This window comes from Garra rufa, chromosome 5 (genome assembly GCF_049309525.1).
Source record: "Garra rufa chromosome 5, GarRuf1.0, whole genome shotgun sequence".
In the NCBI taxonomy this organism is placed as follows: domain Eukaryota; kingdom Metazoa; phylum Chordata; class Actinopteri; order Cypriniformes; family Cyprinidae; genus Garra; species Garra rufa.
The window spans coordinates 43563882-43635970 of record NC_133365.1 but is presented as its reverse complement, the minus strand read 5'-3'; the positions used below and the strand labels follow the sequence as shown (position 1 = coordinate 43635970).

Below are 72089 nucleotides of genomic sequence, written 5' to 3'. Positions count from 1 at the left end.
AAGTACTACATTTTTTTGAATCTGTAAAGACTCTAGGTTTATTTGTGTGCTCACACATAACAACAAAATGTTGTGCTTTTGTAAAATAATGAAAGCGACAGAAAGCACATTCTGTTTGTCTCTGGGAACTTTAGTGCAAAACTGGGAAATTCCGTGTTGTATACTTGCCTTACAGACATGAAAAACATGTCAATAGAAAAATATTCTCAGATTATGTAATTTGTATGAAACATGCATTTAGGTGCATCACTACTGTAGAGATGACATGTCAGTGTCGCTGACTTCATCTCTTAAGCTGATAACAAAGAAAGCACTAGTTTATCAATAAATTAATAAAGCGTTATATCTGCCGGTGCAGTGTGACAAGCTTTTTATGTGTGCGCTTGAGCACTTATTAGGCTATGTAGGGAGTTAAAGGCTCATTGTTATGATATGGTTTATTAATAAATGTGCAACTAATAGTCGACTAATGCTAATGCTAAACGAACAACTTCTAGTCGACCAGAAAAATCTTTAGTTACAATCAACCGTTATCAATAAATAAACACATTCAGGGTGGTAAAAGATCTCTTTGCCTCATGTTGGGGTTCTGATCACCTGGTATTATGTGATATGAAGTAAGAATATAGTAGTTCTCAAATAAGGGACCTCAGTAATCTTGACAGCAAAATGATTTAAAATAAATTCAATTCTTTAAACAATTTAACAGTTGATATTTGCTAAAACGTGCACAAAATATCTAAGTAAAATATGTATTTTTTTAAACTCTACAGGGTTCCCGCGGGTCCTTAAAAAGTCTTAAAATGTCCTAAATTAAAATCCGGGAAATTAAGGTCTTAAATTGTCTTAAATTCACCGTAAAGTTGCTGTAGGTATTAAATTTTCAGCCGGTGTGCTTAATGACGATAGGGAAGCACAGTGGTCCACCGTAAAACATCTAATAGTTGATTAATTTAGTATGTGTGAAACAGGAGTGAAATGACAGTCTCCGTGATTTATTAGCTTATTACGGTAGGTCGGCTACAGACACTGACGTCGGTCTGCACCTGCGTGCTGCCATTACGAGGTTGTCGAGGTGAGGTTCAAAATGCAAAGGTAGGAAAGTGTACATTGCTAGCTGTGCAACAGATCCATGATGACCAACCCCCACGGTTCGGCACGCATGTGATTCGCGGATTAACTGTTAAGTTTAACCATCATAGAGTAAGTTTATAATTAGCACATGTTTTGTCTTGCCAATTTACCAATTTAAACAATTTAAAAAGGGAACATGCACGATGATTTCTTTTTTTTTTTTTTTTACCGCTGTCGCACACAGCGAGCACGCGCACACAGAGAGAGAGAGAGAGAGAGGCGCGATTCACACAGATTGATTCCTCTTTAACTTCTATTTGAACGGAAACATACATACAGAGTCATGTCTAAATACCCATTTTGTTCTTCTGGTAAACACAGTCGGTTATGTCTTCAGTGAAGCGAAACAGCTGAGAAAGAGATGCGTGCCAGTATTCGGTACGTGCATTAGGCCTTAAAGAGACAGCATCCTATAAATACCTGCAGTGAGAAGCATTAGTTATTTTACAATTAATTATTAAATCTCCGCACCTGAATACTAGGGTTATTGATTTTATTAGTAACTTTGTTGTATTCATCTACACTTGTCATTTGTGTAATTCTTCTTGTTTTGTTATTGACTTTATTAGTTCAGCTAGTAGTTTTTGCTGTGGATTAGAATTAGAAGTACTTAAAGCATTCAGTAATTAGTAAAAAAAAAAAACTTTATTTTTGTTTCGTTTGTTTTTTTGCTGATCCGAAAAATGATCCGATCCGTGACTCAAAATCAGTGTTATGATTGCTGCCATGTTCCCCGATTCGCAGCTTGCAAAGTCATTCATCTGGTGAAAATAAAACTGCATATGTCGCCAAATATGGCATCACTTCATTCATCAAGAAGGAGCTATCGTGCAGCGTTAGTGAGAAGCCATGTGTCGTCATGTTTGACAAAAGTTTGAATAAAAAGACAAAGAACAAACACCTTCATTCACATAATTGATCCCAAATGGAAAACTTTCAAGTTTTGATTTCCATTTTAGTAGGCAATAAATTGAGTAGCCTATTCCAAAGAAATTATTAAATTTTTGGGTCTTAAATTATATTTGTTGAGGTCTTAAAAAGCATTAAATTTTACTTTTAAAATGGTGCAAGAACCCTGCTCTAGACAGAAAAAAACTTCTCTCACACTCTCACTGCAGCACACAGTCTTGATTAAACAAAATTGGCAGATTTTTAATTAGTCCCCTTAAGAGTTGTCAGCAGATCTAAAACATTTGTTTTGCCAAATTCTGTTGTTGCTGTTTTTTAAACTGTTTAGAGATATTTACTCATGTGTTAATTAGTTTACTCAAAAAGGACGATTCTTATCAACCTCATGTTGTTTCAAATCTACACTCTCAGAAAAAAGGTACAAAATCTGTTGTGGGTCTTTTTCAAAAGGTACAGCTTTGTATCTTAAAGGTGACTTCGTTAAAAGCAGTTTTTTTGTGTTTAAGGCTATAATTAGGTCCCAGTGCATCTGCCAACCCAGAAAATGAGAAAAAGAAAAAACTCCGTTAATTATTATTATTTTTTTTGGTAAGCATTTCTTTGCAAGCTTGTAAAAAAATGAACCGCTCAGATTTCACACTGCCAGTGACGTAGAAAGGGATTCTTATGATAATATTACCGCCCCTTAATCAGCAAGTTTCCACCCAAAGCGAGCAAAGCATTCTACCTGTTCTGTCGTTGGCTGCACAAATGAGCATAAAACACTATTTAGAGTCCCAGCCTCAGAGGAGACAAGAGAGCAGTGGATTTATGGATTTATTTACTATATATTACACTGCTGCCACACAGATCTAATATAAACATGTGATTTCTTTCCCAGCTGTTTACATTCACAGACATAACCGAACTGTTTTTGTAACTCTTGTGTGTTTTAACATAAAGGTGTGCATATTTGACAGTTTAAGCACAACAAGACATGAAAGAGCACCTAGTTTAGTACTTACATGCCGTGTAACAGCCACTTTCTGTGTGCATGCTTCAGATGTGTGCGCTCAGAACATCGGAAATTTAAACTAATATGATTTAAAAAACATGATTTCAAAGCAATAGACATGATAATCACAACCAAACAGATGTTTTTTTTGTAGCAGAGTATCTGAGATATGCGCTATAAAGGCACAGTCCTATTCTAGACAGGGGGCGGGGAGCAGCAACTCGTTTGCATTTAAAGAGAAATGCACGAAAACCGTGTGTTTCTGCTTCCACTCAAAATAGGCATTTTCAAAATCATATAATAAATGATTTGTGGGGTATTTTGAGCTGAAACTTCACAGGCACATTCTGGGGACACCTCACATCACATATTGTAAAAAAGGGGCATAATAGGTCTACTTTAAGCATCCATATTGAAACCTTAAAGGTATATATTAGTACAAAAGTGTACCTTTTAACAGTGACAGCATTTGTACTATTTAGTTTGATTGCGTATGACTTTCTTTATTCTATAGAAAGTGTTTTTTGTCTATTCAATGAAACGTTAAAAGAAATTACAACCCACTGACATTAATTTTATGAGCAAAACAGATTAATATTCTTGTTTTCTACTAAAGAAAAAGCTCATACAGTTTTGAAACAACATGGTGGATGAATAGCAGTTTCGTTCATAGATTAACTAATCCTTGAAGCAGTTTTTCTAGCAAAAATTACCTGAAAAACTTGCTGCACACATGATGCAACTCATGTAGCGCTTTGGACACAGCGACAAGATGATGTCATAGTGAGAGGAAGAAGAGTTGTAGGAGCGATGTGGAGTGTGTGCAAGCCTCCGCAAGGGGGAGGAAAAGATAGAGAAACGGATGGAGAAGTGAAGAGTGAATAAGGCAGAAGTGTGAGGAAGAGAGAGAGAGAGGGAGGAGGAGGAGAATGGGTGAAAGTGTGTGAACACTCACACACAGCTGAGGGTGGATGTGTTCTTAGCAACAAGCCAGAGGAGTGTAGGAGGAAGAGACTGGAGAATCAGAGATAGAGGAGTGGAACACTGACACAAATGTGTGTGAAGGAGCAGGAATACGAATTACTCGTATATTTGAATGAATTATAGTTTGTCAGTAAGTGAAATGAGAAGATGGTATTGAGGAGCTTACCAGGACTACACAGACTTATTTAACTTGTGCTGCAACAGAGATCATAAGCTACTGACAGTGATATTTCTTAAGTTAACTTATTGGATTACTGTGGAAGCTGCCTGGAGCTTTTGGATAATGTGGGTTTAGGGCTCAATCTGTCATTTTTACTTTTACCTTTGTACTTGTTTAGTCCGTTTTCATGGACTCTGTACATTGGAAACACAATGTGGAGCTCTCTTTTTAATTCTGCTCTATTGGAAAATGTTCATTACATTTTTTCACATGCATATGTGCTTTAACTGATCTGTGCACCTTCAACGTGGTAAGTCGGATGTTTTTCTTTAAATATTAAATATCTTTAATAATTTAGATTAGTATTTTAGAAAATGTTTTACTTTAATGTCTGTGTTTTGTGCCACTATTTAAAAATAGTTATTGTTTATAATATTATCAAAGAAAAATAATGCAATTTAAACATGTTTAAAGAATAACCTAATTATCCAAATACTTTCCTCTCTTATCTAAGGTGTCATGCATTCATTGATATAAGTGTGAGTGTAATTGTGCTTAGTGGTACTTTTCTATAATTTATTGGAGCTGGCTGGCTGTCTTGCTCTCATTTTTGTCTTATTAGTTGTAGTGACTGTGCAGTGAAGTCAACAGGTTGTTGTTCCAGCATTATGCACAAAAAGGTCATGTTTTATGTACTGATCAACAAGCTCTTCAATCTTGACCTTCGTTGCATTTCTGGCCTTTTATTCTTGAATGAGCTTCTGTGGATACACTAAAGTAGGCATGACATTGAAAGGCCGAATACAGAGTTCATGAGAAATGGATAATGGTGCCTGTGGCTGCATGTGTAAGTGAGTTCATCATGACCTGTGTGGCAGGCAGCCAGAATAAGACCTTGTAAACATTGTTAACAATGTTGCTGCTTAACATCACCGAGATTATTGAGTTTGCCAGAAAAGAGAGGTAATATTTTACTGTCACTTTTAAACACACTCATACAATTTCTCCTCATAATTCATGACTACTAACATCTCTGACAAATTCTGACATCATTTCTAATTATTAGCTGTCTTTTGATGACAGGATCATGGATCATTGACATGTCACAAAAATTTTTTTCCTTACTCCTGGATCAGTTTTGTACACCATTTCTGTGCAGCAAGCATCAGACAGTCTGTAAACAGACTGCAAACAACCCATGGGTGTGCCATCTGAAGCTGACACAAGGTCTTGTTATTTATTTCCTGAGATCAGCTTCCGCTACCCAATCACTTCATGCTTACTCTTTATCTTGTAAAAAAAAAAAAAAAGACACAGTTCATCTTTGTATTAAATATTCTTCTCCTCCACCCAACAAAAGTTCTTTTCTTTTTTTCACAGTAATATGATACAATGATCAGTATCTGATAACTGGTTGCAGATAAGAATAGATCTGCCAAGGATGAATGTCTGGTCACTCCACTTGACTGTCTGGATGAAATGATTGTGAAAAAAAGAGAATGGGTGATTGGTCAGTGAGAGAGAGAGAGAAATAGATTGGGACAGCAATTTTCTGTAGATGATTGTGATCTTATAGTGCCTTTGGTTGAGGTATAGTTATAATTATTATTATTATTATTTTGAATGAGACATACAGTGGGAAAAATAATTATTTGTTCTCTTGGTGATTTTGTATGTTGCCCACTGACCAAATGATCTATAATGTTAATGGTAGGTTTATTTTAACAGAGAGAGACAGAATAACAACAAAAAAAAATCCAGAAAAACGCATTTTTAAAAAAGTTATAAATTGATTTGCATTTTAATGAATGAAATGAGTATTTGACCCCTTCACAAAACATGACTTAGTATTTGGTGTCAAAACCCTTTCTAACAATCACAGAGGACAGAAGTTTCTTGTAGTCGGCCATTTGGTTTGCACACATCTCAGGAGGGATTTTGTCCCACTCTTTGCAGATCCTCTCCAAATTGTTAAGGTTTTGAGGCTGACGTTTGGCAACTCGAATCTTCAGCTCCCTCCACAGATTTTTTATGGGATTAAGGTCTGAAGGCGGGCTAGGCCACTCCAGGACCTTAATGTGCTTCTTCTTGAGCCACTCCTTTGTTGCCTTGACTGTGTGTTTTGGGGCACATTTGCCATGGTGTTAGAACTGGTTCGTTGTTGCTTGCGAAAACAAAATGACGGTGTCATTGGTAGAAACGTGCAGATTAAGGGGCGGTATTATTATAGTAAGATTACCACGTCACTATGGAAGCAAAATCTGAGAGCCTCGTTTTTTCACATGCTTGCGAAGAAAAGCTTTCCAAAACAAAGCTACTCGGTTGCCCTTTTTCACATTTTCTCGGTTGGTAGATGCACTGGGGACATTGGGAAAAAGTCTGATTTTCATGATATGTCAATTTTAATATAAAATAATTAATATAATATTTCTGTAATATTTCTTAATTTGTAGCATCTGTCCAGAGTTCTTCTATTAGTGTGATGGGAACATGCAGATTTCAATCTTCTATGTTTGTGCTTTAGAGTGTCTTCTATATGTTGCAAGGTCACAGTGTCTGGTAGTGACAGCAAAGATGCATGTATTTGCACCGAATCTAAAGCTCTTTGAAAGAGAATATTAATTAAAAGCCCTGGCTTTCATCACATTGTGCTCTATACCAACAAACAATTACTCTGTTTTGCTTGTAATACAGTACTGTACATCAAAGATATGAGAAGTGGTGTGCAAAGCTGAAAGCTCTAAGGGAGTCGTTACCAATTAAAATTCCAATTAATCTCAGTCACAGAGAAGCTGTTTTTTAACAGATCTTTAATGTTCATGATGTCGGTTACAAACATTTTCTTCAGCGTGGCACTGAAATTGTTAATACTATACATGTTGATGACCATTATGACTTGTATTTATTTATGCATGGTACACCATGCGGAGGATGTACTTTTTGGCTTTGGATCACTGCCCTCAGGAAAACATTTTTCATAATGATGGATTTTTTTACATCCAGTAAACTCATTTTTGTAAGTCATATAATTTATTTGTAATGAGAATTTGCTTGACATGTTTGTTGCCTGCACTCTAAAAAATGCTGGGTTAAAATAACCCAGTGCTGGGTAAATATTGGACAGAACACATGCTGGGTTATTTGGAATCAGCTTGTTGGGTTTTATATACGTTAACCCATATTATATTATATATATTATATTATTACATTATATTATATAAACCCAATAAATATATTCTGTATGAACTGTTCTTATATATTTTATTGGGTTTTATACATTAACCCATATACATTAACCCATATTACAAATTACAAAATTATCAGTAGGCTATTCCAGTCCATTAAAGGGGTCCTATTATGCTCTTTTAAGTCTTTATTTTGTTTTGGGGGTGCACTAGAACATGCTCTCATGTTTGGTGGTTCAAAAAACGCATTATTTTTCACATAATTTACATTATTACAATAATGTAAATTATCACATGGCTTACCTTCCGACACTTTTTTATTATGGATCGACTTGTTTTGGACTGATGGAGAGAAACACCAGTCTATTTCAAGCTCCCCAGCATTTTTTAGAGTGTGGAAAAACTACCCAGCACCTGGGTGAAAATAAATGACCCAACAAGCTGAACCAAGCATTTGGGTTAAAACAATAACCCAGCATTTTTTAGAGTGCAGGAAAAACTACCCAGCACCTTGGTAAAAATAAATGACCCAACAAGCTGAACCAAGCATTTGGGTTAAAACAATAACCCAGCATTTTTTAGAGTGCAGGAAAAACTACCCAGCACCTTGGTAAAAATAAATGACCCAACAAGCTGAACCAAGCATTTGGGTTAAAACAATAACCCAGCATTTTTTAGAGTGCAGAAAAACTACCCAGCACCTGGGTAGAAATAAATGACCCAACAAGCTGAAACCAGCATTTGGGTTAAAAAAAAATAACCCAGCATTTTTTAGAGTGCAGAAAAAACTACCCAGCACCTGGGTAAAAAATAAATGAAACAACAAGCTAAACCCAGCATTTGGGTTAAAAAGAATAACCCAGCGTTTTTTTTTTTTTTTGTCCTTATAATGTCTACGGTAGAGGGTTAAGAATAGTAAGGTGTAGCATCCTCCGGACAACTGTAGGGCTGGGTGAAATGACTCTAAAATGATTTTAGCTGCCCCCAGTGAAACATTCCTCATGCACTCAGTGTCACAGACGCCTCACTTTGGCTGGCACCTCTTCTCTTTTTTTCTTCTCGTTTTCTACCTTCCTGTCTCAATGCCTCACTGAGGTAAATATACTCCACACTTAAATGTTAGTGTTGCAAGTGGTAGTTTGTTTACCCTCTGCTTTCTCCTCCCAGCATGCCCTACACTTCTGTGCCTTTTAGTTCTGTGCCTTTGTCTTCCACACTTTTAGGTAGACAGAAAACATGCATTGAAGATTTGGGGAAAAAACATACTAGTCTTACCTTTGGTCTTACCTTTAGCCCTTGTGCTTCAGTGATTTCAAAGAGCCACATTAGTGTGCTTCTCACTGTGCTTATGTGGATCACTCACCTCTGAATGCCCTTACCTACAGTGAATGACAGAAAGAGAGCGAGAGGAAAATACAAGGTGAAAAGGCGAGACTCAGAGGCATGCAAGCAGACTAGTGAAGCGTAAGGCTATGTAAACAAAATGTGGCATAAAAATGCTTGGCTTTTGAAAAGTCACATCCAGTTGTTGCTAGTTAGACAAGTGTGAGTGTACGATCGAGACAGGAGATGAAGACGGACTTAGGTATGTATCACATATGAGTGATATAACCTCAACTCACATTCTTAACACCACACTATAACTCATCTTCTCTCAGCCTCACTGTCCTATCTAACACCACATCAGAGAGACATACTGGACCTTGTATTTATTTGTGAGAGACTGCTAAATTATGCAGTTGGTGCCTGTCAAAAAATATGCTGTATGCAGACTCTTAGAACAGGGGTGTCAAAATAGGATGAGCAAAATAACTGATTCTGTCTTGAGTTATACCAGCTTAACATCCAATCCTGATTGTCTTGTCTTATTAAGTTGATGCTTGGGAGCAGATAACAGTATTGGAAATGTAAAGATGAAAAAAACAGAAGAGGAGAGTTTTATGCAGGTAATTGCCATCTTTATATAGAGATATCTATCTATATTCTGAGAACCTGACTTCAGGTATAGCCCATGGTTTCCATAGCTACTGTTCCAGTGTCACATGATTTTGCACTAACATGTGACATTTTCTCTGCTTAATTGACTCTCCACAAGGAGTCAATGAGCCATTATGCCTCTTCTGCTCTCATAAAATTTCAGTTATTTTTGAATAGTCAAATCCAAAAATGAATGAAATTTTCCAGTCTGTATTTTGCAGATTTAGTTTCATTCCTGTATCCATGGCAAAATCGTATCTTGCTGTATTTCGTATTTTAGTATAAAGGTGCTGATCCCTTCGCCTCTCTATTAATGTGCTTGGACACAGAGCTCTGTGAACAGCCAGTCTCTTTTGCAATGACCTTTTGTGTCTTGCCCTCCTTGTGCAAGGTGTCAGTGGTCGTCTTTTGGACAACTGTCAAATCAGCAGTCTTCCCCATGATTATGTAGCCTACAGAACTAGACTGAGAGACCATTTAAAGGCCTTTGCAGGTGTTTTGAGTTAATTAGCTGATTGGAGTGTGGCACCCGGTGTCTTCAATACTGAACCTTTTCACAATAAATCAACTTTTTGAAGATATTCTAATTATATCACCAGCACCTGTACATGAAGAATAAAACCAGCATAGCACACAATGATGCACCAAGATGTACAAAGTAAACAGTCATTTGTGGTTTTAATGCAACCCTGTTGTAGCCAAACATTCTTTTTATTGATTTATGCATTCAGTAGCATGCACACATACTGTACAGTGGTGGCCAAAGGTATTTTCACCAGCTAGAAAATTACAGTTATTTTTATCGTTTGCTGTAGTGTGTCAGTAGAAAATATTAGTTTACATTTCCAAACATTTATTTTGCCTTTAATTGTAATAATCCAGTGAGATTTTTGCTTGTACAAAAAGTCTGACAACAGCCAGTGCTCCTCACAAAGATCTGATCTCATTATCATCCAGTCTGTCTGGAATGGAAGAAACAGAACAATCTGAGACAGACTAAATCCAGAAGAACTGTGACAACGTCTCCAGGATTCTTCAAGAGACCTACCTGCAAAGCTACCTAAAAAACTACGTGCAAGTGCACCTAGGGCAAAAGCTTTAAACTCAAAGGATGGTCACACCAGATGTTGATAATGATGAATTTAATTGATAAAGAAAATCGATTTATGACATTAATTTTGACAGCTTTCTAATTTTACAGCATTTTTACTTAAGTGCTTAACTTTTAACAGTACTGTAGCTTTGCAGATAAGTTTCTTGAAGCATCTTGGAGACATTGCCACAGTTCTTCTGGATTTAGTCTGTCTCAGTTTGTTCTGTTTCTTCACGTCATTCCAGACAGACTGGATAAAGATGAGATTAGATCTCTGTGTGGAGCACTGGCTGTTGTCAGACTCATTGAGCAAACAAAAATCTCACAGGAACATTACAATTAATGGCAAAATAAATGTTTGGAAATGTAAACTGACATTTCCTACTGACATACTTACAGCAAAAGATAGAAATAACTGACTTAAAATAATTTTTTAACTGGTGAAAATACTAGTGTTCTAATAATTTTGGCCACCACTGTGTAGAAATCAGTGATGCGCGGGTTGATCCAAAATGAGCGGGTGCCTGCGGTTACGAGTCATCCAAAAATATTTTTAATGATATTCGGGTCGCGGTCGGTCGGGTTGTTTGAAATAAAGATGCCAATTAAACCTTTGTAATTTATATAGTACTAGACACAGTTTTCTATGAAATACATAGGCCTACACTTTATTTGCTGAATAATATTTACCTTTTGAATGTTGAGCGTTATTAACTGTTGAATAAATGCTGACGCGGAACAAAATGCCCGATTTCCCAACACGTTGAACTGAGCAATGCCATTGTACCATTTTAATAGTCGCATATAGCTCAGTAATGTCAGCTTTATGTATTTTCTGAGAGGGGGTGGGATTTTTGTTGGGAAAGTCGGGGGAGAGACGCACACTTCGATTAGACTGGATAAACACATGCAGCATCTTAATTGTTAAGAAAATGGTATTCCTAATAAATGTCTCAAATATTTTGATTATGTCCAATGCTTCTCTTTCTTTTTGGAATTATTAGACACATTTCACTGTCTTTTCAAATGCATAGGTCTGTTTTATTTCCTTAATTATAAAATTTCTAGCACTGTTTGTAAACGTTTATTCAAGCAATAATATATAAATTATTGTATATGCTTGTTTAAAACCAGGGATTAAAAACGAATTCCAAGTAAAAAATTGTATTTTTTCTGTACATTTCCAGAGAGCGAAACGAACGAAATTAAACATTACTTAATAAATTATATTATAATTTCTATAATTTCCTTATTCATTTGATACAACTATTATAGCTATACAATTAATATATATATAAAATAATATTATTTTGTCATATTCGTGATTCCTGAATTTATATATGAAAACTTCATTTTGAAGTGCATTCGTTATGTTTGTATAAGAAAATTCGTTAACCTAGCCTATTAAGTTGATTTAATATACTTGATAATTTTTAGAAGAAGTTAAAAGTTAAGAAGAAAGGAATTAGCTTGTAGTCTATATATTTAGGGCTATATGCTAATCTTTTTCTTAACTTTTATTACACTGTAGATCGAAATAAAATAATTCTTGATCATATTTAACATCGGAGAATCACGGACATAATTTACTTCGAAAACTAAACTATTTAAATCTGTATAAAAGAAAGACAAAATAAATCACAACAAGAACAATCTGTATTTTTCTTGTAATCAAGAACATTTCTTTTGGCAAAATTACCTAATTAAAGGGTCAGGAAGCGGGTCGGGTACAATATTTACTTTTTTTTTTTGCGGTCCGAGTTGCGGGCAGGTTAGTTGAAAACGTTGGTCGGGTTTGGGTTGTTTATACATTGACCCGCGCATCACTGGTAGAAATTGTGTATTATTTGCTGTCAGTGCTTTTTTTGCTATTTTACTGTTGCACTGTTGCCATGGATTTAAGTGAATGTTCTTAAAAGGTGATTAGTTTATCTTATGTGCTTCTTATCTGTTGCATGTTTTCTCTCCAGCAGATAAGCAAAGCCAAAAGTACTGTTGAATTTTCAGTCTTTGTATATTATTGCTAGAATGCTAGTATTATATTACTTTTTTCCTTTCTCTTTCATTTATTTGTTTGATTTATAGAGATATTTGTTTGCTTCACTGATTTGCTTTAGAAGTTGTGCATTGGTGGATTTTTGTTTTTAAGATATGAAGAACAAAGTGATAATTTTCAGTGTGTTTCTGAGGAGAAATATCATTAGTGTCACATTTAAGCATAATTCAAATACATTTTACTACTGTCAGTGGTATTTTGCACTGGGTAATGTGAAAATTAATAATTGGACTCTTTCAGTGTGTGCTACCATTGATCAATGAATTGAAAGAGTCAGAACAGAAATGCAGATGATAAATTCAGATGTGTTGATGGTTACTTTGTGTTGTTGCAAATACATGACAAAACTTTGATAAGGGAGGAAATAAACTGTAAATTAAACTGTTATCCACCTTTTTCCTTCCGTATAGTGGGCACAGTCATTTGTTAATTTTATGGGTCTAGCTTCCGGTCTCATCTATGTCCAGCTTATTTTGCTGCTTGATATTGCAAATGGGTGTGTCTTACCATATTGTTTTAATGTATTATCTTAATTATGAGCACACTGGTGCAAACAGTTTTATGGTTTACTGCACGTTATCATTCTTCTCGTTATTTATCTATAGCAGATAATGAACCAGAATTCTCACCCATAGGCTTACATCCATGTTTAAGAAAAAGGTGGATGGTACCAAATGCAAAATTCAGTTTTCACTTTTCTTAACAAAATCAGTAAATTTGCACTGGTGTGATGCTTTAAAATGTTTTTCCCCCATAGTCGTGGATTTAGCCGTTTTCTTAAGTCGACTGATAATCTCTCACTTATATTATCAGATGCTGTGTTTCAAGCTTGAGTAATGTGATTCAGCTCTACAGCACGAAAAAAGGGAGGAAAAACGATGTTCTCCCGCAACCGCTGCAATGGACAGGATGGCACGGGGGTCCCTCAATATCCCCGACCCAAAAAGAAAACTACGGTGCCAAAAAGAAGGCAGCCTAATCCCAAAGTTGCTCTGGTGTTGCGTGGGAAAATTAATCGTTTCTTGCAGGGATCTGCAGATCACACTGTCCAGCCTTCTGGTCTTTACTATGCTGGAATTGAAGAAGAGGATGAAGAGGGGGAAGAGTATGTCGAAAAGCTGCAGAACTACTACAGGAGGGGATTAGCTTCAGCAGAAGTCTGCTGCTCGCCTCAGGTGCCAAATGGCCATGGGCTGGCAGCCGTTTCTGGTGCACCTTGTGTTGGGGAAGTGGAACTAAATCGAGAAGGAGGCATCAGGATTCCTTGCACTTTGCAGCACAACAGTAATTCGACTGTAGTTCAAAATGAAATGGCCCAAGATCTAAATGGCACTGGGTTTTCATCAGGAAGAGAACTTGATGGTGAGCCTAAAAGTCAGACGGATACTCTTCTGTGCAGGTTAAATATGACGATGCTGGATGAAGGCGTGGAGGGGAATAATGAAGACTATCAAGAAGAGGAATCAAGTGCTGTCGTTGAGCACATACTGAAGGAGTTGCGAGGGATCAACAAAATTCAAGAGGAGATTTCAGACTTGAGGGAGTACCTGTCATCTGTTAGTGGCTCTGTCGAAGAGGTCTCTAGCTGCGTAGATGCCGTCCTAATGGAGATTGAATGCATGCGGTCTGGAAACAAATCTGGTGTAGAGACTTGGCCGGGAGCAATTGGTGGCACTGAGAGTCACTCCCACCATACACACAAATCAAATAACACTGTTAGTATAGGCTGCTACAAGCCTTACCCTGTTGAATCCTCAAGTAGCTGTGGGGATATACTCTCAGAATATCAAGTTGTTGATGGGAAGCACAAAGAGGTGCCAAGGCTCACTAGTGTTGAGACTTCAAACCACAGTGAATGTAATCAAGGGTCTGATGTATCTCAAGGTGCAGGAAAAAGGAAGCTTAGCTTTGGTTATCTTGAGCGCCAGGATGGACAGGACTGTCCAAGCACCAGTTCCCTATCTTCGGGTCAGAGTTCCAAGTCTGAATCTGATCCAGAAAGACCCACCTCTGAACATGGCAAAGCAGGGGCTGTAAGTCAGACCTGGAACCCAGTGGCTTTAAAACGCGGTGGGAGTGGAGAGATCCGTTGGAGCGAAGATGAATCTTGCTCCAGACAAGGCAGTTTTGAAGAGGCAGAGGATAGCTGGGACACATCAAGAGCTGTAAGAACTTGTAAGACGGGCACCTCAGATCAAATATCCATAGTATCTGGTAAACACTACAACTCTCCTGTCAGAAAAAGCAATAGAGAAGATTGGAAGTTGTATGATGCAGAAATGCTCCCTGGAAAGCCTAGTTTGGTCTGCCATCGTTCCAATGCAAGTGGTAAATGTCCTCACAGCTCTGTTTGTCAGAATGACGTTTATCACGTATCTTCTTCTTGTGAAAACTGCGTAATTCCATTTAAAAGTGAGTCAATAGAAAGTGTGATTGTTGAGCCATCCAGCAATCTTCTATACTCTGCTGATGACAGTAATGTGGCATTTAATGTAAAAAAGTTTGGTAGAGCAGTTTTCGACTTCAAAACTGCCTTGCGTGGAGCTCTGAAGAAGATGGATGGAACTAGTGCTCCTTTGCCTGGTGAAAAGATTGAAGTTCATACACCAATCTCTCCTTGTGAGGAACAACAAATGGTAAATGTCGTAAATACTGAGACACCGAATTTAGAGATGCCTGAGATGGAGATGGAGAATACACAATTTGAAACAAATTATTCTGAGTGGCCTCAAGCCATCAGTACTGTGAAAGGTTTTGTAGAGATACCTCAATGCATCTCCACCAAAGTAAATCCTGAATCACCTCCTCACCAGCATAATATTGAAGATTCAGAACATCTGAAATCTCCAGGGTTGGACTCATCCACCAGTAATGCTTCAGATGCTACATCTGGACATCCAACTATTGCTCATTTACCACAGTGTTTCTCTACAGACATTATCCCAGACTGTTTTTCCCCTGAGGAACTAGTTGAAGAGGAGCAAAGAACACCAATGGGGGAAACACAGCCTCCCACAGAGACTTCTACAGAAGGAGGTAGTGAAGCAGAGCTTAGTCAGCGGGATATACAGCGTCTGAAGTGCCTCAGAAGTTTTCAGCAGATTCTAAGGGAGAAGAGAGAGTCCAGAAGACAACTCAGTATAGGGACCATATCAACATTTTCTGAAGATGATTTGAACCCAGGTATATTGAGTTTTGAGGCTCTAAACTTTCCTATTCATTGTTCTACTTCATTGTCACGCATTGGAAGTTATTCAAACTTATCAATCTTATAAAATGGATCATGTCAGAAATTAAAAGTAAATCATTCTGATGTTTTCCCATGGCTGTGCACATCAAACATGTCTCACAAATAACTTTTAAACACTACATGTTTTTTTTAATCTGTAATATATCAGATCTCATCCAAAACTGCTGACTCTCATAGCCAGTGGGTGTTTAGCTCTTTCCTGCAGATTTATTAGCGAGCGCCCTGCTGGGTGTTAAACTAGTCTTGTTCCCCAGGCTCAAACAAACTAATTACACTCATCGAATTGAAATGAAAACAAATCTGACATGAAAGTAGAGTGCATGGAAAATTTAGAAGCCATTATAAATGAATAATACATCTCAGTGAAACTTTCATGAACTGTCTAGATCAATTGAGAAATGTTCACAGTTATGCAGTTCATATTCTCCATTCGGTCCATATACACAAGGTTATTAAACTCCCTGGTGTCTGCAGATATAAATATGTCTTGGACAACAAGTTTAATTGCTTTATAATGTTGTCTAGTTAAAAATGATGTGATACAGTTGCTTGATGTGCTATTTGTTGTTGTTTTCAGATGGAAGCCAGGATGAAGATCAGGTTATTTTTTTCACATTGTTTAAAAAGTGCCTTGATGTTTTATGTTTGCATGCTAGAGATAAATAATGCAGTTTGAAGTTCTTTAGTGTGCATGGTGCTAACAGGCTCCTTTTTCTTGGATTTTCTGCATTGTGTTTGAGTAACTCATGTCTATGTTTTATTTCGTTTTTTTAAATCATGCCTTGTTCTCAGGGCATGTAGTCTATGCTGCATTGTAAACATTACACACATTTTCAGTCCGTGTTATTGATTGTGACTCATTAAAGTATCCCTTCCAGTTATACCGTATAAAATAGAAACTGTGATGGCAGATTCATTTTAAGGCCTGTTGCTAGAGTTGCTGAGTCAAGAGTTTTATAGCAATGATTTTTCCCTCAACCTTTTAGTTTGAAGGGGTTTGGCATTACAGATGATTAAGCATGAGGAATTTATTGATTTTGTTACATTACATTAATTACATTAACAATTCTTGATATTTTTGAGTCTAAATGTTTCATTTAATGCACAGCCTGATGTTTTTTCATAACTCAATAATTTGTTACAATTTGTTGTATAATTGCTTCTTTGCAAGAGAAGTGTTAGATATATCTTTCAGAAGCGTCTTTCAGTATTCACTTTGCATCAAAAGCATCTCTTTTGCATCTCTTTCCTAGTGTAAGGATACTATTGTGCATCTTGAAAATAAATTAAATTGTGATTTTCTGACAAGAAGTGTAGATTAGAGAGTTTTGAGTACTTGAGTTTCTGAGCCCTTGCATGTCTAAACTTGTCTTTACTAGAACATTCCGCTTCTATATTCATAAATATAGTGGTGAAATTCAATCAACCAAATGGCAGGGCTTTCTCTATTGCTCTTTCTCCCCATTTCCCACTTTTCCAAGTGCTGTTTTTGTTGTCTACATGAACTTTTAACATTTTATATTTGTTTTAATGCTTGACAATATGATCAATCTCTCAACAGAATATCAATGGAGACCATAACAAACATCCATGGGCCAAATCTGGGTATGATCTCTTGCTCATTTTTTGCACTGTTTGAATGTGTTGTTTAGCTGTGCTAAACATTTGTTTTCCATTACCGGAATATCCATATTATTATCTTTAGGGGAGGAGGAATATTTGGCATTGATAGCATGCCTGACCTTAGGAAGAAGAAGCCTATTCCCTTGGTTAGCGAAGTGGTGAGTGATTTTTATTAATTAATTTATTTATTTATTTTCCCACACCTCCACTCAAATCAAAACGCAGCATTCACAATATGCACAATATTTACAACATGTCACAATACTTCTCTAATCTAACTTCAAGTTTAGCTGAAATCTGATCTGATTTTCTTCTGTCATTTGTTTTTTCTTAATGCTTTCCTTCATTACTAGGCGATGGTAAGTAAACCTTTCTATTAGTGAATGCTCCACAATTCAAGATATTTCAGCTTTTACTGAAAATGAATCCTTTACTCTACACATTTTGTAGGCATATGTTTTCATTTTTAGGTCTAAAATGTTATTTTAGCTATAACAGGGTGTCTTAAAAAAATTCCAGTGACAAGCAATTTGCCTGTTCACACTGAAGGCAAAAGTGCTGTCTTCTTTCCCCCCCAAAATATAAAATGGATTATATAGATGTAGATTGTATGTCAAAAATGATTTGTGCTCAGTTTCATTTTTAGTGTGTGATACCATCATCTTTCATTGGCTGCTCAAATCAGGTGTGATTGCAGTGAGCAGTAATGCTATATCACCAATGAAAGACTGCATGACATCCTGTCTCAGAAGGGTTTGATATTACAAGTGGTCTGCTTTTGTTTATAATGGATTTTGGTGTTCATGTAAATGTGTCAATGTATTTTTCCAGCCATCTTGTAATTGAATGTCTTCTCTTCACCCTTAAAGAGGGACATCTTATGTGACTGGTGCATTAAAAAGCAGACAAGTGTGTATACGATTGAGCAACGGAGCTCTATATGAAGTGCTTGTCTTCTCCGGTTCACTGTCATGCCCATGAGTCAGAAATGGGGAACTTTTATCAATCGGCCTTTGTTGCGATACAATAAAACCGAAACCCACACAGATATATTTGGCATGCTGTGGAGGGGACAAAAAGAATAAATGCAAAATAAAAACAGGCTTGAATTGAAGCGTTTGGCTTGCACAACTGTTTTCATGGCAACAAACACTTCTTTTTTTGTGTGAAAGTTGTTTATGAAGTGTGATCAGCTGAATATAAACAAAGGTTATTGCACACTCTGGAATACTTGATTATGAATGGTCAGTCACTGAATTTGGTGGTCAAATGTTTCTGTGTAATGAATCCTGGATGCTACAATTGAATAATTTCTTCCTTCCTTTAATGTCAATGTGTACACATTAAAATATTTTATCATTAGAATTGAATATATATTAGCATAATTAGAAGCACAGTTACAATGAGTAAAATTATTCAATAATCCATTATCATTCTGTGATGCAATAATCCAATATATCCAATATAGTCTGTGAAAGTGGTGTTTATTGGTTAAATAATTGCTATAACCAAGTTGTTGCCTAATGTTAACATTTACAATATTATTGTAAAGTGTTACCTATAATTAGAGCTTTTAAAAATTGTATTTAAATGATAAATATCAAATCAAAAGTTTTGCACAGTAAAAAAAGTATTTTCAGCTCACCAAGCCTGCATTTATCTGATCCAAAATCTAGCATAAGCAGTAAAATTGTGAATATTTTTACTATTTAAAATAACTGCTTTCTATTTGAATATATTTTAAAATCTAATTTATTCCTGTGGTCAAAGCTAAATTTTCAGCATCATTACTCCAGTCTTCAGTGTCACTTGATCCTTTAGAAGTCAATATTTAAAACAGTTTAACACATATTTTAAGATTCTTTGATGAATAGAAATATCCAAAGATTAGCATTTATTTATATATATATATATATATATACATTTTGCAATAAAAAGCGTATATTTTATTACATACCATTCAAAAGGTTGGAGTCATATATTTAGTATATATACAGTAGTTAGCAAGGAGTATATATATTTAGCAAGGATGCTTTAAATTGTGCAAGTGATGATAGTTATCAAAGAAACCTGAAAAAATTCTACTCCGCTGTTTTCAATAGAATAATAATAAATAATAATAATGTTTTTTCAGCAGCAAATCAGATTATTACAATGATTTCTGAAGGATCATGTGACTGGAGTAATGATGCAAAAATTTCAGCTTTGAAATCAAAAGAATAAATTACTTTTTTAAATATATTCAAATAGAAAACAGTTATTTTAAATAGTAAACATATTTCAAAATTGTACTTGTTTTTGCAGTACTTCGGATTAAATAAATGCAGGCTTGGTGAGTAGAAGAGACTTGTTTAAAAATCTTACTGTTCAAAAACTTTTGACTGGTGGTGTATGTTTTATCATTCATTATTTTATGCCTAAATTTTAATAATTTTTGGCAATAACAATTTAGATGAGCCATCCAAATGATATGTAAGTGAGAAATTTTTTTTTATTGGATTTATATGACGCTGCAACTTATTTTCTTTTTGTTTGTAGGAGTGCCATTTTCTCCTAGCAATGTAATATCGATCCTTGTAGTTAGCTTTCAGGCCCTTTTTTCATTGACTAAACCTTAGCCATGACCTGCCAGCTCCCTCACTCACCCTGTACCACTCGCAATTGACTTGCCGAGCAATTGATGGTCAGAGAAAAGATGTAGCCAGACATTTGCTTGTTTTGAATCACTGTCATTAGCTATGAGAGGCTAAATTGCGCTCTTATCTCTGTTCTCATGGAAAATCAATCTTTGGAGTATTGGTCAGCCTTTAGCTATGTAACAATCATTGAGAGTTTTTCCAGCATATTTTATGAACAGTCGTTTTAGGCTGTTTTTTGTGTATGTTGTTTGTACTATTCTTTATTATGGCTTTTAGTAATTTACTAAGTTAGCTGTGAAATGCTAAAAGCTATTCAGGTAGACAGGGTGTCCTTAATGGCTGAATACTGTTTAGCATATTATTGGGAATGTAGTACAGGCATGGAATAACATTTACCAAGTGTTTAAAGAGACATTACAAACAATCCTAAACCTACTGGGTGAGCACAGAACCATTATGGTATAATGAGTACTACTATTACTGATTGTGTAATTAAGCACATGTTCTTATTCAACCTTTGTTCTCCTCTCAGTCTCTTGTGCAGTCCAGGAAAGCAGGGATCTCACATGCATTAGCTGCACGCTCTTCACTGAAGGATGAAGAACTGGTAAGACTGCAAAATACACAAACATCTGTCATCTATCTGCTTCTCACTTCATCTAATTGTTAAAGTTGTGTTGTAACAGAAGTAGTGACAAAGCTATTCTTCTGCATTATCACATACATTTGAGTAAACCTGATTATTGAAAAAGAAGAAATGGAGAGCAGGACCTTGTTCTAACAACTGGTTGCTGATTAAATGGAGACAGAACAAAATTGCCTAAATTGCAACAGATTTGTGGGAGAGAGTTGGAATAAATGATTGGAAAAGTCCAGCATACCTTATAGAATCTCCAAAATGTTAATTATTTTACCAAAATAAGAGGGATCATAAAAAAGTATGTTATTTATTATGTAGTACTGACCTGAATAAGATACTTCACATAACAGATGTTTAGTCCACAAAAGAAAATAATAGTTGGATTTATAAAAATGACCCTGTTCAAAAGTTTACATCACCTTGATTCTTAATCTAATTTTATTTATTTTTTTAGTATCAGTTGTTCACAAGTCCCTTGTTTGTCATGAACAGTTAAACTGTCCGCTGTTCTTCAGGAAAATCTTTCAGGTGCCACAAATTATTTGGTTTTGTTAACCTTTTTGTGTATTTGGACCCTTTCCAATGATGCTCCAGAAGGAAACACAATACATTAAAAGCCGGGAGGTGAAACCTTTTTGAATTTGAAGATTAGGGTAAATTTAACTTATTTTATATTCTGGAAAACATATAAGTATTTTCTGTAGCTTCCGAAGGCAGTACTAAATAAAAAATATGATATTTAAGCTAAATAAGAAAAATTAACACATATCTATTCAAAAGTTTACACCCTCAGCTCTTAATGCATTGTTTTTCCATCTGGAGCATCAGTGAGCATTTGAATAGTTGCATATGGGTCCCTCAGTGTGAAAAGATGAAATTTTTGTGGGACTTGAAGGATTTTTCTGAAGAACAGCAGGCAGTTTAACTGTTTAAAACTTAACTTGTCATAAAACAAAACAAAAAAACACAACTGTTTAACTTTCAGGAATCAACTGTATGTAAACTTTTGAATGAGGTTCTTTTTTTTTAATAAATTCAACAATTTTCTCTTGTGGACTATATGTAAATGTCTTTTATGTGAAATATCTTATTCAGGTCGGTACTAAATAAAAAATGAACATGCATTTTGTATGATCTTTCTTGTTTTGGTAAAATAATTAATATTTTGCAGATTCTGCAAGGTGTATGTAAACTTTTGACTTCAACTGTATGTTTGAATATAGTTTTCAGGAAATAATGATTTGATTTGCATCATATGTATTCATTAAATAGTTCACAGAAGGAAAATAATATAAATAATAATAATAATAATAATTATAGCTCTTCAGCACACTTTCAGATATTTGAATAATTTTATCACATTCATGGTGCTTTTTTGTCATTTTTATAGTTTGACAGCATTTGTCTCCTTTTAATTTCATTCCATGGCATTGAGGCTTCCATTGTGTGGTTTGTAACAACAAAAGTCTTGTAAGGATAATAGAGTAATTGTTGGCAGAATTCTAGTTGAATTGTCTTTTATCCAAATTCTCTGGACTGATTATGGTTTTTTTGCTTTTATTTTTCTCCAAAAAAGATGTATACCACCTACACATTATGTAGATAAAGATGTGATGTGGCTCTCATTTGGTCATCACTTTGACACCTGTCTGCCCACTCCCATAACTACACCTACATCATGAACCAAGACCAGAATTCATAAAGCGTATCTTGTACTCTTACTCTTACCTTTTTGCTTCTCAGTGCTTCTCCTGTTTTCTCTTTGAACCATTCCTAACAACTTCAAGATTTTTTTTTTCCATTTCAACACATCCTACATGTGATCTGGGCTTTGTTTTGAAATGTCTTCTTCAGGGTTATGTCTAGGACTCATTCCTGGCAGAAACTATTTTCAGTTTTTTTCTTTCTCTGTAGAAGAATCACGTGTACAAGAAGACCCTCCAGGCTCTGATTTACCCCATTTCTTGCACGACGCCCCATAACTTTGAAGTGTGGACGGCCACCACGCCCACCTACTGCTATGAGTGTGAGGGTTTGTTGTGGGGCATCGCACGGCAGGGCATGCGCTGTTCAGAATGTGGAGTCAAATGCCACGAAAAATGCCAGGAGCTTCTCAACGCAGACTGTTTACAGAGTGAGTCACTAACCAAATATGGAAAAACAAGCAACAACATAAGAAACCAATATGTATTATTACTTAAGTGTTGCATGCTATAGTCACAGCTGTTTATTTAGTTCAATATTTATCTATCCTTTATGAATGTTACATCTGTGCTGTTGACGAATGCTTTTTAATGAGTGTAAAATATATTAAAAAAATGCTAATTTTTAAAGTCAGCATTGTACTTTGATGTTAATGCTTAATGCAAAAAGGTACAAATGTAAAACCGAAACTCTTCACTTGTACAGCATACAATTTTTGTGCTATTCTTATTGCATGTTTTATTTTAAAGGTAAATAATATTAATAAACACATCTCTACAATTACTAGGAGCTGCTGAGAAGAGCTCCAAAACGGGAGCAGAGGACAGAACCCAGCATATCATATCGGCCATGAAGGACCGCATGAAGATCCGAGAGAGGAACAAGCCTGAAATCTTTGAGTTGATACGGCTTGTGTTCAGTGTGACTAAACTGAACCATGCTCAGCAGATGAAGGCCATCAAACAGACTGTGCTTGATGGAACATCAAAGTGGTCTGCCAAAATCTCCATCACGGGTACGGAAGCAAGGACAGCTGTTTTTGCTCTGATACCTTTCAGTGATCTAAATATTCAAGGAATGGTTGTATAAATGCAGATTTCTAAAAGGGCTTTTAATAACATGCACTGTGCCAGCAGTTTTCTATTCATTTTTTGATTGTGGGTTAATCTCATAAGAGTCTGTGTGTTCATGTGTGTTTTCCAGTGGTGAGCGCTCAGGGCCTGCAGGCTAAAGACAGAACTGGTTCCAGTGATCCATATGTGACCGTTCAGGTTGGCAAGACTAAGAAGAGAACCAAAACTATCTACGGCAACCTCAACCCTGTGTGGGAGGAGACGTTCAACTTGTGAGTCTTATACAATATTTTCTGCTCTCCTTGTTCTTTTGAAATCCTCTTTTATCTGCTGTGTTCTTATTCTCGTTTATTTTCAGTGTAATTAGGTGTTTTCAGTGCTTAGGTGTTGTCAAGAGTGAAACAAGAGTATAGAGCTGTAAATTGAATATGGATAGCATAGCTGTAATAATTTGGTGGATATTGAGATCTTGGACTTTTGTTTGATTTGTCTTGCCAAATCTGATCACAGTTTGTTTGATTGTTGAGATCTTTTCTTAAACTCCACAGGAGATGCTACTGATAAGTAGGAGACTTTAGTAAAGGTGTCTATTTGCTCTCAATGTTATCTTATTGCAAGGCTAAGAGAAAAAGTGAAATGAGATATTGATATAAGATTTTAAAGAAATCTCATTTGCAAGTTTTCAGTCCTACAGGCTTGTAAGACAAAGTCAAGTCAAAGTTTTTTTTATTTGCATATGTACAGGGTACAGCGTACTAACTAAAATTAAATTCTTACTTGTGGAGCTTCAGCATACAGTTTATAAAAATCATGATGTAGTTTTTAAACAAGATTTTTAAAGAATACACTACTAAAACATTATGCAGAAAGAAAGTACTGCATTGCATTACATTTACCAATAATCTAATATGATGTGGTGCCGCAAAAACAAAGCAAAAAGCCACATTATTGTCAGGGCTCCAGACAAAAGAATTACTTAAGGAGCCAATATCACAGACTATAATTATGTCAGCATTGCCAATGAATGTAGTTTGGGCTCCTCCTCAATGCATCCTATAAATGCTGTCATATGTCTTGGACACATCCAGTCCATTTTTCTGCATTAGTAACATACTATTTTTATAGGAGGTGTTGAATTTTATCTTCTTTTTTTTCCATTATGAATTTGGCAGAATTTCAAAGCTAATACTTTTATTAAAAGGTAACAAAGCACAAAGCTTACTGAGATTATTGGGCTGCAAGTGATCTGATGTCCAAGCATTAACAGAACACATCATATAGACTAAAGGTCTTGACATGCAAGCCATATAAGTATCAATTATAAACAAGATTTGTTAGCGATTGTTAATGTCCACACAGCTAACAGCTTTACCTGTTGTATTTTGTTCAACTTGTGCACAAAGTAGACACTGCTTGTCTGTGCTTTTACTTTGCACCATAATTTTTTACCTCTCTCATGCTGCCATAATCTGCTTTTTGCGTTTTTGCTTTCACCGTTGGTGTTTGATGCGCAGCATCTGTTGTTAAGATGTGATCGCAAAACAAGCTGAAAAAAAAGGCATTACATGCAAATATCAGTTTGGTGCCCTGATTGTGATATTGCCATGGTTAAGCATTGTTGTGAGACGAAACTGCATGAACCACCCTTAACCATGGTAATGATGTGCCTTATCATTATTTAATTACCTGTCAGTTTATAAAAGCAATAATTAAAGGGATGGTTTACCAAAATATTAAATTTCTGTCATCATTTAGTCACCCTCAAGTTGTTCCAAACCTGAACACAAAAGAGGATATTTTGAGGATTTTGGTAACCAAACAGTTCGTGGTAGCCACTAACTTCTATAGTATGAAAAAACATAAATACTATGAAAGTCTACCAACAACTGTTTGGTTACCAAGATTCTTCTAAATGTCCTCAACAAACGAAAGAAATTCATATGAATTTGGAATAACTTGAGGATTAGTAAATGATGACAGAATTTTGGTAAACCATCCCTTTAATTATTGCTTTTATGAACTGACAGGTTATTAAATAATGATAAGGCACATAATTACAGTGGTTAAGGGGGGTTCATGCAGTTTCATCTCACAACAATTCTTAACCATGGCAATATCATAATCAGGGCACCAGACTGTGACTAAAAAAGTTACATTTGTCAATGGTGACTATTTCAATTTACATGTTATTATTTAAATATTTGCAGGTAATGCCTTTTTTCTGCTTGTTTTGTGGAGTGAACTATCCCTTTAAGTTTTAGGTTTCTTTTCTTCTTTTTTTTTTTAAATAAAAAGTACCAAACAAAATTAATTAAATGCATAATTTAAATAATCACAGTAAACACGTATTCTAAGTAATGCAGTTTAGTTCATTAACATATCTGTAGGCTGTTTACAGTTGTCAGGAAGTGTAGCAACTTGTGTTAATATTGAATAGTTGTTAACTGTGTTGAAATCACAGGTATATAAATTTTTCTGGCTCTGTAAGAATCTCATCCAGTCCGATTTTACAACCTGTAAAATCTCTTTCATGAAGCAGCTGTTATTTGTTCACAACCTTACCCTTTCCTCCCTAGTGAGTGCCACAATTCATCTGACCGCATTAAACTGCGTGTATGGGATGAAGATGATGATATAAAGTCTCGTGTGAAGCAGCGTCTGAAGAGAGAGTCTGATGACTTTTTGGGTCAGAGCATCATCGAGGTCCGAACCCTCAGTGGAGAAATGGATGTCTGGTACAACCTTGGTAAGTTCCTCTGTCTATGTTAGTTTCAATGTGAGGTATTATTTGATTTCTTCAGATTATCTTTTTTATTCTCTTTATTCTTTGCAGTCATGACGTCAATTTGTAGACAAACTTGAAGTTTAATTTGCTGTGGGTCCCCTCTGGAAATTTAAAAGGGTTTTATGCTTTGTTCTACAAAATAAATTTCATGCTGTCACATCTCAAACATGAATTTTGAAACCTTCATGTGCTTTAATGCAAGTTGTTATTTAAACCTGAAGTTGCTCCATAAGGGCTAATGAAGACCTTATTTTTCTCATAAATCTAAAACTGATTTTCGAAAAACCCATTAGAAATTCTCAAAGGGGACCCATGACTAGACAGTGGTAATTTTTAAGAGTTTTAGGACTAAAAACTGCATTGGCTCCATTGTATGTCACACAAGGAATTAAACCATCTGTTTAAGTATTGGGATTGCAGTTCAGGTCATAAATTTATTACATATTATAACATTTATAATGTTGTAATAAGCCTGATCACATAAAAATTATATAATGGAATGACTTGCATGGATTTAGAATTTAAGATTGTAACCTTAAAATATGCCAAATTATACTTTTAGCTATTCATGAAAACTTTCATAATGAATTTAATATGCTGAACACTGGTGCTGGACATTTTACAGTCAGTCAGATGGTTTAACTAGTCTGCAGCCACATGGCTGCTTCTCTCTTTGCATAATAATGTTACAGAAATGAGAAAGTTGTTCTTCAGTTTTGATTTTCATTAGAGCTCAGTACATTAATGTCTAATCTGTTCTGTATGGCTTCCTAAAACAATAAATTGTTTCTGATAAAATATTCAGTATTAGTATTCCTTGTAAAATCTTGAGTCTGTCTTTACATTTGAAGATACCATTTTCTGTACTGTACTTGCATCAAGGGTCATCATTAAGACGAGATGTGATAAATGGAGACTTGTTTTTTATATCAGATATGTTATGGCCATGTGTAATCTCTAACCTCTGCAGAAAAGCGCACAGACAAGTCAGCGGTATCAGGGGCCATCAGATTGCAGATAAGTGTGGAAATTAAAGGGGAAGAGAAAGTGGCCCCTTATCATGTTCAATACACCTGTTTGCATGAGGTAAACCTCTACACACCACCTTAAATTCTTTTTAGATGGCAAATGTCTATATGCACTACCAAAAAATGTGGGGTTTAGTTTTTGTAATCTTAAGTGACAGTAAAGGCCTTCATATTGTTACAAAATATTTCTCTTTAAAATAATTGCTGATGATTTGGACGTTTTTTAACTATTCATCAAAGAATGTGTCATGGTTTCCAGAAAAATATTAAGCAACAATTATGCCAAATGTTTTCTGAGTAGCAAATCAGCATATTAGAGTGATCTCTGAAGGATCATGTGAAGACTGAAGAAATGATGCTGAAAATTCAGCTTTGCATCACAGCAATAAATTCAATTTTAAAATATACAGTTGAGGTCAAAAGTTGATATCCCCCTTTCAGAATCTGCAAAATGTTAATTATTTTATCAAAATAAGAGGGATCATACATCATGCATGTTATTGTTTATTTAGTACTGACCTGAATAAAATATTTTACATAAAAGATGTTTACATATATTTCACAAGAGAAAAAAGTTGAATTTATAAAAATGTCAAAAGTTTACACCCCCTTGATTCTTAATACTGTGTTCTAACCTGAATGATCCACAGCTGTGTGTTTTTCTGTTTAATAATAGTTGTTCGTGAGTCCCTTGTTTGTCCTGAACAGTTGAACTGCCTGCAGTTCTTTAGAAAAATCCTTCAGGTCCCACAAATTCTTTGGTTTTACAGCATTTTTGTGTATTTGAACCCTTTCAAACAATGACGAAATGATTTTGAGATCTTTTCACACTGAGGACAACTGAGGAACTCATTTGCAACTATTACAGAAGGTTTAAACACTCACTGATGTTCCAGAAGGAAAAACCATGCCTTTAGAGCCGGGGGGTAAAAACCTTTGAACAGAATGGAGAAAATAGTTACATGTTTCCCAGAAGACGAAATAAGTTAAATTTACCCTGATATTAAAATTCAAAAAGTTTCCACCCCTCGGATCTTAATGCATGGCTTTTCCTCCTGGAACATCAGTGAGTGTTTGAACCTTCTGTAATGGTTGCTTATGAGTCCCTCAGTTGTCCTCAGTGTGAAAAGATGGATCTCAAAATCATAAAGTCATTGTTGAAAAGGGTTCAAATACACAAAAATGCTGGAAAACCAAAGAGTTGTGGGACTTGAAGGATGTTTCTAAAGAACAGCAGGCAGTTTAACCTTTTAGGACAAACAAGAGACTCATGAACAGCTATCACTAAACCAAAAAAAAAAAAAACATCTGTGTGGATCATTTAGGTAGAGACCGTATTAAGAATCGAGGAGATGTAAACTTTTAAACTTTAAAAAATTTAACTTGTTTTCTCTTGTGGAATATATGTGAATCTCTTTTATTTGAAATATCTTATTCAGGTCAGTACGAAATAAACTATAGCATGCATTTTGTATAATCTCTCTTATTTTGTTAAAAAAAAAATAGCATTTTGCAGATTCTGAAAGAGGGTGTAAACTTTTGACCTCAACTGTACTAAAATTAAAATATACTAAATATATACTAATATACTAAAATCAAATTTAAAATTTAAATGATATTGTACAAACAAACAGACAGTTTCTATAGCAAACCGCATCACTTACCCTTTTTCTCCTCTCTTTTTTTTTTTTAGAATTTCTTTCACTTTGTGACAGACATTGAAGGACAAGGTGTGGTGAAGTTGCCCACGGCACGAGGAGATGATGCCTGGAAGGTCTACTTTGATGAGATGGCTCAGGATATTGTAGACGAGTTTGCCATGCGCTACGGAATAGAATCCATCTATCAGGCCATGACGTAAGCCCTGGAGCATTTTGTCTGTATTCTGACAGTCATTTTGTCTGTATTCAGACTTGTTTTGGTGAGAAGCAATGAATCACAGTTAAAAGCATTCTCAGTTACTTACTGAATGTCTCTGTCTGTCCACCTGTAGGCATTTTGCATGTCTGTCTTATAAGTACATGCTGTCTGGTGTCCCTGCGGCAATGAGCACACTCCTGGCCAACATCAACGCATTCTACGCTCATCCCACGTCAGTCACCAACGTCTCCGCCTGTGATCGCTTCACTGCCTCCAACTTTGGGGTAATGTTAATTCTACATCTCACACAGCCAACATATGACCCTGGACCACAAAACCTTAAGTCTTAAGTAGCATGGGTATATATGAGTAGCAATAGCCAAAAATATGGGTATTATATTATATTATATGGGTCAAAATTATAAATTTTTCTTTTATGCCAGAAATCATTAGGATATCGTAAATATGTCAAAAAGTAATATGCATTGCTTAGAACTTCATTTGGAAAACTTTAAAAAGCGATTTTCTCAATATTATGATTTTTTTGTACCCTCAGATTCCAGATTTTCAAATCGTTGTGTCTTGGCCAAATATTGACCTATCCTAACAAACCATCAATGGAAAGATTATTTATTGAGTTTCAAAAGATGTATAAATCTGAATTTCAAAAAACTGACCCTTATGACAGGTTTTGTGATCCAGACTCACATATGGTCTGACCATTGGAAGGATAGTTTGGGTTTGATTATTCTTTAGGTCCATCAATGGTAAAACTGGTCAGAACAATGACAAAAAAGCAGCTTAGCATTACTTTTTCTATGTCACTGAATAAAAAATACCTTGTTATTAGAAAAGCTGCTGTTTTTTGAACTGAGCTTTTGTATACATTTTTTTCGTACAAATATGTACACTACCATTCATAATATTTTTAATGCTTTTATTCAACAAGGATGCATTTGAGGAGAACTATTAGGCCCCTTTTTACAATATGTAATATAAGTATCAGATGTCCCCAGAATGAGTCCGTAAAGTTTCAGCTAAAAATACCTCACAGATCATTTATTCTATCATTTTGAAAATGCCTATTTTGAGTGGAAGCAGAAACACAGTTTTCATGCATGTATCTTTAAATGTAAATGACCTGCTGCTTCCAGCCCCCTTTTCCTTAAAAGGGCTGTGTCTTTTTAGCTTGTTCCTCAGATACTCTGTTTGGTTTTGATTATCTTGTCTATAATGCTGAAATTATGCTTTTGAAACCATATTAGTTTATACTTCTTATAACGAATTCTGAGCGCACACTGCGCTGTCACACGACACGACATGTGAGTACTAAACTAAGTAACATTGAAAAGTCCTAGTGCTATTTGACCAAATCTCAGTGTTTTTTAGAATGTCATTCAATAAAATTTAAAGATCGTAAGTTAGGGATGTAGCAATATCAAAATCTCACAATCTCGATATGAAGTCCACAATGCGATATTTATTGCAATATTTAAAAAATTGGACAAATGAAGACTTGGGAGACTTTTTAAAGTAAAATTATTCTATCTAATGCACTTTGAGAGTTAAAAATTATCAAAATTAAGAGCTCCAACCCATGATCTTAACTAAGAAAACTTAAAGGAACCGTATGTAGGATTGTGGCCAAAACTGGTACTGCAATCACATTCAAAATACTGTAGAACGGTGTATCCCCTCCCGCTCCCCCCTGACTCGAGGTTGCCAGCTAAGCTGCAGGAGTAGGCTGCAATAAGGAGCTTCCAACGGCAAGTGACACACAGTAATTTGTTTTTCTTCTGTTAATTATGTTTATGCTTCACAAGAGATGTTTTGCGAAGTAATTATGTATTGCAAAAATTTACAGATGGCGATTAGCCAAATATTTCGCAAAGATGTACTGTAATACCACATTTCAGTCGGAACATAGGTTGTTTTCCAACCCTGCTAGTGGTGCGATATAAAGCTTTTTATGAACGCATTTAGCTCGGCCGACCGCGGAAAATCCACTGAGTACTGAAGCAAAGTTAGCCAAACATAGATGAATCTTACCTGTTCAGGAAAAAATTACCAACGAAAGCATCTGTCTTCAAATTCTTCTCCGTTTTCAGCCGTCTCCATCTTTCAAAGGCATATCCTATACCAATCCTTGTTTTATTTCGGACTGTGTCACGACGTATTTCGGTTTCAAAACGAGGTCTTTTTCGTTTCGTAACGTTATACATGTTTAATCCGACACGTTAGTATAGCCGCAGCTGTAACAGAGCTGGCAACCCGTCTCACGAAACTCTACTGACTTCGTGATTGGTAGATAGCTGGAGGGTGGAGCCTTAGACCAAAACACAAAACGACAACAATAACATCAGTTGTGGGCTGCAACTCTCACTTTTAAATGACAATATCCTGGCCAGACCACTGTTGTCAGTGATATAAGTATTTGAAATGAACATGATTTCTTAATGTCTAGTGACATTTCAGGGCCATTTTATGATTAACTGACATAAATTTCTTACATATGGTTCCTTTAAGTCAGAAAAAAGTCAGTAAATTGACTTGTACCTGAACTTTAAAGGAGACTTAACCATCTTTTTATTTGTCATATACTGTCTCAGTGTACATTACATTCACATACATTGTTTTAGGAAGCAAAACAAATTAGAATATAATAATAATAATAATAATAATAATAATAATAATAATAATAATAATAATAATAACCATTTAATATTATTGTTATTCCTGACAGTAATAGCCATATATTGTAAAACAATCACACTGTAAAATAAATGAAAATGAATATTTCATAGGTATATTATTTTTGCTTTACACTACAGTAGGGAAATTACAATACTTATTTGCTCATTTCTACACTTGAAAAAAAAGATTTTGAGTTTGGACTGCAGTAACATTACCCATTTAAACCGCTAACTGTCAGCAATTCATACTGCATATTTAAGCTCTTATTTTGACGGAAACGGCAGTAAAGCTTTTATTCTGACAGAAACATCGCATCTTACTACAAATCTAGTGAAATGCTGTAATCATCTGCAGTGAAAATAAAGCATAACTGGTGGCCGTTGGGTTCCAAACGTGCACTTAATTCACAGCACATGCAATAAACAAGTTCACTGCATTCACTGTGAACTGAGCCGCTCTGAGGCACGGAAAACACCGGATCATAAGCTGATTAAGATATACTGTGCTTTGGTTTTAGTTTGTTTGACAGATACTGTGCCAAAACATAATGACCCAAACCACAACTTTAAAGACCTATTATGTTAGAATAAGAAGTTTAAATATATTTTAAAAACTACACTTTTTTCCTTGAAGACCTATCGTTTCATATCGTCATGTGACCACAATGATATAAAGACAGTTTTGCTATCGCAATACCACGATATTGATAATGCCGTTACATCCCTACCAGAAATACTTATTGTATAAGATATAATGTCACATATGGTCACAGTGATGGTGAGTTTGACTGTTATAATCAGAGTCACATAAAACCTTTGATCCCAAACCCACTGAGGCTCTCATGCAACACAGCTGAAGATGCTGTCGTGGGAGCCTCTGATTCTATCAAAGCAAAGCATAAATACAGCTGCTTGGATTTGTGCACAGCACAAACTCTCCCATCCCCTCCTTTTCTTGTACTGGACCCTTCTCTGTAGGAGTCTTGCTCATACAAGGATTTTGAAAAGATACGACATGGTGAATAACTGAGACCTTGTTGGCGTCCCTGACCCTTCGATTCCCTTTCAGGTTTTCGCATTGCCATAAGACGGATTTATCCAAAAGCCTGTCTCTGGTGTGTTTGCACAGCATGTTTTTGTTCATGTGTGTATGTGTCCACACTCGGTGTCCTTGGCTCAAGGTCTAGATTCCATTCAGAGCAAAAAAATTTTAAAGCCCCACAAGATGAGTTTCTCTGACACCAGTCTCCTTTTGACTTTAGAACGAAATCAGCTTGTGCCTTTACAAATACAGAAAGAAACAGCCAATTCTTTTTGTTTGTTTGTTTAATTTTATTCACCACTGATTCAATGTTCTCTCTGTTAATGCAGAAAGATCGGTTTGTTAGACTTCTGGATCAGCTTCATAACTCGCTCCGTATTGACCTGTCAACATACAGAGTAAGTATTCATCATGTTCATGAGCTTAACCTAATCTGCAGGCACAGCTAATGCAGCCTAGAATTGTGTGGTGTAAAAAATGACAGCTTAATTGGAAAATGACACACAATAAAAAATACTTTGTTCACACATGTTATTTTTGTTGTCTTACTGCATCTTATATTTTTCAAGCTCTTTACTGAAACTGTTTTCTCCTTGGTAAACTTTCAAAAAGGTTTTTATTGTGGGCAGAAATGTGGGCTGTAAAGAAAAAAGTATTATTTTTAACTAATAAAGCCTTTTAAGTCATTAATCTTTATGTAACATTTCAGTATTTATGTAATGTGTATATTTTTCTAAAATTGTATTTTAAACTGCTTGTTTACTGTAGGGACACAAGTATGCTGGAGCTTTGGGCTAGCATCTTATTTTTACTATTATTGTTGTTGTTGTTGTTGTTGTTGTTATTACTACTGCTATAATTCTTCTTATTATTAATTCATAATAATAATAGATTTTTATGGTTTTATGATGGAAAGTGGGTTAATGGACAAGTGTAAAACAATATAGTTTATATATAAAAGGTATATTTGTAAAAATGATTGAAGACATCATTTTAAGTATTCAAAACATTACTTAACAGTATTTAAAACATTATTTCAAGTTTTAATGTGACCTTTATTTAAAAAAGAACAGATAGTCATCCACTCATCCACATACCTATTTGTAAAATGTGAATGTTTCACAACTCCTGCACAAATCCTGATTTGCCAGTGAGTTTGAACTTTTAATTTTTCTAAATTTTACATACAATTTAGGCCAAAATCAATACACACATACCCCAAAAAGTTACACTACCAGTCAAAAGAAGTCTCTTCTGCTCACCAAGCCTGCATTTATTTGATTCAAAGTACAGCAAAAACAGGAAAAAATTTGATTTTTTTTTTTTACTATTTAAAATAACAGTTTTCTATTTGAATATATTTTAAAATGTAATTTATTCATATGATTTGAAGCTTTTTTGCATACTTCAGTCACGTGATTCTTCAGAAATCATTCTTATATTCTGATTTGCTGCTTAAAAAACATTTATTATGTTGAAAATAGCTGAGTAAAATTTTAGAAGACTTAGAAACCTTTTATAACATTGTGAATGTCTTTATCATCACTTTTGATCAATTTAAAGTATCCTTGCTAAAAAAAAAAATTAATTTCTATAATTTTAGTAAAAATATTTCAAACACGCACACACAAATCATGTTTACTGTCATGTATGTTTTGTTGGCTTTTGATGTATCACCTGTAAATAGTATATTTGTTGACAATTAAAAAATGATAATAAAAAATAATGTAGGCTTGGCAAAGAGACTTCTTTAAAAAACATAAAAAAAATCTTACGGTTCAAAAACTTTTGGCGTAGTACGTATATAGGTCTATCTATATGTGTGATTTTCAACTGGTTTTGAGAGTGGCTAGCATGTATACATTTTATAACACTGTATACTTGAACAGTAAACTTTTTGTTTATGTGCATATATAAGTGATCCGTTGTTCATGTTTGTTACTTCTCCTCAAGTATCCTGTGCTTCTCACTCAAGCTTCCTGTGATCTTCATTCTGTCCCTTTGATCTCCAGAATAATTTCCCAGCCAGCAGTAAGCCACGTCTAGCAGATCTTAAATCCACAGTGGATTTGCTGACTAGCATTACATTCTTCAGACTGAAGGTAAGATAATGTCTGTCTAAAACAGATCAAGCTTGAGCATGCTGTAGTGCCCTCCATAAAGTGTTTGGAAGATACAATGTTGTGGGTCTTATTTGTAATACATATATTGAGTGACAGATCCTATAGAGATGAGTAATTCAATTGTGTTTTATATAGTCTTGAGTAAACGCTCCGTCATTTCTGTCTGCCTGAGTTCATACAGTAGAAAAGGATAATAGAAGGTTTGAGATGAAGATTGATTTCTTTGTGCTGAAAGAGAGAGGCTTTTGTGCGGCCTTTCATAACGGAGATTAGTCACTATTGATTTGTTAGCGGGTGTTACATTGTTTTTATATAGACACGTTCTTGTCTTCTGTGGTGCCCCCTTTGTCCAGGTTCTGGAACTGCAGTCTCCCCCGCGTGCCGCTCATGTGGTCAGAGACTGTGTAAAAGCATGTCTCAACTCCACATATGAGTACATCTTTAACAACTGCCAAGAGCTGTACAACAGACAGTTCCAGCCGGCCGTGGAGCCTGTGAGTAAACACTTTCACGTCATGCACAGGTGTCTGTTTGCATACACACACAGATGGGGATGCTTACACTCATGTTTGACAGTTAGTTTGGATATCTCTGTTTAGATTATGTCATTATTAGAGGTTGAATTTCTCATGGGGGATTCCAGCATTTCAACCTGGGACATCAGCCTGAAATGAGTAATATTTTATAGAATTTATCTGTTACCATAGAGACCACGTTTGTTCATAAAGGTCAGGCCCATGAATCATCAGTATAATTATGAGTTTCTGCAATAGACTCTATCATTCTATCTATTTGTCTATCATTGTCATTCTATCTGTCCTTCTATCTTTCTGTCAATCTTTTGTTCTGTTTATCATTGTATCTATCGTTCTATCATTCTGTTACATATATTGTTCTAGTGTTATATCTATTATCTGTCTATCATTCTGTCTATTATTCTATTGTTCTGTTACATCTATCGTTATATCATCATTTATCATTCTATCTAATTCTATATATCGTTCTGTCTATTATTCTATCTGTCTTTCTATCTATTCATTGTTCTGTAGTTCTGTCTGTCTATATGTCTGTCGTTTTATCTATATCTATTTATCATTCTGTCATTCTGTCTTTCTATCTATCGTTCTATTCTGTCGTTCTACCATTCTATCTATCTATCTATCTATCTATCTATCTATCTATCTATCTATCTATCTATCTATCTATCTATCTATCTATCATTCTGTCTATTATTCTATCATTCTATCGTTATATCTATCATTCTATCGTTCTGCATCATGTATCGTTCTATCGTTATATCATCTATCATTCTATCTATTTCTATATATCGTTCTGTCTATCATTCTATCTGTCTTTCTATTCATTATTCTATCAGTCTGTTTGTCTGTCTGACATTCTTTCTATATCTAAATATCATTGTTCTATCATTCTACCGTTCTATGTATCTGTCTATCTATACATCGTTCTATCAGTTATTCTGTCATTCCAGTGTTCTATCTGTATCTATCTATCTATCGTTCTATCGCTCTGTTTATCGTTCTATCGTTATATCTGTCTCTCATCTATCTGTCATTCTATCTATATCTGTCTATCATTCTGTCATTATCTATCGTTTTATCATTCTTTCGTTCAGTTACATTTATCGTTTCAACGTTTGATCGCTATATCCATCATCTCTATATCTTTCTGTCTATATCTATCGTTCTGTCTATCGTTCTGTCTATTCATTGTTTTAGCGTTCTATCTGTCTGTCTGTCGATCTATTGTTTTATCTATCGTTCTAACATACTATGTTTGTTTATTTTATTCATTTATTCAATCGTTATCTCTATCATCTATCTATCATTCTATCTATATTTATCATTCTGTCTTATCGTCCTATCATTCTATCATTCAATTACATTTATCGTTTTATCGTTATATCCATCATCTATCTGTCATTCTATCTTTATCTTTCTATCGTTCTATCTTTCTTTCTATTCATCGTTCTATCATTCTGTCATTTTGTCTGTCATTCTATCTGTGTTTTTCTGTTTCTATATCTATATCTCTTTCTCATTCTCTCATTTTGTCATTTTTTTGCATTATCATGCAATTTTATCTTTCTATATCTGTCTGTTATTCTATCTCTCATTTTGTCATTCTATCTGTTGTTTTGTTTTTGTCATTCTGTCTTTCTCTGTCTCTCTTTCTATATCAGATCTGTTATTCTGTCTTTATATCTATTGTTTTATCTATCTTTATCCATCTATCCATTTATCTGTTGTTTATTCATTCTATCATCCCAGTGTTTTCTATATCATACAATTGTTCTATACAACAGAAACCACAAGAAAAGAAAGAAGAGGGAGAAGAGAATGAAGAAGAGGAAGACAAGAAGGATGAGAAAGAGGAGGAAAATGCTGCTGTAGAGGAACCAGGACCAAGCGTACAGAATTTGGACTTCTGGCCCAAACTCATTACCTTAATAGTTTCCATCATAGAGGAGGACAGGAACTCCTACAGCTCAATCATAAATCAGTCAGTCACTGCACAAATACAGTATCACACACACATATAATAAAAAAAAAAATACTTTGAGTTCTATTTATTCTGGTGTGTCCTGTGCAGGTTTCCTCAGGAGCTGAATGTGGGGAAGGTCAGTGCTGAGGTCATGTGGTCACTCTTTGCTCAGGACATGAAGTATGCACTGGAAGGTATGAAGAAATACACAATTATATGTATGGGAAGTGTGTGTGCCCTTAAAGTTTGTTTGTGTTCACTATAAATTTATTTGAGAATACTCATCATTCCATCTTTCTTTTTTTCATCTGTGTCTGTCTTCAGTTCTTAATCATATCATCTACAAACATTGGAAGAATGGTAAAGGTCATAGTGCTATAAGGTCTTTTGGAGTAATGAGAGTGTGAACTTGGGCGTAAATTTCTTGTTATAGATACAAGCTACCAGATGCAAATTACCAGCTTTTTTATATTAATTAACATTTCTTTGCACATAGATTAGTTTGCATGAGCATATTCCAACAGCAGTTCTTTGACCCTCGAATTAATCAAGCTGTTTTTTTTTTTACTTTCTCAAAAGTGAATTTGAAATGAGTTGTAATTAGGCACTGCCACATCTTTTAAAGGGATCCCTGGGTATTAGGACTTGTATGGCTTAATATAAGTCCAAAATATGTATAAAACAATGTGGATTTTCTAAATAGCATAACTATTTCATAGTTTTTCTACCACATGTTTCAGTAAAAGACATAATTTACATTATGCAGGTATGTGCCAAAAAAAATAGAATATCAAGGGAAAGTCCATTTATTTCAATAATTTGTTTCAAAAAGTGAAACTTGTATGTTATATTAGTTCACTACACACAAAGTGAAATATTTCAAGCCTTTATTTGTTTCAGTTTTAATGATTATGGATTAAACATAAAAAAATCCAGTATTTCACAAAATTAGAATATCACGACAACATTGTAGGCTCCCTGTGTCCCAATCTAGTTAGCTAATTAACACAAAACACCTGCAAAGGTTTCCACAGCCTTTAAATTGTCTCAGTCTGGCTTAGTAGGCTTCAAAATCATAGGGAAGACTGCTGACTTGACGGTGGTGCAGAACACCATTATTGAAAAGTCTCAAAAGGCAATTGCAAAAGAAGCTGGATGCTCACAGAGTGCAGTATTGAAGTATATTACCAGAGTGTTAAGAGGAAGGGAAAAATGTGGCCGGAAAAGGTGCACAAGTGACAGGGATGACCGTAGCCTTGAGAGGATTGTCAAGCAAGGGCGGTTCAGAAATCTGGGGGAGCTTCATAAGGAGTGTACTGAGGCTGGTGTCAGTGCATCAAGAACTACCACATACAGATGTCTGCATGACATGGGCTACAGCTGGAGAATTCCATGCATCAAGCCACTCCTGAACCAAAAACAATTTCAGAAGCGTCTGTGCTGGGCTAAGGAGAAATATTACTGGTCTGTTGCCCAGTGGTTCCAATGTCATTTGGAAATCAAGGTCCCAGAGTCTGGAGGAAGACCGGAGAAGCACAAAAGCCAAGCTGCTGCTTAAAGTCCACTGTGAAATTTCCACAGTCAGTGATGGTTTGTGGAGCCATGTCATCTGCTGGTGTGGGTCCATTGTCTTTTATAAAGTCCACAGTCAATGCAGATGTCTACCAGAAAATCTTAGAGCACTTCATGCTTCCTGCTGCCGACAAGCATTTGGAGATGATGATTTTATTTTCCAGCAGGATTTGGCACCTGCCCACAAAGCCAAAACTACCAGTACCTGGTTTAATAACCATGGAATAACTGTACTTGATTGGCCGGCAAACTCACCTGATTTAAACCCCATTGAAAATCAATGGGGTATTGTCAAAAGGAAGATGAGGGAACAGAGACCCCGAAATGCAGATGAGCTGAAGGCCAGTATCAAAGTAACTTGGGCTACCATAACACCTCAACTGTGTCAAAGGCTGATCGCCTCCATGCCACGCCGCCTTGATGCTGTAATTAGTGCAAAAGGAGGCCGAACAAAGTACTGAGGACATAATACAGTACATTAACACACTTTTCAGAAGGCCAACGTGTTTAAGATATTTTTTTTATTGGTCACATGAAATATTCTAATTTTGTGAAATACTGGATTTTTTTTTTTTGTCTTTAATCCATAATCATCAAAATTGAAACAAATAAAGGCTTGAAATATTTCACTTTGTGTGTAGTGAACTAATACAACATACAAGTTTCACTATTTGAAACAAATTATTGAAATAAATGGACTTTTCCTCGATATTCTAATTTTTTGGCACACACCTGTATTTAGCCTTACAAGTCTTAATATCTGGGGTTTCCTTTAACGATCACTTCTATAGCTTTGATACCAAGTGGAATGTTAGCACAGTTAGGGTGATTAAGTACAATATCTGCCTTATTATGTCACAAGACTTGTGTGGGCCAAGTAGCTGAGTACTGAATAATAAATATGGCTAGTGTTGTATTATTGTGCTATGCACATGAACGACTTAATTTGCAGTTTCATTTTAATCATTTTTAGAGTGGGCAGGGGAGGGATCATTGCATTGTTAAGGTTTCATTTCAAAAGAGCAAATCAAATCCTGTTTTTTGATAAAACCCCTTTAAAGGTTCAAAGCACTCTTTTTGGTCTTGAGTCCTCACTCTCTCATTTTTACAGCAGAGTTAGAGAATAGAACACACTGGTTTTCTTTTAGATCTTCCAAGTAGGAGCAAACTAGAGTTAGACTCCTCATTGAAAAAATTATGTTTTCCTTTTGATGCCAGTATCCTTTTCTTCTAAAACCACTCCTTTCATTGCACACCTGCACTTCTTTCCATTCTTTCTCAAGTGTTCTTCATCTCTCCATTCTCTCCTGCCTTGTTTTCTTGATTTTAGCACCTGCCACATTCCATATTCGCAGACTTGATTTTTATGCTGGTAAGACATATGGTTAAGCCTTTGTTAGAGTCTGCGTGTGCACATGTACACTACTGTGTAAAAAAAAAAAAAAAAAAAAAAAAAGTATGTGGGTTGGTTAAGATTTTTTGTTTTTGAAGAAAGTCTCACCAAGGCTGCATTTAATTGATAAAAAAAACTATTTTCTAATAAAGTATATTGTAAAATGCATTTTTATTATGTTGAATTATGCTGAATTTTTAACAGCCATTCCTTATTTTTTTCATTTATTTATTTTTTGTTATTATTATCAATGTTGAAAACAGTTGAGCTGCTTAATATTTTTGTAGAAACCATGATACATTTTTACATTCTGAATGTAATTCTGAATATAAAATTCAAAAGAACACTCATTTATTTGAAATATATATATATATATGTGACCATGGACCACAAAACCAGTCATAAGGTTAAATTTTTTTATTGAAATTATCTGAAAGCTGAGGGTGCAAATCGAAATCGCCTTTAAAATTGTCCAAATGAAGTTCTTAGCAATGCATATTACCAATCAAAAATAAAGCTTTGACAATTCACAGTAGGAAATTTACAAAATATCTCCATGGGGCATGATCTTTTCTTTAATATCCTAATGATTTTTGGTATAAAAGAAAAAATGATCATTTTGACCCATGGTTTTGTGGTCCAGAGTCACATATTTTTTTGTAACAATGTAAAAGTCTTTACTGTCTCTTTTGATCGATTTGATGCATACTTGCTAAATAAAAGTAATATATATATATATATATTTACAAACATACTGTCTGTAAACTTTTGAATGGTAGTGTGTGTGTGTGTGTGTGTGTGTGTGTGTGTGTGTGTGTGTGTGTGTGTGTGTGTGTGTGTGAAATGCATTTCTTAGCCTATACAGCTAGAGACTTTCAGATGAAAAAGCAGTTCATTCTTAGTTCGCTACATTGAAGACGAAGAAGAGTAAATGTTTACTGGGTGAAATTCGTGACAAGGTAAAAAGAAATTAAATCTGTTGACTCATGCTGTTTGTTTCTCCAGAGCATGAGAAGCTGAGATTGTGTAAAAGTGCGGACTACATGAATCTGCATTTCAAAGTGAAATGGCTCTACAACGAATACGTCCATGACCTTCCCGCCTTCACAGACACCGTCCCAGAGTACCCATCGTGAGTCACCCTGCTTCTAAAATTCTTTCAGAGCATCTTTGGCTAAACTTTTCTCTCTTTACTGCAAATAAACTGCAGTTTGTTCTTCTTTTGAGAAGTTTTATGTTCTCACTCGCAATCTGCCATCACCTACAGTCCCATATTGACTAGTTGATGCTTTCCTCTGTTGTTTAAATGTTCTTGACCACTTGCTGCTTAGCTGCCCTCCTGCTATATTACTCCTCCTCTTTCTCTATATTTCTTTTTCATTTCCCATCTGTAGGTGGTTTCTGCCATTTGTTCTTCAGTGGCTGGCTGAGAATGAGGAAGTGTCGATGGAGTTTATGCATGGAGCTCTTGAGAGGGATAAAAGAGAAGGGGTATGGTTCAGAAACTGCTGTGTAACCTTTCTGTGTTGTCCGCTCTCCTATATATATGGCTTCTTCGTTCTTGGTCTACCAGGCTTTAAAACATACCTTGTCAAATAAAATTGCTACTTGCTGTCTTTTTCCTGTTAGGGGTATAATTTTTCTTAAGATTAACAGACATTTTCTTTTCGTTATGTAAAGGGCAAATTTGAAATGTTTTGAAAAATGCTTTTGAGAAATGCTTTCTACAGTGCCTTCATTTATTTATGCTACTTTTCAAATCCTTTTTTTTTTTTTTATAAAAATTGCAATATATTATATATATTCAAAATTTGGGGGTTGGTAAACAATTTCTTTCTATGTTTTTGAAAGAAGTCTTTTTTGCTCTCCAATGCTGCATTTATTTGATCAAATATATGGTGAAAATACTTATTGAAATTAACACTAACTAAGATTAATAAATGGTGTAGATGTATTGTTCATTTATAGTTCATGTTAACTAATGTTAACTAATGAACCTTATTATAAAGTGTTACAATTTTTTCTGTGATGGCAAAACTGAATATGCTGACTTGGTGCTCAACATTTTTTAAGTTCAAAAGAACAACATTTACTAAAAATAGAAATATTTTGTATCATTATAAATATTCTATTGTCCATTTGATCAATTTAATTGATCCATTCTAAAAAAAAAAGAAAAGCCAATTTTCTTTTTAAAAAGAAATAAAAAGAAACAGCCCTTTTAGGCCTTGTTCTCAGACTCAGACTTTCAATCATACTTCATGTTTAAAACTATGATAATATAAACAAAGAGTGAAATTCAAAATTCATTCAAATAGTTAAAATATCTATTTTTATTAGTTTACACCACACAAACCATTTTGCACCAATTTTTTCCCCTAGAAAATAAGTGTGTTATTATTATTTTTAAAGCAAGAGCATGTCTAAGATGAAATATGAAATGTGATTTGTGAAGAAAACTTAAAAAATCCATAAAAATCAACAATCATAAATCAACGAATCATAATTTTCTTAAAAAAAGCATATCATTTTTATGCCATCTGGCAGGGGCGGATCTAGAAAATTATTCATGGGGTGGCAAGGGGGTGGCATGAAAATTATGAGGGGTGGCAACACTGAAGCAAGCATCCTTGCATGTTTTTTTGTGGATTCAAGAAACGCTATTCTTATTCGGTGTATACACCAGGGTGCACATTTTTACATTGTCCTATAAAAATTAAATAAAAGCTGATGTGTGATTGACTTGAACCTGATATCTGGATTGGAAAGTCAGATTTAATTAGATGGTATGGTATATTTAACTTCTCTTTACTGAGTTCTATGCAAACCTGTAGCAAGTTTAAGTCTATGCCAAGTTTAATTTACAAAGCATGACAAACAATGCAGACTGCATATGGATACAAAGTTTCCTAAAGTAAAAAACACATAATAAATATACAGAAACCACATTTAAATCACCAACAAATATCTTCAAAATGAATAAAATAAATCACAGTATTCAGTGCAACAAGAGCAACAAAATGACCTTTAAAGTATTCAAATATCTTGGAGAAGACATGAAAACAAATTCAATAATTTTAGTGCAAGTAAAGCAACAAAAGTCCCTTTAAGTCCAAGTATCTCTTCTTTTTTAACAAACCCAAAAATTTGCATGGACCGAAAACTAAATAACAAGGTTATGACCAACAGTTTATTTAACCATTCACAAGTCAAATTCAAGCACTTTCAAGGTGCATTTTCAAGATTTTCCAGCCTGTGGTAAATGACATGTTCACATACACGAGTTCTACATTTTAAAACAGATGTTATTGTGCTATTAAAAAAACAACTGTCTGGATTGCATATAACATTGCCTAAAATAAAAAGCCAACATACAGTATACAAATTATATAATTTAAAATATTTAATTAATATAATTTACAGAGTATCTCCAGTATTTTTATTTTTGTATTTTTTAAGACCTGCACAAATAAAAGTAATACTGTATGAGTGGGGTAGGCCAATGTCTATGGTAACATATTAATGACTGGTATAAAATGACTGTTAAAAAAACATGAAATTCACTAAAATTCTAAAACTTGCAGTTCAAAAACAAGTTTTTCACAAATACATTTCACATTTTAGCCTAAAAGTACTAAAAGGTAGTCAAAAAGAAGCTATAAAATTAATTATAACATTAATTTAACTAGCCCGAATAAAAAAGACAATATTTTTAAATATAGAAAATCAGATAGAAGTCTAAATGGCAATCAAAAATATTTTCAATACACAAACAAACAGATATAAAGGAATTAATTTTTTTCACTATTTACAGTGCATCTGCAGAATTTTTAAATATCAATTTAGGGCAATGTATGACTCTTTTTAAGAGCTGCACAAGTAAAATGAACACAGTATGAGTGGGGTTGGACAATGTAACATACTGTATTAAGCCATAAAATGACATGACTTATAATTCAGATTTTCACAAAAACAAAATGTCTTATACAATGGCATTTCAGCCTTTATACCATTAAAAGGGATAAATCAAGTAGATAATTGATTATATTTATTTAAAACATAAATATTACTGTCTTAATTGTTTCGATTTTTAGAAAGCACATTAATTTGTTTCACATTTACAACTCTATGTGTTTGTTGCATAAAAACGTGGGTCGATATTTGCAATAGGCTAATCTGACTATAAACAGCTGAAAATTTGCAAATTGACATCCGTGCCGCGTTTTGACTTTTTTGAAACGTGCAGCGCGCATATTTATTCAATGTCATCATTGCTTTTTGAAGTTTTATCCAGCCCTATCGCGATTCTTGTCTTTCCGTCCCCAACTGAGACCTCTTAAAATTATATTTAAGCATTTTCTTATTCTATTTAACGTATTTACAACTTTTTTATGGCCTTAAATTTGATGCAACTAAATTGAGGAGTTTAGAACCTGCAGGAGCCCTCTACTTTACGATAGTCCCTCGGGAAAGCGGTGAAACATTTTGGTAGCCCGACAGGAAAACACAATAGCCCCGGGACGTCGGGCTGGCGATTGTGCGAGCCCGACTACTAATTTTAAACATAATTCGTATTTGTCGTTTTCAAGTCATCGCGGACTGATGCGACAACCTCCCGGCATGTTTTCGCTTGATCGCTTGGCTTCAGCTGTCCGTCCTTGGTTTCCAGGGCGACGCTACAGGGTTGGACGCTGATAGATGATTGGGACGCACGCTATTTTTATCTCATCAAAATACAGAGTCGCTGCTGTAAATCGGTCGAGGAAACTCTTTTATTTTTAGAACACTAGGACAGTGCTGGGGTGGCAAATGGGGTGGCAAGGCTTTTTCTGAGGGTGGCAATTGCCACCCCGTGCCACCCCGGTAGATCCGCCCCTGCCATCTGGACCCTAATAAAATAAACACACAAAGACACAGGACAGTTCCCGTAGCTGAAGAAACATCTTTCCTGTTTTTGTTTTTTTCTACAGTTCCAGCAGACATCTGAGCATGCTCTATTCTCCTGTTCAGTTGTGGACATCTTCACTCAGCTCAACCAAAGCTTTGAAATCATCAAGAAATTAGACTGTCCTGATCCTGCAGTGGTTGCCCAGTACAACCGACGATTTGCCAAGGTGAAGATCAACAGACCTAAACCATATTATATACTACATTCAAAAGATAGTTGCAGAGAAGCTGGAAGATAGACAAGCAGAGCCTGACTGAAAGAGAAATGGGAGGAAAGAGAAATATAAGCTGCTGGCACACAGAGTGTTTGTCTTTAGACCGTCACCATCTGCTTCTTAGCCTGTGAGTCATATTTAACTTAGACGTCTGTCGCAGAGACATCTTTGTTGAAGCCTACACAGGTTTTGTAGGAGCTGAGATGCGTTTACATTTTATTAGATTTTAGTGAAGCGGTGACTAAATACTGAATGCAGTTATCTGACATGATCATTATCGCGGTATCATTTTTTAAAATCAGTAATCAGCATACTGAGGTCTATTTAGGGGTACAAAACAGCAACTTAATGCATCTTCACATGAAAAATTCATCAGCTTTTAACAACAACGTCAATTTGTCTTCCATTCCAGATTACCAGCTCAGTACAAGGTGTAGTTCATTTACTCATACCGTTTAGGTGTAATAGTGTTTCTTCTTTTCCTTTTTTTCCCCAAACCAGACTATCACCAAAGTGCTCCTGCAGTATTGTGCTATTCTAAGCAAGAGTTTCCCCTCTTACTGTGAGAAAGAAAAAACGGTGAGTGTTAAAAAACACGTAAGCACTATATTTGTACCAAATTGTTGCTAACGTACAGTAAAAATCTCTTTATCTGTCCTTGTGCTGTTTCCTTTCTCTCCTGCAGCCCTGTGTGTTGATGAACAATGTTCAGCAGATGCGTGTTATGTTGGAGAAGATGTTTGAATCTATGGGAGCCAAGCAGGTGAGTTAAACATGACGTTACTTGCTGCAGATGCAACACTATTACAGAAAAGTTCTGTGGTGGTACTAGGGTAAATTGTCATATAACAGAGGCAAAGCCACTTCAAATGTCCAAGAAATTTTGGTTACCATAGTACTTTTTTGTTTTCTAGCAAAAATGTAGTGCCTTAAAAGGTACACTATCATTCAAAAGTGTGGGTTTGTTAACATTTTTCTTGTATGCTGACAGCATTAGAATGCATTTTTTTAATTAAAAAAAGGTAATATTATGATATAAATTAAGATTTCTGCAGCCTTTACTCCATTCTTTAGTGTCACATTATCAAAGAATCATTTCTTTACTGTCCCTTCTTATCAATTTAATGGTTCCTTTCTAAATAAAAGTAAAAAAGAAAAAAAATATTGGGGAACGTAAACTTTTAACTTGACTTTTGACCAAAAATCTAAGACAGTATTACATTACCTTAGAATTCACAGATTTACCCTGAATTTGTGTCATTTTTATGCTGCTTATGGCAATTTATGGCCCACTTTTGGGGGCTACGAGTCAAAACAATTAACAGTAATATTTTAAAATATTTGTACTATTTAAAATAAATGTTTTCTATTTGAATCTATTTTAAAATGTAATTTATTCCTGTGATTGCAAAGCTGAATTTTTGGCATCATTAGTCCAGTCACGTGATTCTTCAGAAATCATTCTAATATTCTAATTTGCTGCTCAAAAACAATTATTATTATTATTATTATTATTATTATTATTATTATTATTATTATTATTATTATGTTTAAAACAGCTGAGTAGAATTTTTTTCAGATTTCTTTGATAGAAAATAGAATGTTCAGAAGAATAGCATTTGTCTGAAATAGAAATCTTTTCTAACATTATAAATATCTTTATCACTTTGATTAATTTAAAGCATTGTTGCTAAATAAACCTATTAATTTCTTTCTTCGAAAAAATTATACTGACTCCAAGCTTTTAAATGGTATAGTGTATAATGTAACAAAAGATTTTTATTTTAGATAAATGCTGATCTTTGGATCTTTCTATTCATCAAAGAATCCTGAAAAAAATGTTCTCGACTGTTATAAAAGAAATGTTTCAAGACTGGACAAGACTCGAGTAATGATGCTGAAAATTTAGCTTCGATCTTAGGAATAAATTACATTTTAAAATATATTCAGATAAAAAACTGTTATTTTAAATAGTAAAAATATTTCAGAATGTTACTGTTTTTGCTGTACTTTGGATCAAATAAATGCAGGCTTGGTGAGCAGAAGAAACTTCTTTAAAAAAAAAAACATAAAAAATCTTACTGTTCAAAAACTTTTGACTTGTAGTGTACAATGTGTAGTACCTGGTACTTTATTTTAGTACCACCTTGGTTGAGGTTCCAGGCAAGCCGTACTTATACTAAAATGTGATGTGTAAACACTGCAGATCACTGATTGATCAAAGAGAATAGTCACTCCCAGCATGACTGGGTTTGTGACATGAGACATCAAACCCACTAGATTTAAGTAGTCAGCAACAGCCACCGCAGTATCATTTGTTTACACAACTTTTTCAAACGACCACGCTGTATTGTGGTCGGTAGACTAGGTGGTGGCGCTATAATGATCATCTTTAATCCCACCCACTTTGAGTCGTGCCGAGAAAAAGCCGAGTCGTGCCGAGCCGAGTCATACCACGCAATGGAAAAGTGTCATCGAGCTGCTTTAGTGAGTCTATGAAACTGGGAAAACTGAAGTGTATGGTTACGGTTTGATGATGATGGGCCTACTGGCATTTTATTCATGATATACTTGTGGTGAGCAATGAACTGAACTTATTATCTGTCAAGAGTTCATCCAAATGTTCCGCATCTTTTTGGAAATTCTGGTGAATCATCTGCTGGAAGACATGAAAATGCCATTTCTATTTTTGGACACCAGTGTGTTTTTCAGAATTTGTGTGTGCAGTTTTGTGTAGATATGTGTGTGTGTGTGTGTGTGTGTGTGTGTGTGTGTGTGTGTGTGTGTGTGTGTGTGTGTGTGTGTGTGTGTGTGTGTGTGTGTGTGTGTGTGTGTGTGTGTGTGTGTGTGTGTGTGTGTGTGTGTTTATAGTGAATGTTTATGGTAGCTGAGCTAACCATATACATTTTTTTGTATATAGTATACTGTTGAGGAAGAGCGGGTAGGTGAAGCGATGTAGTTTGGAGATAAACCATCCCTAACCTAATCCCTGTGTGTTTTGTGTGCTTTAGTAGGTGTTGTATTTAGACACTTTCACTAGGTTGTAGTACCCTTTTTGCACCACCTTATGCCACCCATATCAATCAGCCCTTTGTAGTGTTGTGCTCTTAATATACTGTAAAATCCTTAAATCACGTAACATTGATCTTTATTTTCACTCCAAGCTGGAGAATGAGGAGGAGCCTGAGGACGATGAGGAGGAGGTGTGTTGAGAGAGTCTATAGATAGTGTCCATTAACAGCTAATTACCTGCTAATTACCAGTGAATTGACAAAATTCAATATTTTTACTTGAAAAATAAAAAAAATATATATTTGTGGCCCTGGACCACGAAACTAGTCGTAAGTAGCATGGGTATATTTGTAGCAATAGCCAACAAAACATTGTATAGGTCAAAATTATCGTTTTTTCTTTTATGCCAAAAATCATTAGGATATTAAGTAAAGATCATGTTGCATGAAGATATTTTGTAAATGTCCTACCATAAATATATCCAAACTTAATTTTTGATTAGTAATATACATTGCTGAGAACTTCATTTGGACAACTTTAAAGGCAATTTTCTCTATTTTTTTTTTCTCAGATTTTCAAATAGTTGTATCTCAACCAAATATTTTCTTATGTTAACAACCATACATCAATACAAAGCTTATTTAGCTTTCAGATAATGTATAAATCTCAATATCCAAAAATTGACTTTTATGACTGGTCCATGGTCACATAATATTTTGATCTTTTAAACTGTTATTAAATTTCTTCCATTTAGACAAAGATGTGTGTTTGTTTATGCAGATGCGAATATGTAAAAAGTTAGGGGTCACAAACACAAAATTCTGTTTCTTTTGGTCTCCTTTTGCTCAGGCCATCACTGATGATGAAGGCAATGAGGTCTGTACATTCAATACTGCAGTACAGAAGAATGTGTGATTCCATGAATGTGTGTGTGTGGGGGTGTTTTGCAAGATTTAGTTTAAATCAACGACACAGTGAAAGTCTTCTGCTACTACCTAGCACCTTTTTTTCTTTTTTGTTCTTTGTTTTCACTGTTACTCATCTTGTTCTTTATTTTTCATTACCAGTCGGATGAATCAGATGCTAAGGTGAGAAACAGGCATACGTCTCACCTGATGTGCTTCTTTATGAAGCTGTTTATCAAACATATGAAACATTATTAATGGCTGTTCACACTGACAGAGATATGTGGTGACTAAGCGACCGGATACAATGCAGCAATTATTGTGCAGTCTATGCCTGCTAGTACAGTACAGTGCAGCCACTTTATAGCACTGAGATTTTCAACAGAGCAGATAGTTACACTATGGCTAAAAGGTTTGGGGTGGTTGAGTTTTTTTGTTTATAAAACAGTAATATTGTAATATTTTTAATAAATTTTTATATGCAATTTATTCATTTGCTGCCAAAGCTAAATTGTGAGCAGCCATTACACTTTTTCACACAGTTTTCAGTGTCACGTGAGCCTTAAGAAATTATTCTAATATGGTGATTTGCTGTTAAAAAAATATTCATTATTATTATCAGTGTTAAAAACAGGACTCGTACAGCTTATTTTTTTATGTACTTTAAGTCTTTGTTCTCATTTTTGATCAGTTTGAAACATAGGATAAACTTTTTTTTTTTTTTAATTTCCCCAAACAAGAATAAAATCTTACTGAGCCCAAACTTTTTAACACTAGTGTGAGTAAAGCTTCATGTAGTTATTTATTTATTTATTTTTTATGTCTATCATTGTTTTATATGCAAACTCGTTTCTGCCACTGAATAATTTTTTTAAATGGTAATTGCTTTTTGTCTCACAATTCTGACTTTTTTTTCTCAATTATTTTTTCTTAGAACTGCAATATAAAAAGTTAGAATATATAAAGTTAGAATTATGAAATAGGCAATTCTGAGAATTGTTTATATCCTGCAGTTGACTTTATAACTCGCAGTTGCAAGTTTATACCACACAGTTAAAAAAAAAAAAAAGTCAAAATTGTGAGAAAAAAAACAATATTGCGTGTTTATATCCCACAATTCTGACTTTATAACTCGCAATTACAGGTTTTTATCTTACAATTATGGGGAAAAAAAGTCAGAAATGAGAGAAAAAAGTCACAATTCTGCCTTTATAACTCGCAATTGCAAGTTTCACACAATTCTGAAAAAAAACCCTGAATTTCAAGTTTCTCACAATTCTAAAGAAAAAGTCAGAATTGCGAGTTTATAGCCCACAATTCTGACTTCATAACTTACAATTACAAGTTTGTGAGAAATAAAGTCAGAAATGAGAAACAAAGTCAGAACTGCAACTTTATATCTCGCAATTCTGCCTTTTTAACTCACAATTGCGAGTTTATATCACACAATTTTAAGAAAAGAAGTCTGAATTACAAGTAAATTCTGACTTTTTTCTTAGATTTGTAAGATAAACTTGATATTGCGAGTAATAAAGTCAGAATTGTGAGATATAAACTCTAAAAAAAGTTAGAAATGCTATGCTAATGCTAATGACTTTATAACTCGCAATTGAAAGTTTATATCTCGCAATTCTGAATTTATAACTCGCAATTGCGGGTCAATATCTAACAGTTTGGAGGAAAAAGTCAGAGTTGCAAGTTTGTATCACAAAATCAGAGAAAAAAATTTGAATCATGCGATAAGTCGAAATACCTTTTTTTTTTTTATTCAGTGGATGAAACGGGCTTCAATAGTTTTAATTGTTTACTTTGTTTGTTATTACTTATGCATTTACATCTTTTCCATCAGTCTGGCATTTCAGATTCAGAAGGATCAGAGGTATGTTAAGAGATCACAGTCAATGCTTTTCTTTAGTCCAAAATGGACAAAAAAAAAAATTCTAAACCTTGGCAGATATACACTATAGCAGGGTGCCCAAGGCTGTTCCTGGAGATCTACCTTCCTGCAGAGTTCAGCTCCAACCCTGATCAAACACAACTGAACCAACTAATTAGGATCTGAAGGAGCACAGGTGTGTTTCATCAGGGTTGGAAGGAAGGTAGGTAGAAAGATAGATTTCCAGGAACAGGGTTGTGCACACCTGCACTGTATGGTTTTCATTTAATCGTTCATTCATGTCTTTTTTTGTGACATACTAAAGAAAATACAGGGTTTGAAACAGAGTACAGGCGAGTAAACGATGACAATGTTCATTTTTGGGTGAACTGTCTCTTTAAGACAAGGTGATTAGGAAAATCTGATTGAGCAGACGGGTCTTTAGATTGCAGTCATACTTAGTTATGCACATTAAAGCCTAATTGACCCATTAATTGCGCCCAGATAATTTAATGTAGCACTAAAGCTTTAAAAGAATCAAAAGCTTTCACTTCTGCAGCTGGGATTTGGGCCTTAATTGATTCTTTTATCATATCAAGAGCAGTGAAGCTGAATGAAATATGTATGTTCTCTGTATTCATATAGTAAATATAGCTAGTCTTAAATGCAAGCTTAAAGATATTAATTAGATCCATACAAATGCTATATTTTTAATTGGAGGTGAGTGAGTCCTCTGTGTCATGTGTCCTGTGGAGTTTGTGTTCTAGACTCCAGCTGTGATGGTAATGATTGCAGTTGGGTTAACATCAGCATCATTACGTAATGCAAGCTAATTAAAACACAGCTCCACATACTGAGTGAACTGCAGAGTAAGACTATAAAAGATCTGGAAAGTCCATTGAATAGAAATCACCTTAAAAATCATACTGTAGGGATGAATTCACTAGACAATTTATGCACTTTTGAACTCTTGTTTGTATGTGCATATACAGGAATTGTTCATTCAAAAATCTGAATTTGCTACAAATTTACTCCCCTCAGGCCATCCAAGATGTAGATTTAGAGAAATTTAGCATTACATCACTTGCTCACCAATGGATCCACTGGAGTGAATGGGTGCCATCAGAATGAGAGTCTAAACAGCTGATAAAAACATCACAGTAATCCACAAGTAATCGAAACGTCTCTATTAACAGCTTGTGAAGTGGAAAGCTGTCATCCATCATTAAAGAATTTAACATTAAACCACCGCTTTTGGACAAAATACATATCCATAAACCATAATAACATTACTTCAGTTATCATGAATCAGGTACCTTTTATCAGACTTAATCTGACGGCACCCATTCACTGCAGAGGATCCATTAGTGAGCAAGTAATGAAATGTGATTTTAGCAGGTTGGTGTTTGCATTTGGTGGTACACTGGACTGTAATTTGAAAATGTATGATATATTTTTATTTGTAGATTGACAACAAAGAAAAGGAGAATAAGGTTGGTTTTGTAAAGAAAAAAATGGTGTGATGTGAAACCCTGTTGGTTGTATACCTTTCAATAGTTTGTATCATGTACTCCTGTGATTGTGGTTATCCTGTTGCAACACATTTATTCCTATAGTTTCCTATCCTCCCTTCAGTATTGTGTTCAGTAAAAGGGATCAAATAATGATAGTTAATGCGATAGTTTGTCCAAAAATGAAAATCCTGTCGTTAATTACTCACCCTCAAGTCGTTCCAAAACTGTAAGACCTTCATTCATCTTCAGAAAACAAATTAAGATGTTTTTGATGAAATCCGAGAGCTTTCTGACCCTGCGTAGGCAGCAATGCAGCTGAAATGTTCCCAGACCCTGAAACATAGTAAGAGCATCAGCACAACAGTCCATGTGACGTCAGTGGTTCAACCGTAATTTTACGAAGCTACAAAAATACTTCTTGTGTGCAAAGAAGACTCGCTGCGTCTTGTTTACGTGCATATATGCGCCATGGTATTCTTGATAATGGTAGAATACGTCGTTTGGAGAAGAATTGTTTTTTATTTCTTTGTGCACAAAAAGAATTCTTGTAGCTTCATAAAATTGCACTGAACCATTTATGTCACATGGACTGTTTTACCGATGTCCCTGGGCCTGGGAACATTTCAGTTGCATTGCTGTCTTTGAAGGTCCTGAAAACTTTCGGATTTCATCAAAAATATATTTATTTGTGTTTCTAAGATGAACAAAAGCCTTATGGGTTTGGAACGAAACGACATGAGGGTGAGTAATTAATGACAGAATTTTCATTTTTGGGTGAACTATCCGTTTAACTAAAGATTAGTTTTGGGACTGTGATTTGATTGTCACATGTCAATCAAAAGAACTGAAATAAAACAGGAGCAGTTTTAGGCTTAGCAGGCACTCTTCTAGTGACTGCACCTAAAGTGTGAGTGTTTTGCTGTGTGAATTGTGTTATTGCGTCCAGGCATTTTTTAAAAGCCAGACATGTGCAGACATTTTTCAATTAATTCCGCATTTTAACGATGACGCTGTGAAGTGATGACAAATATTCTGCTGTCCTTGAGTTTGTGTGAGTCAGGTGTTGCTGTCAGTGTTCATGGTAATGTTCTTTAGCAGTGAACTTTTGACTGGTACGTTGGCGTGTGTAGGGAGAAAGAAACAAATGCATAGATAGAGGCAAATAGCATGACCGTTGAAGGTTTAGTTCCCTCAAAAATGAAAATTCTGTGATTTATTACTCACCCTCATGTTGTTCCAAACCCATAAGACCTTTGTTTATCTTCTGAACAAAAATTAGTATATTTTTTATTAAATCAAAGAGCTTTTTTACCCTGCATAGACAGCAACACATCTGAAACGTTCAGGGCCCAGAAAGGAATTAAGAACATTGTTAAAATCACCTAAAATCTGCCGCCATTCACAAAAGTGAATGGCGCAGGAGCCAGCATTTCTTTTGCACAATAAAAAAAAGTATTCTCATAACTTCATAACATAACTGTTGGACCACTGATGTCACATGGACTATTTTATCGATGTCCTTACTACCTTTCTGGGCCTTGAACGTGGTAGATACGTTGCTCTCTATGCAGGGTCAGAAAGCTCTTGGATTTCATCAAAAATATTTTGATTTGCATTCCAAAGATCAATGAAGACTTTACGGGTTTGGAACGACATGAGGGTGAGTAATTAATGACAGATTTTTCATTTTTGGGTGAACTAATTTACATATTTAAATATCAAAATGTTCTGATTATTATCGTCACATCTCACAGCAGTTTTGCGTTCTGGTTGTCGTGATTAGGCAAATGCTTCAATCCACTCTTTAGCTCTTTTTAATGCACAAACACATCCTATTTGAATGGCCCCTTGAGTATTCGACTTCTCCTGTTTAAAAATTTCAACTTCCTTCTCTTCGTCACCCTCACCCCCTGCCATTCATCCATCTGTTATTGACTGTTGTTTTTACCATCTCTCCTTTCATCTGTATGTACAGCTTGACAGGCAGAAGGTGGGTTTGTGAGAGCTAAATGCTTTAGTTTGATGTATGACAGTTGTAGTGAAGTAGTCAGTGTCGTCGTATCAGATGCTCTGCGCAGATCAATCAAATATTTAGGGAGCTAGTTTCTTTTCTTCTATTTAACTTCTTCCTCTTATTACCCAGTAGAATTATTTATCTAGATTCTTCTTTCCTTCCCTTCAATTTTGTGTACGGAAGATATTGTGGTGTTTGAGTTCATCTATGTGCTCATTTGCATTTTATATCTGTTTAAACTTTGTTTTTTGTTTGTTTTTGTTTTTATTGTCTTTTTGTTCATTCTTTCTTTCTGCAGTCTGTAACTAAAAAGGAAAAGGTGTGTGCACCTAGGGTATTTTGGGTAGTACTTAAAGCTTGTGTGTGTATATATATAATGCACCTAATGTCTATGGTGGTCACAGCCCTTGGGATGAGCATCAGTGTTCTGAAGTGACAGCAATAATTGATCAAAAACCACAATGAAGTGCAGCCAAAGACATTAAATAGAACGTCTTGAGATGTATTTTTAAAAGTTTAACTAGTTGTAACGTGGCACACCATACTGATAACATCAGGACATTTTTTTTTTTACTGCATGTAGCTCATAGACCAACGATTAACCAAAAAGCAGCTTTGATATTTTGAAGTGAAACGTTCAGGTTAGACCCCTAGAGTAAGATTGCCCCACAGAATTAAGGAAAATAGCATGTTTTGGCTAGTGTTTTATTGATTCATTTTAAATGTGTTACAAATTATTGAGATTCTGTTATTTGATAATTACATGTATGAGATAAATTTCAAATGGGGCCAAGCGTAGGCCATGTACTATTTAATATATACATGCATGTGTGTGTTAATATATACATAATAAAAACATTTAAAAAATCTTACTGACTCCAAACTTTTGAAGATTAATGTATTGGATTTAGTATTTTAATATATGCGTATAAATTAATGTATATTTTTACATAGTCATTAAACACATTTTGCTTCCTTCCCCGTACGGGATCATCTTCATTATATCAATGTTATGCGGTAACAACTAAATAAGCAAATGTTTGCATTCATTTCCAGTAATGTATTGAATAATGCATCATATGTGCTCATTTAGATTCAGCCTATAAGAGCTTATAGTTTGTATCTTGTGTGTTTGTTTGTATATGTCTATGTTTTTTTGATTCATGTGTTTGTTTCCATGTTCTGGCATCAGGGGGAAAAGAAGGACAAAGAGAAGGAGGTTTGTGCACACACTCACTCACTCACACCTACACCTACACACACACACACACACACACACACACACTGTTTGTCTGTGGCAGTATTGACCCATAGTCTCTGGATCAACAGGACTCTGTGTGATATTGAATGTAATTTTGTTTCTCTGTCTCAAGGATGGGAACACGACCACAGAGGTGGGTGATGGACCTGAGGTAATAAGCTGATGCACATCTGTGTGTGTGTGGGTGTGTGTATTTGTGTGTGGTACTTTCTACAACATGATAGAACAAGGTCTCATTAGTGTGAGGAGCAAGTGTGTGTATAAAATCTGAAGGGAAGGAGAGATGTGTGCTGTTTGGCTGTGATCCTGCCCCAGGGCTCCACTACCTCATTGTCAGAGTCTTGTTTTTTAGTGGAATAGGATTCTTGTGCCCTGATGTGACATAAAAACAATTACCCATAATTCAAACCTTAAATAATGACGAGCCTTAGGCAAATGATATGATTAAGATGTTGTCAGTGAATAAGTAATCACTGTTTTGGTAAATACAGTAACAGATGCTTATTAAACGTTTTTTTCTGCTGTCTTGGAGCATTGCTCTCGAGCAGAATCTAGAACACTCATTAGGACAATCCATGTGTTTTATGGATCGTTTGAGGTGGTCTCGTGCTGCCAGGCTTTTGACTGAAGTCTGGTCAACTTTGCTACTTAGTTTGGAAGTTTGGATCATTTTAATGACTTGAATCTTTGAGTCTTTTTCAGAAACAAACAAATCCTTATTTGAAAAAATTATATTTTCAATAGCCAAATTCCTCACACAACACATATACAATCTTTAATAGTACTCTGAATTGGGAAACCATTATATTGCAACCAAAAGATAAATGCAACATAGGTTTATTAAAAATACGTCCCTCTATATACATGTCTGCAAAACTGAAAAAACATACCTATATGTACGAATCACTGCAGTTTCCAGTTGAATTGAACACTAGAGGCAGTAAAACTCTGACAGCTTTTATTCCTTTTCACACAAAGTATGATTTACACACAGAGTTTTGATTAATAAAGCCTAATTATTTGCAGAATATTATGGCTTAAGAGCAATTTTAACATTCTGTGCATTTTGAAAACATATACTTTTGATGCCAGACTTTTCTAATTCAGTAGGTTTGCTTGGTAGCTCACGCGGTACAGAGTTGCACTTGACTAATGAAGAGCTCCAGTACGAACCCTGTGAAACAACGGGTCGACAAAACGCCTCAAATCTTTATAAGAAACATAAAATAACACGGCTGCATCAGCATATGCGTTTTTATATCACTTTTGCATTTAACACTTCTTCTACTTCCAGAACAAAAATTTACAGATAATGTACTCCCCCTTGTCATTAATGACATCTTTCTTCCTTCAAATCGTAAAAAAATTATGTTTTTTGAGGAAAACATTTCAGGATTTCTCTCCATATAGTGGACTTCTATGGTGCCCCCGAGTTTAACTTCCAAAATGTAGTTTAAATGCAGTTGAAAGGGCTCTATAAATTGCTAATTTATATACTTTTTAACCTTAAACACTTGTCTTATCTAGCTCTGTCTATGTTAGGGTATGTCGAAAAACTCCCAACTTATTTTCTCCTCCAACTTCAAAATCTTCCTACATCACTGTTTTACCTTTCTTTCACCTTCTTAGCACGTTCACTTTGTAAACACTGGTTCGGTACTTCTGCAGCGATGTAGGATGATTTTGAAGTTGGAGGAGAAAATGAGATTTTTTCAAATGAGGAATTTTTCAACATACCCTAACTGTATTGAACCTGGAATGCACAGAGTACACGCAGAGCTAGACAAGACTAGCATTTGAGGTTAAAAAGTATATGATTTTTTTCTTCCACGACTGAGGAAAGAAAGACATGAACATCTTGGATGGCAAGGGGGTGAGTAGATTATCTGTAATTTTTTGTTCTTAAAGTGAGCTACTCCTTTAACCTTTAGGGACACTACCCAGATTTTTGAATTCTGAATAGCCACAATATAGGTCTTAAAAAAATTCTCAACATTTTACTTTGAAACTGCCGTGGAACGTGCAGTAAGGTACGTAATTGCAGTTTTGCAGAAATGTATGTAGAGGCACATATTGCCAATGAGTTGGATAAATTTGTCTGTCTCCATGTCACCCAAGATTCAGTCGAAAACAAAGTAAGGTTTTTGAGGAAAACATTCCAGTTTTTTTCTTTATAGTGGACTTTAATGGGGATCAATGAGTTGAAGGTCCAAATTGCAGTTTCAATGCAGCTTCAAAGGGCTCTACACGATCCCAGCCGAGGAATAAGGTCTCGGTCATTTTAAAAAACAAATAAAAATTTGTATATACTTTTTAGCCACAAATGCTCATCTTGCACTAGCTCTGCACTGCGCTTCTGTGCTTTCACGCATCAGATGTTGGAAAGATCACAAAAGATTTTTGTTTTACCCTTTTTTGTAAAAGGCAGTTTGACTTTCTTTGCATGTTTGCTTTGTTAACACTGGGCCAGTACTTCTGCCAATGCCACGGGTGACCTCTCCAACATGATTACGTAATGCGTGGTGTCTTTTTTTAATTTAAATTGAATAGTTCATGCACCAAGGATGCAAACTGGAGAAATGGCCGCAGAAAACTCTTTGCCATCATATGAATAAATTGCATTCTAAAGTACATTCAAATAAAAAAAACTGCATTCACAATCCAGCACTGTGTAAACATAATCACAGTGACCAAGTTGTCCATCACCTAATACACATTACACAATGTGATAGCCACTAAGACTCACACACATTTTTATTCATGTGTTATTTCGCTAACTCTGAGAGATGGTGATATGAGCTGCGTCATCTGGAGCTTTCAGATCCATTCGTTATTGGACTCCAGTTTACTTAACTTTGTGTCTGCTGTGATGAGTAAATACAGTTGTCAATGGCAAACACTGATTATGTGAATGTGACCTTAGACTTAGACAGTAGATTAGAGCTCACAACTAAAATTGAGTTTGACTTTGAATGTTTTTCCCATTTTATTTATTCAATTTTTATTTTATTCTTCAGCCCAAGGATGAGGGAAAAGAGGTGTGTGGTGTTTCCCTTGCAGTTTAAACTTTAACATTCCTGTATTTATCTCAATCCTAACATTCAGAAGCATTTATGCCATTGAGGATTTGCTCAGCTGTATCATTTTTCTCTCTGTGCCTTTTCTTTTGTTTCCCATGTTTTTTTTACTCTGTCCCTCGGTAGAAAGAGGCAACAGTCGACACAAAAAAGGTGCGATAATCATCATGGGTGTATGTGAGTGTGTGTATGTGTGAGCGAGACTGTGTCATGTTGTTTTGCTAGAAGCCTGGCTATCTCTTCCCTCCTCCTGAGACTTTCCCTAACACTGTGATAGCAGAGTGCAAATAAATGTTCAGACAAACATGCATTTATGGTCAGTTCTGTGCATCCATTGGCCTCAGTGCAAATCCACAAGTATTTGCTCACTTTAGCCACAATTAAAAATGCAACAATTTCAACAAAATTTTACAACCAGAACGTGTCCAAATAAAAGTATATCTGTTGTTTTTCTATAAAAAACTAACATACGTTTTTATAAGTTTGCTTGTGCTACATTGTGGTTCAATTGTTGTTGTTGGTGCCACGTTCTTGTGTAAGTAATGGATAAAGATGCTATTGTTCTATATTTCTAAAGGGATAGCTCACCCTAAAATGTGGTCTAAACCCGTAAGACCTTCATTCATCTTCGGAACACAAATTAAGATGTTTTTAATGAAATCTGAGAGCAGTATAATTGCCATGTTCATGGACGAGAAGAAACGGTACAGAAGAAATTGTTAAAGTCATTTTTTTTTTGTTTTCTTTGTTCACAAAAGTATTCTTGTAGCTTCATAATATTATGGTTGAACCACTGAGGTCACATGGACTATTTTACAATCTACCTTTTACAAAACTACCTTTCTGAGCCTTGAATGTGGTAACATTGCTGTCTATGCATGGTCATAAGCTCACGAATTTCATCAAAAATATCTTAATTTGTGTTCTGAAGATAAACAAAGGTCTTATGTGTTTTAAAAGTCATGAGGGTGAGTGATTAATAACAGAGTTTTAATTTGTGAGTGAACTATCCTTTAAAAGTTTCATTGGTGCTATTGGTCTTTGAATAGCCATAGGCTAGAAGACAGAAAGCAAACAAAAACCTACTTAAAAGTTTTCTGTTTTACCACCCTGATTGCCAGAACCAAATCTGCATCCCTTATACTGTCGATATTGTGTGGTGCTTTAATTGTCCTTCCTCAGCAGCATTAAACTGAATAAACAAATGTTACCATTATGGGAATGAAACCATCATTCCTCCTCCACTCTTTGTTTCAGTATTTTTTACACCTCTTTAATTAAGCTGTTGTTGGATCTGACAGATACATTGCTGAAGACTTTTCTTACCGTTGAAAAACGGCTTTAACAGAAAATGTTTCCAATTTGTTGAACATCTCTGATGCTGATGCACTTGCAAAACCATGACAAACAGACATGGTGAATTTCCCCAACCCCCACATCTTCTCCTTGCCTCTCCTCGCCTCTGCCTAGTTTAAGTTCGATATTTTCTATTAAACTAACACTTCTTCCTGTGTGTGTGTGTGTGTGTGTGTGTGTGTGTGTGTGTGTGTGTGTGTGTGTGTGTGTGTGTGTGTGCACGCATGTGTGTGCATGTGTTACTCTCGACAGCTCGACTCGGAGGCTGCAGATATCCTCAATGACCTGCAAGGGAAGCTTAATTCTGTTCTGGATAACCTGAGTGGCATGTTTGCGAAGAGGTAAACTGAATTTTCGGAGGCTGAATTTCATCTGAATATCATTATTACAATCTTTCTGAGTGTTCTGCTTATAAATGTCACCTTTGTCATAATAACTCTTTCAGAAAATTACTATTCTTTGGTTTTGTGTCTTTCATTTCATTTTATTTTGAAGCATTTTGAATGCATCTATAAACAATATACAGTTGAGGTCAAAAGTATTTTATCCCCCTTTTAGAATCTGCAAAATGTTAAATATTTTACCAAAATAAGAGGGATCGTACAAAATGCATGTTATTAATATGTTATTAGTACTGACCTGAATAAGATATTTCACAGAAAATATGTTTACATATAGTCCACAAGAGAATATAGTAGTTGAATTTATAAAAATGATCCCTCTTATTTTGGTAAAATAATTAACATTTTGCAGATTCTGAAAAGGGGGTGAAAACTTTTGCCCTCAACTGTAAATTAATACAACATAAACATGATTAGGGCTTGGTTTTGACACAGATTTCACGATTCGATTTGATTATTCTTCACAATTTGGTGATTCAATTCCAATTTTGATTCACTTCGATTATTTTGGATACGCATGCATGATGTACATGGCAATTTTTTCTCACTGAAAAAAAAATCGCTCAACTAATGTTGTAAAATATGCATGAGCATCAGTTGGTAGGCTACTACATTACTATAATATCGAAGGTTAAAATTAGCTGATTTGTATACAAACACTTGAATTACACTCAAGTTTTAACTTTAACTTAAAACTATTAAAATTCTTAAAAATAGTACATAATTATATTTCTACACCAATTCCTTTTTTGAAATATAAACATTTGGTGGCTGTTATTAAAACTTTACAAATTTGTTCAAACATTATTTAAATATTGAAGGACAGTAAAACCTATAATAAATATGTTATATGGTGCATATTTAGCAAAATGTTCCTCTTTAGAGTTAATTTATCTAGCTGACTAAAGAGTATACAGGTTTTTTTTTTTTTTTTTGAGGTAATTGTGATGTTACATGACGACTTTGTTTACAAGCTGTTATATTGACATCTTTTCCCGGTTTAAACATTGATTGAGGAATCACATGAGACAGGATACAGTTTTCGGTAAATTGTACTCTTTATTTTAACACACCTTTGGATCTTTGTTCATGTTTATTTCATTCTGTAACTGGTATTAAAGCAGAGGACACGATCAGTTCATGTGGGCTTTGCACTTTTGCTTCTCTTAAACTGAGGGGTTAAAGCGATCTGTCACTCCACTTTAAACAGCGCCAAAACAACATTTTTTGTTTGAATATTGTAAGAAAATAGACAGAATTTGAAATCTGAGACTTTGTTTTATATCAAAAGTAAGAAAGCACAAATCTTATTCCGATTCATTGGATGGGAGACGCACTACAATGTTCCGTTTATTAACTGAAAATAGGCTAAATTAAACGATTTTTGAGATTTAAGAATTAATGTCGTTTCGTAAAAATTAAATCTATTTTTTTTTACCCAGCCCTAAACATGATTTTTAAAAAGCTCTACAGAAAAATCTGTTTTGAGAATATCACTGTCATCTTGTTTGTTGGCCTAATTTCCATATTGTTTCCATCTCTCTCTTGCTTTTTCTGTATGCATATAGTTTCCTGGCCCGTATAACTGCATGTGTGCGTCAGATGGCGGAGATCCTATATCAGATTAAAGGACCTCTGAATCAGAACACTCGTAACACAGCAGAGGCTGATGCAGACAACGCACTGCGGCCGCTTATGGAGTTCCTCGACACAAAGTCAGTTCAGATCAACTTCCTTTAGTTCAGTTTCAAATCAGTTGTCAATTTTTGCCACACTAAAGGTCTCCATGTGTGGCTATTTCTGTTTCTTGTCACACTTGGTATTCTAAACAAGAGCCAAGAAATGTGGAATAATAACCTGTCATCAGCTTGAATTGTACTATATCTTACAAATTCCCCAGGGAAATTTGCCAGAATGCCAAATGTAATATACACATGTCTGTTTGTGATGTGTTGCAGCCTCAGCATCTTTGCAGACATATGTGACAAGACCGTGTTGAAGCGTGTGCTAAAGGACCTCTGGAGGAACGTTCTAATCTGCGTGGAGAAAACGATTGTGTTACCTCAGAGCAGCGACAGTATAGTGAGTTATTTTGAGTTATTTAGTAACTCATGATGCAAACAGTACTATGATTCTCTGTCCCTGCTCTCAGAACACCATATATGCTGTTTTACTAGCACAAAGTGGTCATTATCAATGCTTTTTTTGTTTTCAATGAGGGGTTCAAGCGAGTAGCGCTGAAACCCTATACGCCTTATTCAGCCCACCGCCATTAAAAAAAGTCTTTCGTCTCACCATCGCAAAGGGACGCCAAAACGTTCGAAAAAGGCAGGGTCACTTATAGTAAAATGCTTATAACTCGTGAACAGAATGAGATATCTTCGCCAAACTCACGGAGCTTGGCCACTTAAGTGGCACTATAAGAGAAAAAAACCCATAAAAATGTCTATATCTATGGGACTATTTGTCCTATCAACATAAAAATCGCTGTGCATGGTCTTGAAAGTGCCACAAGTGTCTATAAGGACATTTGCGTATCTCAAAAAAACATGGCCACCATTGGCCGTTGAAGTTTAAGCACCTCTTAGACATGGTTAACGGAGGCAGATTGGAACAAAACTTGGTGGGCCTGTTTGACTCATGGCCCCAACGATCTGTGAGAAATTTGAAATAAATCAGCCAATGTGGGGGCGATATCGCATTTTTCAAGGTTGTAAACGATTGTGCATTGCACAGGTTTTTGTACGTACACGCAATATTCTTATCATATGACAGAACTCCTCATTCCAGTCAACTTTGTCTCTAGAACCACTGCTGTCAATCAAATTGTTTGTTAAATGATTGAGAAGATGTAGAAAAACCTATTTTTGTGAACTAGTTCTAGGTTTTCTGCTTAATCTGGAAAAAAAATACTGCAGTACAATTCTTTGGACTCTCTAGGTCAATAATTATCAAAAAAAGAGTTAAAATTCACCCTTTGGGAAGCTATAACGGGGTCGTTTAGAAAAGGGTCCTGTCCAGATTTACCTAAAATCCTATAAAGCCTAAAGGAAAACCTGGTGAGCACATGCAACAGGTGATTCTAACAAGCATGCAAAGTTTAAGGTGATCGGCCCACTGCTGGCACGATAATAGTCATAAATGTTACAAAAAATATTTCTATGGTAAATTACCTGTATGTTTTTTTTTTCATATGTGCTTAAAGGCCTTAAAGCACTTGAATCCCGGTAATCGCTGCTTGCAGTGATTGAGTACTCAGTACTCAAATCAAATGTGACAGTGATGATCAATCATGAAAACACAGTAATGGCATAACTTTTCCTCATTTTCCTCACTTTTCATTTTTGTATTATTTTTGGTGATTGATCCTAAAAACACAGTAATTACTTTTCTCTAAAAGAAAATGCCAAAAATAGCTTTTATTTTATTTTGTGACAGCCATTTTCTAACTGGTGGTAACTTGTGGTCAGATTTATCAGAATGCAATATCTTCAGTGTTTTTTAAAACTATTTTTAAATTGAGATGGCATCTGCTCTGCATATGGCAAGTTGCTGAAATAAAAATGTCTAGGAGATGAATGTTTGCATAGGATTATGCTTGTACTAGAGTCAACATGACCATAATGGCCTTTCTATAGTTAACACACATTTGACATTTAGGATGTTAAAAATATATTGTTTTTCAGGCAATACTGGCGGGCAGAGGTTTGAAATATTGTTTTTCATTTTTTTTTTCCTATTACAGGGAGCTCAACTTCTTACTGCTGCTAAGGAACTGTCTAAACTAAAGGTATTAACCATAAATACTTGAAAGTTATAATCTATAGCCTAAGGCAGTGGGTGTGGCTAATGCTTCTCTTTTATTATAGGGAGGGGTGGAGCAAAAGAGCTTGTCACCAAGGATGTGTGTGATCATGGAGGCAGCATTGGATTCAATCAAGGTATGTTGGTGGATATGGCATGCCTGCTGAGTTACAACACGTTAAAGTGTTGGCTGTCTGCTTAAAAACAGAACTGTCACACCAAGTCAACACATTGCACACTGAGTGTTTGGGTTCTTGGGATCGGTGCGTCACTAAAGTGTGTGGGAAGGAGAGAGAAATTGAAACAGTCTGAGAAAGCTGCTCACCACAGGCATGACTTTTCACACATAATAACGTGGTCAGATAAAATAAGTTACTGTGAACTGTAGCAGTTTTTGCAGAAGGAAATTCATGCTCATTTTCTCTCTCTCTCTTTAACCTGCTACTGGGTAGCTCTTCTTCCATGCTGGTGGGAACGGTTTAAAAAAAGCATACCTGGAGAAGAGCCCTGAGCTGTCGTCGCTGCGTTATGCTCTCTCCCTATATACACAAACCACAGATGCTCTTATCAAGGCATTTGTGACAACACAACATGCTCAGGGTGAGATACATACACTTGCACACATGTTCAGTGGTTGACTTTTATCAACCGTTGCACATGGTCACACAATCTGTATAAATTATTTGACATTTGCAAGACTTATATTTTTAAATTGAAACATTTCTTCTTGCAGTTCAAAATGGTATGGGCATCAGGATCACCCCCAAGGAAAACGTTCGACCTGACAGAGGTGGGATTTGTTCATCCTCTACTCTTTGAAGGGCTAGAAACAGCCTCTCTCTCTCTCTCTCTCTCTCTCTCTCTCTCTCTCTCTCTCTCTCTCTCTCTCTCTCTCTCTCTCTCTCTGTCTAGTGAACTAAATGCACTATGGAAGCCAGTTTCTGCCATTAAGTAAAAAATTTAAAAAAAAAGGTTATTGCGACTTATCTCATACATTCTCGCAATTCTGATTTTTTTTCTTATAAAGTTATAAGATATAAACTCACAATTGTGAGTTAAAAAGACTGATATGTTTTCAGAATTGCGAGTTAGTATCTCACAATTGTGAGTTAGTCAGAATTGCATGATATAAACTCGCAATTGTGAGTTAAAAAAACTGATATGTTCTCAGAATTGCGAGTTAGTATCTCACAATTCTGACTTTTTTCCTGCAAATGCAAGTTTGTATCTCGCTATTCTGATTTTTTCTCAGAATTGCGAGTTTATATCTCGCAATTGTGAGTTAGTCAGAATTGCATGATATAAACTCGCAATTGTGAGTTAAAAAAACTGATATGTTCTCAGAATTGCGAGTTAGTATCTCACAATTCTGACTTTTTTCCTGCAAATGCAAGTTTATATCTTACAGTTCTGACTTTTTTCTCAGAATTGTGAGATATAAGCTCACAGTTGTGAGTTGTAAAGTCTGATATGTTCTCAGAATTGCGTGTTTGTGCCTCACAATTCTGGCTTAACTGGCAGTTGCTTGAGAAAAAGTCATATATACTCTGCTTATGTCAGTTTTTTGTCAGTAAGATTTAGTTTTTGTGAACATAGTGCCCTATGTTATAAAGACTGCATTTATTTAATAAAAAAATACAGTAAAAGCAGTAATATTGTACAAGTGCATTCTTTGTTAATATATTTTAATAATGTATAAAGTGTACTTTATTCTTGTGATAGCAAAGCTGAATTTTCAGCAGCCATTACTTTAGTATTTAGTGTCACATTTGCGGTCTAAGAAACATTTTTTGGCTAATATAACACTGCTGTATCATCACTGTCACATTTAATCAAATTTTAGTAAATCCATTCAGCAGAATTCCACCTTTTTAACCACAATCAATTCACAAATTGTAAAAAAAAATATTTATGTATACATATGTTTAACTGTAATATGTTAAAAATACAGTATTTGTAAAACAAAGTGGTTTGATTGACAGGCTCTGGGGTTGAGCGGCCGATTGGGGAGGCAGTGATTCAGCTGGATTTGTCGCCCCCAGCTGGAAACACTGAGCAGAAACTTAGCCTTAGAGGTGAGACCATTAGAGCAAAGAAGAGCTAAATTTAGCAACTCTTATCTGTGAATTTAAGTGTCTGGTGAGATAATGCTGATTTAATCAGGTCTTAATGCTGAAAATCATCCCTAGTGTCTTTGTATGAACTCTTTATCTCTTTCTCTTCCAGTGATTGCGGTAAATGACATGAAATGGCAGACCTCAGGGATGTTTCGTCCATTTGTGGAGGTTAACCTGGTCGGCCCACAGCTCGCAGAAAAGAAAAGAAAATTCACAACCAAATCAAAAAACAACAGCTGGACTGCAAAGTACAACGAGGCCTTTCAATTGTGAGTAAAAACACTCGTCTATTAAAGGGATAGTTTACCAAAAAATAAAATTCTGTCATTAATTATTCACCCTCATGTCATTCCAAACCCGTAAGACCGTAGTTTATCTTCAGAACACAAATTAAGATACTTTTGATGAAATCCAAGAAACAGGAGAGAGCAAGGGTCCTGATGCCACATGGACTATATTGTCGATGTTCTTTGCACCTTTCTGGGCCTTGAACATGGACGGACCCTTGCTGTCTATGGAGAGTCAGAAAACTCTTGGATTTCATCAAAAATATCTTAATTTGTGTTCTGCAGATGAACGAAGGTCTTACAGGTTTGAAACAACGTGAGGGTGAAAATATATATACAAATAAAACATATTACTGGGAATGGTCCACTCATATGTGTATTGTTTCCTCCTTTATCTCAATCTCAGTGTGTTGGGTAAAGGCGCGAATCTGGACTGCTATGAGATTCAAATAACGGTGAAGGATTATTGTTTCGGTCGTGCGGATCGGGTGGTCGGGATCGCGGTAATGCAGCTGCGTGACGTAGCAGACCGGAAAAGCTGCGTGTGCTGGTGCCCCTTGGGCCCGCGTATCAACATTGATGAAACCGGGACCACAGCACTACGAATCCTCTCTCAACGTTCAACTGATGAGGTTGCCAAAGAGTTTGTCAAACTAAAATCTGAGACCAGACCTGCTGAAGAGGGCAGGTGAAGATGAAACTCAAAATTGACCTCTTCAATTCATCATTAGGGTGAAAGTGGATTGATTAAAACAAAAGAGACTTTGATAATACAAGACAATTGAAACGACTGACTGTGTGTGACAAACAAGCGTTCACAAATCACAAGGACCTACACTGTTTCTAAAATTGTGTATGTTTATTCAAAGCCTTAAGAGTCACTTAACTGTTTGGCTGGCTTTGCAACGCTTTTTATGATGGGCAACTATTTACAAAATGAGTGCTAGTATTAAAAATAGCATTCTCACGGTCATTAAAAATTTGGAACTATCAGGGAATTCCAGGCATGAAAAGCTACGGAAATTGATAAAATCTTAAAATCAGTACTAAAATATTTACTCCCGGTTTCACGGACAAGGCTTAAACCTAGTCCCAGACTAAAACAAAAGTCTGAGTTGTTTCAACTGAAAGAAACTTGCACTTATTGATCTTAAAATATATTAATGCCTTTGTTTTGTCCCAAGATGGACACCAGTAATTTTTTTTCTCTAAGGCACATTTATAAAAATGACTTAAATGTCCTAATTGAACTATGAAACCAGGCCATTATCAGCTGGAAATCTCAGCATTTTTGTTTTACAAAAATTATCCAGTAAAGCAAACAACTCAAAGTCATGGAATTTAAAGTCAGCATTAAAATATTTTGTTGGCTCGAAATGTATTTGTGTGTAATTTCTGCATTTTTTGTTTTGTTTTGTTTTGTTTTGTTTTACAAAAATCATCTAGCTATTCAAATGACTGGAAAAGTCATGGAAATTAAAAAAATCTTAAAAAGTCAATGCTACAATAATTTGTTGGCTTGAAACTGGTGTTTGTAAGTGCAATCTCTGCAAAAAAAAAAAAAAATGTTTACATAATTATCTAGTTTATCAAACAACTGGAAAAGTCATGGAAATTTATTGGTAAAAAGTTGTGGGAGCCCTGTAGGAGAGAAAAACAGGTTCACTTCACAGTTATTATAATGAAAGGTATCAATAACATTACAAAAAATGTGAGAAGATGAGAGTTTTGCCAAACCATGAATGGGCTCATTCCACATGTTCTCTGTGGCCTTCTGAATGGGCGGAGTCTTATAGCAGGGGGAGTGGTCTAACAAGGGATCGATTTACATTGGCTGTCTATTCTTTGATTGACAGGCACAATCATCTTTGTCTGGCCACTCCAAATGCTCCAAAGATCATGGTTATTCCCCCTAGTTTATTTATGGATGTCTCAAAACCGATAAATACACAAGTAAATAAAGACAAATATAGACCAACCAGTAGTGCCAGCCAGGGCCGGAGTGGGACTCCTTTTCAGCCCTGGAGTTTCAAGCCTTAAACCGGCCCACTTTAGTTCACGACTGACTATATTAAAATGACGTCATTTCCAATTCAGTGCAAATACAGTAGCCTAATTGTTGCTTCACAGTGAAGATTTATTTGAACAGTTAACACAATGTAATGTTTAACAGTATCAGTATCTATTTTCTGTTAGAATTAGTGCTCATAAATATCCAAACCTTGAAATGAAAAAATATCAAATAAATACAAATATATATTAAGCTATATGTATAAAATAAAGATTAAAATAAAATGTATTAAACTTTCTAATGACACTATCATGTCTTTTTCAAGTAAACAGCTGCTTTATAAGTTCAAATATTTTTCATAAATGAGAACATTAAAGGGTAAATCTCCAACACTATTCTTTTAAACATCACAATGTCCTTCTCTGCAATATCTGAATATATATTCTGTGCAAAATTGTTCACAGATATCCAGTCCTTAAACACAAATAAAGAATAGAACAAGTATTGCACTGTCCTACCTGCCCATTCTAGTGTGTTGGGCTCATGACTGGTGCTTGGTAACGTTACGGGGCCTGGCTCTTCACTGTTAGCAGCAAACTGGACTAGAGGCTGCTGCTGCTGAAGAGCCACCGTACAAGAAAAAGTTTGATACATAAACATGAACGATGATTTGCAGACATCGTTGTTTTGCACTGCTCCTAACTAGCTTGACGTTAACCAGGGGTGGACTGGGACAAAATTTCAGGCCGGGAAATCTCACACTTATCCAGGCCATCCCACACCAAATTTGAAATTTGAAACCCTGGACAACAATATTTTTCATCATCACATAAAGAAAAGTTGAAATCAACTGGGTAAAATAATTAAATCTCTTGAACTTCCAATTTGCCTTTTAATCTCTTTTAATCTCTCTGTCTCTCATGTGTGTTTACTTTTTAAACTAATTTTCTTGTATCTGTCACTTTTGTCATAAACACATCTCCACCTTTACAACCACCTATACAGTACAGATCTAAGGTTGGTCTTTTTTAAAGAAGACAATCAGCAGATTATTGCAGAAATTCTGAGACCTTTTTAAAGACATGTTTTTGTCAAGATTGTAAAAAGTTGTGATTTTGTAAAATGACACTTGACATTGCTGCTAAGGGGGAGGAGACAGCCACCAGGATGGTTCTTGAGCTTCTAAGCTTTCAAAATTATATATAATTTATGATTAGTACTAAAACATTTGATAGAGAAAAGGGCAACAGAAAAAAGAGGGCCACTACATTAGGACCATGTGTTATTTATTGTCGTAATGTTAAAATTAAAACAACAAAAATTAGCTACATCTTGAATATATCTTTATTAAAAAATCTTAAAACTAAAAATGTTTTGCATTATCATGGGTCATGTTTGGCCCAAAGGAAAATTAACCATGATATTATTGAGCCTATGGTAAACATTGTAACCATGTTTTTTGTTTGTTTTGTTTTTTAGGATTGATTCCCATTAGTATAATCACAATTTTATACCATGGTGAAACTATAGTGTAGCAAAACCATTGTATATTGTATAATTATTGTATAACTAGTAAACATGTTTTGTAAAACCACAGTTAATTTTTAATAAGGGTAGCTCCCTAAACCTGTTTTAAAACGATATTTTTTATAGATTAACATTTGTTAGCAGTTCAATACTTAAGTAAACGAAGACAAAACTACAATAGTCTGTTTACAGATGTAACTGACCTGCACTTTAGGTCCTAAACAGGACAGATTTGTCTCTCTGCTCCACCTGGGCACTTCTACTTCAGTCTCGCGTCGTTTTGGCGGACGCGCGGATGCGCGGAGCGCGCACGAGATGAAACGCGTGCCAGTCAAGACTAACCGATTTATGATTTATTAGAGTTTTATTATTGAATGGCTAATTCTGAAATAACCACTTTAGTACATTAGGCCGGCAACAAAAACAATAACAATTAAAGCTGCAAGCAGCATTGAGCGGGGTTCGAGTGTTTAAGGCCTTTATGGCTTCTATACCGTTAGGGTGTTGGCCAACATGAAATATATGGCTGACACCAGAACACATCCACGATGGAGAATACTCTGACAAACAGAAACATACACAGAAATGAAATGGTTAAACTATTATGTTCATTAAGCATGATTACACACACAGACAGATGCACACACATTTTGTTGCACGTAAGAGATTTCTTTAATAATATAACAGGTCCTTTTAAGAGTTTATATCCCATTTTCAGGTCTCACTGTAACCAAAATCTGGCTTAACTCTAAAAACAAATATGTCTGTATGAACAAAATGGTAAATTTTGACAGCAGTGATCCTAGAGACAAAGTTTTTTAGAATGAGGAAATCTGTCATATGATATGAAGATATAGTGTATATGTGAGTATATAGACGTTTTATTGTGATTTCAGTTCATTTACAATAGAAATATCATGTTTTTGACACCTTTTTAACTGTTATAGCACCACCTATGGTCCGATCTTCATGAAACTTTACATGCTTGTTAAGAGTCATTGGGTACATGTTGTCACCAATTTTTGTAAAGTGTTGAGTTTTTGTTTAGGTTCTATAGGCTTTTGAGTATATGTGGCCACGCCCGTTTCATAAATGACCCTGTTATAGCCAACCAAAGGACAAAATTCAACATTTTTTTGATAATTATTCATCTAGAGAGTCCAGAGAATATTACTACAGTGGTTTGATCTAGATCGGGCAAAAAACCTAGGACTAGTTCGCAAAAGTAGGTTTTTAACATATTTGTGAATAACAAATGAACGATTTGATTGACAGCAATGGTTCTTGAGACAAATTTTCTTGGCATGAGGAGATCTATCAAATGATATGAATATTGTGTGGATGTG

General features: G+C 35.2%; 1 protein-coding gene across 1 annotated transcript; it reads left to right on the top strand.

The window, feature by feature from the left end:
* Positions 1 to 13370: 13370 nt before the first annotated feature.
* LOC141334872 (protein unc-13 homolog B-like) lies at positions 13371 to 69193 on the top strand. The gene is made up of 43 exons (XM_073840096.1): positions 13371 to 15675; positions 16320 to 16342; positions 17304 to 17347; positions 17448 to 17523; positions 20537 to 20611; positions 22559 to 22778; positions 23136 to 23363; positions 23552 to 23693; positions 25998 to 26167; positions 27177 to 27292; positions 28928 to 29091; positions 29228 to 29378; positions 33159 to 33227; positions 34842 to 34931; positions 35306 to 35446; positions 37276 to 37472; positions 37563 to 37648; positions 41425 to 41551; positions 41814 to 41910; positions 45390 to 45533; positions 46083 to 46160; positions 46267 to 46344; positions 48502 to 48522; positions 48746 to 48784; positions 49443 to 49469; positions 49661 to 49681; positions 51348 to 51377; positions 54864 to 54878; positions 55201 to 55221; positions 56095 to 56121; positions 56276 to 56314; positions 59181 to 59201; positions 59367 to 59393; positions 60849 to 60937; positions 62566 to 62712; positions 62956 to 63079; positions 64743 to 64787; positions 64867 to 64938; positions 65254 to 65401; positions 65535 to 65591; positions 66784 to 66876; positions 67028 to 67187; positions 67612 to 69193. The coding sequence occupies exons 1-43, from the start codon at positions 13371 to 13373 to the stop codon at positions 67895 to 67897; spliced, it is 6330 nt and encodes a 2109-aa protein (XP_073696197.1). The 3' UTR covers positions 67898 to 69193.
* The last annotated feature ends 2896 nt before the right edge of the window (positions 69194 to 72089 follow it).

Excerpts from the sequence above, each read along its gene's own strand:
- LOC141334872 (XM_073840096.1), top strand. The coding sequence starts at position 13,371 with ATGTTCTCCCGCAACCGCTGCAATGGACAGGATGGCACGGGGGTCCCT. Across the intron at positions 33,228-34,841 it reads TTGACCTGTCAACATACAGA|AATAATTTCCCAGCCAGCAG; the intron begins GTAAGTATTCAT and ends TTTGATCTCCAG. Across the intron at positions 46,345-48,501 it reads AATCTATGGGAGCCAAGCAG|TATACTGTTGAGGAAGAGCG; the intron begins GTGAGTTAAACA and ends TTTTGTATATAG.